This window comes from Coenobita brevimanus, chromosome 55 (assembly GCF_032717465.1).
Source record: "Coenobita brevimanus isolate Jiangsu-jjx chromosome 55, ASM3271746v2, whole genome shotgun sequence".
Taxonomy (NCBI): Eukaryota; Metazoa; Arthropoda; class Malacostraca; order Decapoda; family Coenobitidae; genus Coenobita; species Coenobita brevimanus.
In genome coordinates, this window is record NC_137008.1 from 42,358,508 (window position 1) to 42,428,935 (window position 70,428).

At 45.2% G+C, this 70,428-nt stretch overlaps 1 protein-coding gene across 1 annotated transcript; it reads left to right on the forward strand.

The window, feature by feature from the left end:
• Positions 1–36,010: 36,010 nt before the first annotated feature.
• On the forward strand, positions 36,011–38,643 carry LOC145401309 (uncharacterized). The gene is made up of 2 exons (XM_080273636.1): positions 36,011–37,452; positions 37,521–38,643. The coding sequence occupies exons 1-2, from the start codon at positions 36,011–36,013 to the stop codon at positions 38,641–38,643; spliced, it is 2,565 nt and encodes an 854-aa protein (XP_080129762.1).
• Positions 38,644–70,428: the final 31,785 nt, after the last annotated feature.

Below are 70,428 nucleotides of genomic sequence, written 5' to 3' on the forward strand. Positions count from 1 at the left end.
CGCAAGACATATTAATCACCTGCTGAGGGAGCGAAGTCGAGAGATGTGTGAATACGTGAATAAAAGGAAACGGGAGCGGGAAGAGAAAGATAGTCTCAAAAAGATGAGGCTTTGTAGCAGGGAGGATAGCAGTAAGAGGAAGCGAGATGGGGAGGAAGAGAGTTGCAAGAGAAGAAAGTACTGATTGTTTACCCGTGATGATTGTAGGGTCACGGGAGTGAAATGCAAGACGTCACGTACTGTATAAAAGCTGAACAAAACATATAGCCTAACGCTTTTCGAATCCACAGCAAAGGACTGTCACTCACATGATGAGATGAGGACGTACGTTTAACGGAAAGGCCAGCCTCAAGACCCGACCCAGCACTACGAGATCACCCAATGCCTTACTGACAAAGTCCAGCGGGATAACCTGTTCTTCCTTTACAAGTGGTACTGCTACTCCCACGACCATGACGTCGCTTCTGTCACCTACAATGAGTGGCTCCTTAAAAGAAAGGAAGTCATGACAGGAGTGAGAGTGAGTGACCACGATGGACAAAGCCAGAAGTATACCTGTCAGAATGAAGCGGTCGTCACCCTGGAACCCTATCGCCCTCTTGTCAGCTTCCTGACGTTCCAGGTCCAGCACTACTAGATCACTCAGCTCCCTCAGCACAAAGTTATATGGAACGACATGCTCACCCACTACCAGCAATACTGCAGCACCCAAGGCCAGCATATTGCGTCCATCATTAATATTGGGTGGCTCCTCAGCAAGATGGTCGTGAGAGTGGGGGCCTGGGTGGGCGGCTGTGGTGAATACAGTCATAAGTACGCCTATTATGGCCTGAGGCCACACCCTGCCTTACCTCTGCCAGAGTCAGAGCCGCAAAGCCCTTCTTCGCCCCTGCCACAGTCAGAGCAGCAAAGCCCTGCCTCAACTAGCCACAGTCAGAGCTGCAAAGTCCCGCCTCACCCTTGCCACAGTCAGAGCTGCAAAAGCCTTGCTTCACCCCTGCCACAGTCAGAGCTCCAAAGTTCTGCCTCACCCCTGCCAGTCAGAGCTGCAAAAGCCTTGCCTCACCCCTGCCACAGTCAGAGCTCCAAAGTTCTGCCTCACCCCTGCCAGTCAGAGCTGCAAAGCCCCGCCTCACCCCTGCCACAGTCTGAGCTGCAAAGTCCCGTCTCACCCCTGCCACAGTCAGAGCTGCAAAGCCTTGCCTCACCCTTGCCACAGTCAGAACTCCAAAGTTCTGCCTCACCCCTGCCAGTCAAAGCTGCAAAGCCCCGCCTCACCCCTGCCACAGTCAGAGCAGCAAAGTCCCGCCTCACCCTTGCCACAGTCAGAGCTGCAAAGTCCCGCCTCACCCCAGCCACAGCCAGAGCTGCAAAGTCCCGCCTCACCCCTGCCACAGTCAGAGCTGCAAAGTCCCGCCTCACCCCTGCCAGTCAGAGCTGCAAAGTCCTACCTCACCCCTGCCACAGTCAGATCTGCAAAGTCCTGCCTCACCCCTGCCACAGTCAGAGCTGCAAAGTCCTGCCTCACCCCTGACACAATCAGAGCCGCAAAGCCCTGCCTCGCCCCTGCCACAGTCAGAGGTGGCATGTCCTACCTCGCCCCTGCTGAAGCCACAGTGGTCACAACAGGCAATGAACATTTTTAGCCTGATTGAAGGTCTCTGTGGCGCACAATGATTTGTGTTGCCCTATGGAAATGATCTGACGATGTTGTGGCAGTCTAATCCTTTCCTGCCGTAGCTAAAGTCAGATGAGTCTGTTCTGGATATCAAGTACTTTCTTTGAACATAACCACTCTTTCCCCTAGTGCAAATTTCCACACCATTACTCTGAAGATGACTGTGTCATCCCTACACGTTTTACGTAATAATATCGGTACTATATTCCTGATCTGTTGTTATCTGTCTGTCTATTGTCAGACATCTTAATCCCGTAAGGGGTGGCCACAAACAAATCGCCTCCATGTCGCCCTGTCCCCTGCCATTTCATTGCCCTGCTCCCAGCTCACACCCCCTTCTCTTATATACCTCTCCACTCCATCCCTCCATCTCATCCTTGTCCTCCCCCTCCTTCTCCCCCCCTCCACCACACTCACGTACACACTCCTCGTCAGTCTCTCGCTCTCCATCCTCTCCACATGTCCAAACCACCTCAGTGTGTTTCTCCTAACGCTTCCTATCACATCCATATCCACACCACAACGCTCCTTCACTTCCTCATTTGTCAGTCTGTCTCTCCATGTGACTCCACGTGCTCCTCTCAAATAGCTCATTTCGAATGCTCTCACTCTTGACTTCTGTCCCTCCAACAAGGTCCAAGCTTCACTTAGAGTTGGTATCGCAATGATGTCATGTAGTTGCTTTTTCACTTCCATGCTCACTTCCCTGTTTCTTATCACTGCTTTCAAGGAACCAGCAGCCTTTCTTCCCTGTTGCACCCTTTCAAGCACTTTACCCTCTAAACTTCCATCCTTACTCATCACACTACCCAAGTACTTAAACTCACTCACACTCTCCATGTCCTCTTCATCCAGCCTCACTGTACATTCACTGACTTCACTTCTCTCGAAGACCATAACTTTAATCTTCCCTACATTCACCCTTAGATTCCGTTTCTTATATACTCTCCCAAACTCATTCACCAAACCTTGCAGCTCCGCTTCGTCTTCACTTAACAACACAGTATCATCTGCAGTGTTTGGAAACTACAGATACTTTCCAAACACTGCCCTCTCACTATGGCCGTTCCAACATCCACCGCCCTACCTTGTATCTCTTTTATAACCCCATCCATATACAGACTGAACAACCATGAAGACATGACACATGCTTGTTTCAATCCAACCGTCAAACAGAAAAATTCACTCAGTTCACTATCCACATGCACTGCAGCCTTAGCACCCTCATACATACTCTTCACGGCCTTCAACAACTTCCCATCTACTCCATATACTCTTAATACTTTCCACAGTCCTTGTCTATCCACCCTGTCATATGCCTTCTCCAAATCCATGAAGGCCGCATACAACTTCTTTCCGTTCTCTAGAAATTTTTCTACTAAAGATCTAAGAATGAATATCTGATCTGCACAACCTCTTCCCTTCCTAAAACCTCCTGTTCTTCTCCAACTAATTCCCCTGTTATTTCCCTTACTCTGTCAATAGGTATCCTACCATATACGGTACTTATGTTACACGAAGAAGACAACTGCCCCTATGATTACCACATACTTCTTTTTTCCCCTTTTTCTTTGTACAGGTAGCTATTTCTTCTACTGATAAAGCAGATCTCTTTGCTCAGACTTTCTCCTCCAATTCCACCTTAGACGCATCCGGTGCTTTTCCTCCATCACTTCCCCTCCCTCTGACTTCCTCATGGCTAACATTAAAATCTCTTCAGCTGATGTATTTTCTGCCATAACTGGCCTCAACACTAACAAGGCATATGGGCCTCATGGAGTCCCTCTTGTTGTCCTCAAGAACTGTGCTTCTGTGCTTCCACCCTGCCTAGGTAAACTCTTTTGCCTTTGTCTTTCAACTACTAAGTTTCTTTCTTGCTGGAAGTTTGTTCTCATTCGGCCAGTCCCAATGAAGGGTGACCATTCCCTACCCTCTAACTATCGATCAGTTGCTTTAACATCCTGTGTCTCAAAAGTTTTCGAGTCTGTTCTTAACAGAAGAATTTTAAAGTATCTTTCCTATCACAACCTTCTTTCTGATCGCCAGTATGGGTTCCGTCAGAGACACTCCACTGGCGATCTTCTCAACTACCTTTCAGACTGCTGGTCATCCTCCTTTCGGGACTTTGGCGAAAGCTTTGCCATTGCACTTGACATCTCAAAGGCTTTTGATCGAGTCTGGCATAAATCTTTAATTTCCAAACTGCCCTCGTACGGTTTCTATCCTTCTATCTGTGCCTTCATCTCTAGCTTCCTGTCTGGTTGTTCTACCGTATAGCTGCTGTTGTAGACAGCCATCATTCTTCTCTAACATCTATCAACAGTGGTGTTCCTCAGGGCTGTCCTATCACCAACTCTCTTCATCAATGATCTTCTAAGCTGTACATGTAATCCTATCCACTCATATGCTGATTATTCCACCCTTCACCTTTCCATTCGGTTTCTGCAATGTCCATCTCACCAGTTACTTCAACAAACAAGGGATGAGGCTATGGCACACCTAATGTCTGACTTGGCTCGTATCTATGACTGCGGTAAAAATAATCTTGTTGTTTTTACTGCATCAAAGACTCAATTTTTACACCTATCAACCCGTCAAAATCTTTCACAGGAGTACCCACTAATGTTTAATAATATCGAGCTCAATCCTGCATCATCCTTGAACATGCTTGGGGTTTCATTCACTCGGGACTTAACTTAGAAAGATCATAGTGCACCTCTTGTAAAATCTGCTTCCAAGAGATTAGGTGTGCTAAGCCGACTCCATGCCTTCTTTACCCCAGCACAATTGTTGACTTTATACACGGGTTTTATTCGCCCCTGTTTAGAGTACAACTGTATTGTGTGGGGAGGCTCCCCACATACAGCTCTTCTCAATAGGGTGGAGTCAAAGGCTTTTCGTCTCATCAACTCTCTTCCTCTTACTGGCTCCCTTCAACCTGTGTCTCATCGCCTCTTATCTCTTTTCTATCGTGACTTCAATGGTCACTGCTCCTCTGAACTATCTGCTTGCATCCCTCCACCTCTATGACGGTCGCGTAGCACCCACCTAGCAACAAACTCTCATCCCTTTTTTGTCCAACTTTCTAATGCAAGAGTTAACCGTTACTCCCAGTCTTTTATTTATGTAACAGATCAGCTCTGGAACCGTCTCCCTCTGTCTGTATTTCCTATTTCCTATGATCTCCAGTCTTTCAAACGCAGTGTGTCCAGGCATCTCGAAATTGTTGGATCTTGAATTTGGCTCTCTTTTGTTTTGTTTTGTTTTGTTTTTTCTTGGAAGGAACTCTTTGCAGGTTCAGCCTTTGGTTCCTTGTTCCATGCATAAAAAAAAAAAAAAAATTATACCTGACTTCCAATCCTCAGGGACTCTACCTTCCTCCCAGGCCAATCTGCATATCTTCCACACCCATTCTACTACTATCTCTCCCCCATGCTTCAGCATTTCGCCACACACTCCATTAATTCCTGGGGCCTTCCCCATTTTAACTTTCTTCATTGCTTTCACAATTTCCATCCTACTGATTTCTTCATCTCTTCTCACATCCCTCCTCCTTCCACCCATTCCCCAGCCACTTATACTTGCCTTACTTCCATTCTCTATGTTCAACAATTCCTTAAAGTGTTCTCTCCGTCTGCTCACTTTTTCTCCCTTCTCCACTAGGAATCTACCATTTTTATCTTTCACTCCCCTGCAAACTTCGTTGACACCCTGTCTAACTTTCTTTACCTCTTTCCAGAACATTTTCTTACATTCCGTTTACTTTACACTCGAGTTCCTTCCAAATTCCTCATCCACTCTCCTTACTTTCTTACTAATCTTTTCACCTCTTTCTTCCTCTCTACATATAACTCTCTATTCCGTCTCAACTTGTTCCTCGCCTCTGTTTCTCATCCACTCATAAAATGCTTTCTTCTTGTATGCCACAGCCTGTCTCACCTCATCATTCCACCATGCTGTTCCCTGCATCCCCTTTCGTCTTCTCTGCATCCCACACACCACCTCACATGCTGCACAGATTTCTCCTGTGAATATCCCTCACACACCTTCCACGTCCGCCATTTGCTCCAATCTATATTTACCTAGTCGCTCCTCCACTTCCCTCTTACCTTCTGCTTTTTTTCAATCCTCTTGTAACTTTTCCACTCTCCTTGTATGTACTACATCCTCCTGTCCTTCCCTTCTATTTCTTCAATTTATTTGGACTTTAATTCTAACCACCACCAAGTGGTGGTCTGAAAGTCCACTACCCCAACCTCTATATACTCTTGCATCCATTACACACCTTCTCATCTTTTCATCCACACACACATAATCAATCACTGCCTTCCATTCATTCAGTTCTCCACCCACCCTTATCACTCGCCATGTATACCTGTGGATCATTTTGTGCCTGAAGAGGGCATTAGCTATCACCAACCCCCTCCCGGCACAAATGTCCACTAAAGCACTATCATTTTCATCCATCTCTGCAGGCACACCCCACTCACCAACTACTCCAGCCACCTTCCCATTCCCCATTTTCCATTTATATCTCCAATCAAAAACACTCTCTCATTCCTTTCAAAGTTTTCCATACACACTTCCACTTATGTCCAGAACTCTTATCTCACTCTCCTTGCACGATATTGCGTTGGCGCATACACGCACACAATCACCCACATTTGTAGTTCAACTTTCAATCTTAACCACACAATCCACAAGCCAACTGATCCATGCTCTCTTATATTCCCCTTCCATCTGTTACTCACAACAATACACACTCCCTCTTTCGCTCTCTCATTCTCACCTACTCCTGCACATATACCCCATCCATACTCCCATTCTCTCACACTCTCACCTCTCCATTTAGTTTCCGTTAACCCACATACATCCACTTTTGCACCCTCAAGTACCTGAACAATCTCTTTTTCACCTCATCATTTGCACCCCTTACATTCCAAGTCGTCATCCGTATCGTGTCCTTTGTTCGGTCCTTAGTCATCACCTTTTGGTCAGTCCTGGTCTGAGGCTTCTTGCTCGTATTTTTAGTTAGTTGTTTTCCGCGGAGGGGCACTAATCCTTCGCCAACCCACTTCTTATCACGTAGGGAACACGTGTGGGTTGGTTCTAAGGTTACCACCCAGTGTTGTAAATGCTTTCCTGGTTTACACTATTGAAATTAGTGAGATAAATTCCTTCCAGGTGCGAGTATCATTCTCAGCCTAAACCAGCCAGATATTATAACTGTATTTTGTCTTAGCTGGTGTCACATATTTCTTTTGCTGAAATAATTACTGAGTTTTGACCACATCCTCTCCACGGATTTTTTGTGATATACGAAATAAGCCATGTTACTGAAATGTGAATACATGGAATATACTCTTCACCTTTTTTTTACAGTATGGTAGTCATTATTCTCTTACTTCAGGTACTATTTGATTCTGTCTAGTTCCACTAAGGCTTTTTCGTTCGTTCGTTCGTTTTTGAAGGCTCCAACATGCTTGCATGTGTCGGCCTTGGTCACCTAATGGTGGCTCTCCATGCTGCACGATCTACTGCAGCCTCCCTGTTCAGTCCCTTAACCCTGAGGTCACACTTAATGGCCTCGTCTCACGTCTTTCTCGGTCTACCCCTCGCAACCCCACCTCCATTATTAACACTTCTCACCTTCTGCACCCAATTATCATCCCCCATCCTCTCCACATGCCCAAACCATCTCAATCTACCTCTCCTCATCACAACACCAATACATTGCAGTCCCATCTTACCTCTCAACTCTTCCATCATAAACACAGCCTGGCCTTGCACGCAGGGAGGCACTGCACATCCACCTAATCATTGTAATTTCTGTACGTCTCAGCCTGCGAATATCCTCTTCCTTTACTGCTCAGTCTCACTACCATACAGCATCACACTCCTAACACATGCTGCATACAAAGATCCCTTAGCACATAGGGAGAGTCCTCTCACCGTCAGAAGAGGCAACAGCTGCCTGAACTTCTTCCAACCACTTCTCACCCTAGCCACAGAGCTAGCTCCAGCCCCACCTCCAGCACATAACATATCTCCCAAATAACAAAACTCTTCCACACACTCAAGAGACTCACCAGCAAGTTCAATTCTTTCACACCTGACAATCTCCACCTGCTCTCCTGGACACGCCGTGCACATAAAATCAGCATCATCTCGCAGTCTACATCTGACACCACTACATCTCTTGTGCACCCTTTTATCACAAACACTGCACAAGATGGAATTACTTCCCATGCCCTTGTGGCAAACTGCACATGGCCACTCCCCCTCGTCTTTGACAGTACCACCACAAACCCTAGATATCATCACTTTTGTTTTATCTGCATTTACCCTTAAGCCCTTGTGCCCCATACCATCTCTCCACTTCCTAAATCTTTCCTCTGCCTCCCTTTCATTCTCTGCAATCAACACCAAATCATCAGCATTCAACATCTCCCCTGGAGGTCCGTTTCTGAAGTCACGTGAGGGCTTCAAGTACCATGATAAACAACATGGGACTCAAAACTGACCGCTGATGCACACAAACATTCACGGAAAACTCATCACTCAAATCTACATTCACTCTTACCAGGGTGCGAGCACCCACATACATGGCCATAACCACCCTAACCAGCCACTCCTCCAAGCCAAGCTTTCTCATTGCCCACTTCACCACCTCTCTAGGGACTCTGTCAAAGGCCTTTTCTAAATCAACAAAGACAAAATACAGATCCTTTTTCTTCCCAATATATTTTTCCTGAAACTGTCGAACAATGAATATGGCATCAGTGGTCCCCCTGCCTGGCATGAGCCCAAACTGCATCTCATCAATATTCACTCTTTCTCTAATCATACCTTCTAGAACTCTCTCCATTACCTTCATTATCTGACCTAAAAGCTTAATACCTCGATAATTTCCTCTTTCCAGGGCATCACCCTTCCCATTGTACACATTTACAATTACACTCTTCAACCAATCATCTGGGACAATACACTCATATTTTATCATATTTATTAGGTCAGTGACTGACCTCACCAATTTATCTCTTGAGGCCTTCAACATTTCGGCAGTCAACCCAGACACAGCCTGCTGCCTTCCCCACCTGCATCCTGTCTATTGCCTCACTCACAGTAGCAACGTCAATCAAAGGCCAAGGGCCAAACAATGGATCTGCTGGCTCCAAACCGTCCCTGTCCCAGTCAAACTTCTCATTCAACAACCGGCTATAGTGCTCTCTCCATGCATCTTTAATATCCCCACTGTTCACCACTACCCTTCCTTCATCATTCTTCACACACTGCTCACCTATAATATCCCAATTATCCCTCTTCACTTGACCTGCCACCCTAAATATCATATTTTTCCTTTCCCAATGATTTGGGTTATCAAGTAAAAGTCTCTGTGACTCAGACTTCGCCCTGTATACCTCTCTTCTAGCCCTATGCCTGGCAGCCAAGTATTCCTCCTTGTTACCACCCTTCTTCCATTCCCGGAAAAGCCTTCTTTTCTCCTTAACTGCAGCTTCTACACCCTCATCCTACCACCAAGTTACTTTATGTCTTGGTGGACCTCTTGTCCAACCCCATATTACATCAGTAACTCTCAAGAGGTTGTTCTTGAGGGCTCTGTACTGTTCATTAACCCCTCTGTCTACGGCCCCCTGTTCAGCCACCACTCACCTCATCTCGCTATAGAAGGCATCCCTTACTACTTGGCTTTCCAGCTTCCATATTTTCCTCCTAGGTACGTTAGTCTTCTTCTTCATCACTCGTTCTTTAAGCACCATACCACAAATCAATAGTTTGTGCTGCTGCACCCACTCCTCGCTTCCTATAATTTTAACATCCCTCACTAACCTCCTATCAGCCCTCCTAACCAGAAAATAATCTGACTGCTATTTCCCCCAGACTAGTACGTAATTAACCTACTCTCTCTTTTCCTAAAATGTGTGTTGCACACAATCATATTCGTTGCCTCCCCAAACTCGAGTATCCTTTCCCCTTCCGCATTCCTTATACCATACACACATCCCCCATGTACTCCTTCATAACCTTGAGCTGCTTCACCTGCATGACCATTTAAGTCCCCTCCCAAAACCACTATCTCATCATACCCCCATACCGCCTACTACATGTATTAAGTCATCCCAAAATCTATCATTCTCTGCCTCATCCAAGCCTACCTGTGAGCATATACCGATATAATTGCAGTCATCCTTCCACCGAACAAAATTTTCACTACCAATATCCTATCGCTTACTTTCTTAACATTCATAACATATTCCACCCATTTCTCTGCAACCAACACCCCCACACCCCCACATGCGTCTGTCCTCCCCTGCCAAAACAACTTATAGTAGCAACCCTTCCCAACAATCTTTCTGGCTGATCCACCCCTGTACCGGACTTCCTGCAGACATGACACATCCACCCACCTCCTACTGAATGCCTCAACGACTTCCCCTGCTCTTCCCCTTAAACTTCCCACATTCCATATATGGTCTTTTTATTTAGTTCTTTATTTATATTTTTATATATGGTGGAAGGTGGTGGTGACTCATCCACTCACTTGGTGTTGTGCTGCCTACTTCTTCCTGAACCTTTATCATTTTTATTTCTGTGTCTGCCTTCCTCTCTTCCTATTTCTCCCATCTTTCCTGTCACTTTATTTACTCTTCTTTCCTTTTCAGGTGGTTTTACACTGAGTGACAAGCCTAATGGTTACCTGTCCGGAAACCATTTACAGCGCTAAGTGGTAACCATAAATTATAACCAACCTATACGTGTTCCCCACGAGTCAACAAGTAGGTTAGCGGAGGGTTGGTGCCCCTCCCCGTATAACTACTAAATGTCAAATGGCCATCCTATAGCCTACTGGATAATGGTGTCTTTGCTACAGATACAGTAGATAAAAGTTTAGCTACATACAGTATTGCAATTCACGCTCCATGCACCATCAGCTGAGAGACCGAGAACATGACAGGGCTGCCAGGATAAAAAGTGTCCACACCATGCAGTCCACACGTCACAGCCTGGACCTGACTCTACCGAAAATAAGTACTAAATTTTGTTCTTAGCGGGAGTTAAAGAAAATAACACAAAAGGCTCCCTCTTCACCCACCTTTCCCTCCAATTACTGGCTATAAACGCAGATATGAATCACACACACACACACACACACACACACACACACACACACACACACACACACACACACACACAAACACACACACACACACACACACAACGCGCCTGAAGAAAAACAAAAGGAAAAAAACAAACAAGATATCCAACTTGGGAGGAACTGTTCGTCTAAGCTAAAGTTACTGCTCAAAGAAAATAAAATCTCGAGAATTTTACACACATGAAGATGGCTCTCTCTCTCTCTCTCTCTCTCTCTCTCTCTCTTAAGTTGCCTCAGAGTTTAAGCCCCCTCCCCGTCTAAAGCACCCCGGGGGCTAGATTCCCAGTTTTTGCAACTTCCCACAGATTCATGAACTAATGCTTCATTCGATCCTAATACCAACACTAATCCACACTCCTAATACATGCACTAATCCATACCCCTAATATATGCACTAATCCACACTTATAATACATACACTAATCCACACTCCTAATACATGAACTAATTCATACCCCTAATATGTACACTAATCCACACTCCTAATCTATACACTAATCCACACTCCTAATACATACACTAATCTACACTCCTAATACATACACTAATCCACACTCCTAATACATGCATTAATCCACATTCCTAATATATGCACTAATCCGCAATTATAATACACTAATCCACACTCCTAATACATACACTAATCCATTTTCCTAATACATGCACTAATCCACACTCCTAATGCATGCACTAATCCATACCCCTAATATATACACTAATCCACACTCCTAATATATACACAAATCCACACTCCTAATACATACACTAATCCACTCTCCTAATACACACACTAATCCACACTCCTAATATACCGGTATACACTAATCAACTTTAACTAACACAGCATACAATAATCCTTGTACTAATCCCTCTTGTCCTAATCTATATCAAATTATCTAATGTCCACTAATCCTTTATGTACCTATATATAAAACAAAATAAAAGATGCTGAATTTCACTAACATGTATCAAGGCAACCAGTCAAAAATATTATAAAAATAAACTATGCCTCTATTACAACAGTGTTCAGCATATATACGGGAGTTGTATCATTATATATTACGATCGGATTGTTTCTTGAAAATTAATTAAAACTGCTGTCCACTGCACTTTGCCCAATAATACCACTTCCACCGCCACTGCCTGTCTGATGCTGTTTTGTCTGACCCACTCGGCTACGCTGTGTGGTTACTTAGGCAGCCTGTGTAGTACCTCCTCCTTACCTATTTATTTACTCATATGACACGCTAACCCATCTCGTCTTTAACTTAGTATAAAACTGAAAAGCTAAATGGAACACACGAGAGAATATCAAGGTGGATGAACAGTTTCTTATTCTTATACATATGGCACGATGACGTTCTCGTGTAAAACTGCCAATATTAAAAAGCTAAAACCACAGGAGAGAATAATAAGATGGAAGATAAAAAAAAAAAAAAAAATGTTCCACGTAAAACTCAAGTAAAAAACTATGCCAATATTAAAAAGCTAACACACACACACACACACGAGCTATTAATAAGGTATAAGAACCATCAAGAATGGCTGTGGAAAATGTGCTAAAGAGCCTCTTAACCCCACGTGAATACTGCCTTCGGAACAACGCGTTTTAGAGCACCTGTATAATAAAACACATTTCGTACGTGTGCAGTACAAGGTTAGGATAGAATAAGGCTTTTCCCCTTCAACTTTCTCTTATTACGGAAATTTAAGTGGCAATTATTAACCCTCTCACGGCCGAGAATACTCTAGTACTTTATTCCATCTTACGCCAGACGATGTTATTAAGAACTTCAGACGCTTTAACTCAATTTAGACATCGAACAAGACGTTAATATAACCTTAATTAACGCATTCAGTACGACAGGTTTTTCCTACACTGAATGAAATTGTCTGGAAGTAAGCACGAATAAGCTGAGAAGAGTCTTGTCATTTTTTGTTTATTCCTGCAAGTAGCTGTCAATCTTATTGGCACGGAAGAGTTCCCGGTAAAGAGGAAACTTAGGAAAGCTGTATGTAACCCCTCCAGTCCATCCCATAGTTAATATAACCTTCCGAATTACAAGACAAAAATTAATACAAAGACATCGATAAGAAATCCTTAAGGTGAATAAGGCAGTTTGACGGTAGCAATAAGATGACAAAAAAGAAGCCACCGTACTGAACATGTTATAACTTTGTCCATTAAGCCTTTTTTGCTGTCATTATTGACTCATCATCTGCATGCTGATGGAGAGGGTGGAGGTGGCGGTGCTTGTTTGTTTACCCCGAGACTGTTACTACTTGTCTGTTACAGTTGTTTTTTCATCTTGAAGTGTTTTTTAAACTGGCTTATATATATACTAAACAGATAATTAGGCAGAAAGATATATGGACAGATATAGATCGATAGACCGTTCTACACATATCAGACTATATACATACTGTAAGCTATACATACACACCCAGTTTATACTCGTACATATAATTCTCCCCCCCCCCTCTCTCTCTCTCTCTCACTCACAAACATACAAGACGTAAAACGTGCTCATCCTACGGTACATACCATTTCCTTCCTCCCACACATCTCACAAATCCAGGTTTACTGTCCGCTACTCCCTAAATCCAGCACCTGCCTCCATCTCGTAATCGGCGAGAATCCACTCATCACTCCCTGCCTAGACACCGTCTGATGCAGAGCTCTGACTGTTTTCTCACTGGCGCTGGACTCAGTCTGATTTACTAGTGGCGAATTTTAGCCGTTTTTCTCAGCTTTTGCCAGTTTAGAGACTTAGTCTCTGGCACTGAGAAAGAATTTCTGTGCGTTTTCCAGGTTTTCCTGGGACTCTGTCTTTGTTTGCCTGTGTGAGTGATTTTTTTTTTTTTTCCCTGCCGTTAGTGTCCCTCACTGTAGTACGACGCCGAACCCTGAAGGGGTGCCGTTAGGGCACTTCCATGAAGGGAGGCCTTTAGGGCCTGGTTATAGGAGGCAGTGAGGGCGGCTCTGCTAGTTTAGGGAAGACCCAAAAGGGGCAGTGGCGGGGTCTCCTACGTCGCCCTTTGGAGGGCGGGGAGCATAGGTTGCCTGTGTGTGTGTGTGTGTGTGTGTGTGTGTGTGTGTGTGTGTGTGTGTTTTTTGCCTGCCGTTAGTGTCCCTCACTGTAGTACGACGCTGAACCCTGAAGGGGTGCCGTTAGGGCACTTCCATGAAGGGGGTCCTTTAGGGCCTGGTTATAGCAGGCAGTGAGGGCGGCTCTGCTAGTTTAGGGAAGACCCGAAAGGGGCAGTGGCGGGGTCTCCTACGTCGCCCTTTGGAGGGCGGGGAGCATAGGTTGCCCATCACTGTAGGGACCTTGGCCACTTTTGCTGTTTAAAGTTTGTGGTGTTTGAGTGTTTGTGTGTGTGAAGTGTGTGTGTGTGTGTGTGTGTGTGTGTGTGTGTGTGTGTGTGTGTGTGTGTGTGTGTGTGTGTGTGTGTGTGTGTGTGTTGTCTGAGTTTTTCGCCTGCGTGCTGTGGGCAGCATGAAGGGATCTTGCATCCCTAGGCCCCAGGGGCATTCCCGCCTTCTGCTCCCTCAGTTGAGACCCTCCAACCTGTCTCCTGCTACAGGCACGAAGCAGGAGCGCCATCCTCCTGACGCCAGCTCCCACTCGTCAGCTCACGAGGTTCCTTGCACTGACACCTCTCTTCCCAAGCCTAAAGGAGTGGTACCTCGCTCGCGTGGTGCCTCAACCCGTTCCGCTAAGGCAGCCCGCCTACATGAGGCTATGGAGGAGGTCGCACCTGCTCCACCCTCTCTCTCTTCCACCAAGGGCACTTCAGCTTCCTTACATGCGGCTGCCAGCCCTGCTCCACGGCAAGGCACCTCCGTGATCCGAGCCCTCGGTCCTCAGCCTCACGCTCCCACCTGCGCCCCCTCTCACGAGCCCAGGCCAGCTAGGTCTGCTCGTATTCCCAAGCAGCTGGAGGTCCTGTCTGAAGCTCCTGCTGCTACTCAGATCTTCCCCTCTCCTGATCCTGCTCTTCATGATGACGAGGGTTTCACCCCCGTGGCTCGCAAGGGATCGAGGCGTGGTTGGCAGGGAAACGGCCCTACTCCGGCAGTACGTACTGGGGCTCCTCTCAGGGCTCCCCCTGCTGCTTGTCCCTCCATGTCAGTAGCTGTGCGTCTGCCACCCCACTCTTCATTCCCAGCGTTCCATGTGCCTGTCCAGGACGGGCACGCAACGAGTTACGATGCCGTGGCTGCACTAGAGCGTCACCTGCCAGGACTACGCTGCTCCAACCTGATAGGACGGGATGGGAGCTCGGTGTTGGTGCCAAAGGACGAGGGAACTTACGACCTCTTGAGAGCAGTTATGCAGGACGAGGCCTCCCCTGCCAAGCTAGTCGAGCTGACGCCTGGGCAACAGTCAACGAAGGCTGTCGTCATGGGTTATCCCTCGAGAATGCCTGTGGAAATGCTGCTCCAACACCCCCAGGTCGAAAAGGTGACCTGCTGCAAGAGAACGCGGACCAGGGAGGAGACTCGACAGGTCTTCGTCACCCTTCGGGGTCCTATGATCCCGGTGATCGACCTGGGGAACTGGGGACAATACCATCTTCGCCTCTTCACCCCAGAGCCACTCCGCTGCTACAGGTGTCAGCTATATGGGCACCACCGTGCCACTTGCAACCGAGCTGTCGTCTGTGGGATGTGCAGCGGCCTGCACGAAACGGAGAGGTGCTTGGCCAAATTCAAGGCCAAGGAGGCTGTCTTGACCCGCTGCCCAAACTGCTCGGGCAAACACCATGCATGGCACCCCAGCTGCCCCATCAGAGTGGCACTTGTCAATCGCGGGCGAGAACGTCAGGTTGCTTGGGTGAGGGAGCAGCAGGCGATCAGCACCCAACCGGCACCTCCTGGGACTTTCATTTGGGGACAGCAACGTCGCCCAATAGCGTCTGCTCCTCCAATGCTACAGGAAGCGGACTTCCCACCCCTCCAACCAGCTCTCAATCGTCACACGTCTACTGCCGAGGTTCACCATCCTCCTCCTTCCCCAGTCCAGCAGTCGGTATTGGAGTTCACTCCACCCACGTCCCACAACACAGGCTCTCCTCCCCTCGTCTTCACCAGGGACGAATTGTGAATGCTGGAGACCAAAATAGCAACAAGCCTGGCGCAGTTGCTGGGGATGGTTCTAGGCAAGCCTTTGGATACGGCGCCATTGGTGCAGGCTGTAGACGCCATCGTCGACAGGGTGGTGGAGGCAAAACAACAGCCACACCCCTCTACCCTGGCACCCCCTCTTTTGTCTCCCACACAGATAACCGTGGCAGAGCCGCCACCCGGCCAGCTTCCTCAGCCCAATAGCGTCTGCTCCTCCAATGCTACACTTTGGTCACCACTCATCCGGGGCTCACCCCAGTCTTGGGGACGATCAAAGAGGAGCGCAGGGCCCTCGGCCTCCAACCAGATCAAGCTCAGCTTCCCCATTGCCAGACTCCGCTGCCAGCCTCCGAGTCCTACAGTGGAACTGCTTAGGGGCACGGAGAAAGCTTGCCCACCTTCAGGAGGTTGCTGCTAAGGAGCATGTACAAGTCTTCCTGCTTCAGGAGACGCTCCTTACCCACAGCTCCACTTTTTGACTCAAAGACTTCAAGGGCTATTTTCTCCCCTGGATCCGAGGTACTACACAAGGGTGTGCTATCCTTGTGCAGGAACACATCCCCTGCTATGAGTACGACCTCCTATCCACTGCGGCGAGGGCGTCGAGGTGCAGGGTGTCGTCCTGCAACTCGTCTCAACCTCCCTGATTATCTTCAACATCTATAAGAATCCGGGAGGGACCCTAGACTTGGGGGAGATTATGGCTCATGCTGCAGCTGAGTCCACCTTTATTGGGGGAGATTTCAATGCTCACTATCCCGTCCTCTTCTCGCCCATCCCATCAAATGAAGCGGGTCGCCACGTAGCCATGACCCTAGAAGAAACTGTCGGGGTTTCACTTTTAAATTATCTGTGCGAGCCTACCCATGTCAGCGGCAGTAGGCTTGACCTCTCCTTCGTCTCCTCTCCTCTTGCCAGTATGTCCAGGTGGTCCCTGCACTCCTTCCTCACCACCAACCATTTCGCTCTGGTGACGGAACTCTTGGCAGCCCCATTTCCACCACCCCCGCCACCTCCACCCCACTGGGATCTCCGCCGGGCACGCTGGCCTCAGTATACCAAGGCTGTTGAGGCCGCCTTACTTACTGTCATTCCCCAGTCTACCCTCGACGATTATGCCGACCATCTCGCCCACACCCTTCATGGTGCTGCTGGCGCCAGTATTCCTTTGACGAAGAGCCAGTCTGTCCACATCAAGGGTCACTGGTATTAAGATGAAAGGGTGCGAGAACTAAATCACAGGCTTAACTCGGCCCGTAAGACTTTCTGTCGACGGCCCTCCTCACCAACAAGGAACTACCTGGCTGCAGTGGCACGACATGTTCTACAAGAAAAACATCGCATCTGGGAGAAAGCTTGGACAAAATGGTGCCAGTCTCTAGACTCCCACTCCACCCTCAAAGAAATGTGGGCTTGTATTAAGTATGTGTCAAGTCCTTGGCTGCCCAGACCTCCATCCCACTCTGATCCTGCTGGCGACGCCAAACGTCTTGCAGCCCTCTTTGCTGCATGCACAGCCACTACTGTACTACCACAGGCTGTCCGGGACTTGCAGGAGCGCCTAGCAGGCCCCCGGAGGAAAGCTATTGAGGCTGCCTGCTCCCGCCCTGACGTCGCTGACCACCTGTTCACCAGTGGTGAACTCAACAAGGCACTTAGTCACAGGCGAGATACAGCCACAGGAAGTGATGGTGTGGTTTACGTTTTCCTGGCTCATGCTGGCCCGGGTGGAAAGGCCGCTATCCTTGATTTACTCAACCGTTCGTGGGTGAAAGGTCATCTCCCGAGATCGTGGAAAACAGCCATCATTCACCCCATACCCAAACCCCGTGACCCAACCAACATGAGGCCAATTTCCCTTCTCAGCTGTATAGCCAAGACCATGGAAAGGTTTGTGCTTTCTCGTCTCGCTTGGAGATTAGGCTTCAGCGCCATCCCATTAAGTTTATTTACAACACAATGCACTGGACTAAAAGATGATACAGTATTTATCCCGAATTCACACACAAGTCCCGTGTAACAACGCTCTACACACACACACACACACACACACACACACACACACACTAATGTAAACCAAACTGCCTACACAATATTTTGGGGCCTAATTTACGTGTTGGAATAACGTGTAAGCAAGACCAACCACTGGCTGGAGTTGGCCTATTATTAAACTTGGGACAGTACTTATAAGCTCTCCTAACAGCTTAAGTTGTGTTTAAGATTGTTTGTATATACGCTTGTCTTCACTCACACACCTAACCAACACTTCAGTCATATAAGAGTGAACAGTAAATTGACGAAATAAAACGAAACATTATGCGATTATATTTTACTTATACGGAGACGCATTTGTCCTGTAAATTGGGTAGGGTCCTTTATAAATACCGTCTCTGGTGTGGTTGGCATCCTTTATAAATACCGTCCCTGGTGTAGTTAGGATCCATTATAAATACCGTCCCTGGTGTGGTTAGGATCCTTTATAAATACCGTCCCTGGTGTGGTTACGATCCTTTATAATTACCGTCCCTGGTGTCATGGCAATGTGTCAGTGTCTTTATAAAATCCTTGGGAGGGGGATCCTGGGGGGGGGGATCCTGGGAGCGGGGGGGTGGCTACACAACACATTAACTCGGCTACATTAATGACATTTAACACAATCTGGCCCTAAATTTCTTTTATCAACGGCAATTTTAGATACACACAGTACTGCATACTAAGTTTAGCTACATATTGAACGAGGATTACAATTCAAGGTTAGCTACATACTGTATTACAATTCAAGTTTACCTACATACTGTGTTACAATTCTTGTTCACCTACATACTATTACAGTTCTAGTTTACCTACATACTGTATTACAGTTCTAGTTTACCTACTGTACATACTGTATTACAAATCACGTTTAGCTACATACTGTATTACAATTCAAGGTTAGCTACATATTGTATTATAATTCAAGTTTACCTACATATTGTGTTACAGTTCTAGTTTACCTACATACTGTATTACAGTTCTAGTTTACCTACATATTGTGTTACAGTTCTAGTTTACCTACATACTGTATTACAGTTCTAGTTTAGCTACATATTGTGTTACAATCCAGTTTACCTATATACTGTGTTACAGTTCTAGTTTACCTACATACTGTGCTGCAGTTCCAGTGTACCTACATATTGTATTACAATTCAGGTTTAGCTACATACAGTACTGTAGTTCAGAGTTCGCAGCACGTTCTCTTGGTGGTTAGGCATTCTTCACCAGCCTACTCTAGTTCAGCATTGACCCACTCCCTTGAAATAAAGTACTATATTGTTGTGTGCCTTATTTATATATAGGTTTAATATTCATAATGGATTCAAATAACGATAACGTTAAAAGACATTTACGAATGTCTATAAAGGACTTCGGTTTTTCAGTGGAGATACTGAAGAAAATAGCAAGCAGTAATTTAGTTAAGATTTCCTACGATTCAACACTAGAATCGTTACTTCTCCACGGTGGTCTCAGATCAGTGAGTAACTGTGTCAATGAGATTAAAAAACTACTCAACAAAATGCATGTAGTTACAAATGGAGAAAAAATTAGGCAGCAACAAGCTGAAATACTTGTCCACGAAGCTATGAAACGGACCTATGTGTTGAAGGCGTCTCGGGCTGGGAAGGTGCATCAAGAAAGTATTCTCCATGTACGTCCAGGCGATGTTGCTTGGGCCCTGGCGGTGGCACAGGGCCAAAGGCAGTATTACCCCAGCGTAAATTTTACGTACCGAACTAATAGACCCGTTAAAAGTTTAAAGGACATCTATATCGTTTTCTAGGGGCAATACCCGTACACAGAAAATTTCGCAAGGCATATTAATCACCTGCTGAGGGAGCGAAGTCGAGAGATGTGTGAATACGTGAATAAAAGGAAACGGGAGCGGGAAGAGAAAGATAGTCTCAAAAAGATGAGGCTTTGTAGCAGGGAGGATAGCAGTAAGAGGAAGCGAGATGGGGAGGAAGAGAGTTGTAAAAGGAGAAAGAACTGATTGCTTACCCGTGATGATTGTAGGATCACGGGAGTGAAATGCAAGACGTCACGTACTGTATAAAAGCTGAATAAAACATATAGCCTAACCCTATTCGAATCCACAGCAAAGGACTGTCACTCACATGATGAGATGAGGACGTAAGTTTAACGGAAAGGCCAGCCTCAAGACCCGGCCCAGCACTACGAGATCACCCAATGCCTTACTGACAAAGTCCAGTGGGATAACCTGTTCTTCCTTTACAAGTGGTACTGCTACTCCCACGACCATGACGTCGCTTCTGTCACCTACAATGAGTGGCTCCTTACAAGAAAGGAAGTCATGACAGTAGTGAGAGTGAGTGACCACGATGGACAAAGCCAGAAGTATACCTGTCAGAATGAAGCGGTCGTCACCCTGGAACCCTATCGCCCTCTTGTCAGCTTCCAGACGTTCCAGGTCCAGCACTACTAGATCACTCAGCTCCCTCAGCACAAAGTTATATGGAACGACATGTTCACCCACTACCAGCAATACTGCAGACCCAAGGCCAGCATATTGCGTCCATCATTAATATTGGGTGGCTCCTCAGCAAGATGGTCGTGAGGGTGGGGGCCTGGGTGGGCGGCCGTGGTGAATACAGTCATAAGTACGCCTATTATGGCCTGAGGCCACACCCTGCCTTACCTCTGCCACAGTCAGAGCCGCAAAGCCCTTCTTCGCCCCTGCCACAGTCAGAGCAGCAAAGCCCTGCCTCAACTAGCCACAGTCAGAGCTGCAAAGTCCCGCCTCACCCTTGCCACAGTCAGAGCTGCAAAAGCCTTGCTTCACCCCTGCCACAGTCAGAGCTCCAAAGTTCTGCCTCACCCCTGCCAGTCAGAGCTGCAAAAGCCTTGCCTCACCCCTGCCACAGTCAGAGCTCCGAAGTTCTGCCTCACCCCTGCCAGTTAGAGCTGCAAAGCACCACCTCACCCCTGCCACAGTTTGAGCTGCAAAGTCCAGTCTCACCCCTGCCACAGTCAGAGCTGCAAAGCCTTGCCTCACCCTTGCCACGGTCAGAGCTCCAAAGTTCTGCCTCACCCCTGCCAGTCAGAGCTGCAAAGCCCCGCGTCACCACTGCCACAGTCAGAGCTGCAAAGTCCCGCCTCACCCCTGCCACAGTCAGAGCTGCAAAGTCCCGCCTCACCCCTGCCACAGTCAGAGCTGCAATGTCCCGCCTCACTCCAGCCACAGTCAGAGCTGCAAAGCCTTGCCTCACCCTTGCCACAGTCAGAGCTGCAAAGTCCCGCCTCACCCCTGCCACAGTCAGAGCTGCAAAGTCCCACCTCACCCCTGCCAGTCAGAGCTGCAAAGTCCTACCTCACCCCGGCCACAGTCAGAGCAGCAAAGTCCTGCCTCACCCCTGCCACAATCAGAGCTGCAAAGTCCTGCCTCACCCCTGACACAATCAGAGCCGCAAAGCCCTGCCTCGCCCCTGCCACAGAGGTGGCATGTCCTACCTCGCCCCTGCTGAAGCCACAGTGGTCACCCCAGGCAATGAACATTTTTAGCCTGATTGAAGGTCTCTGTGGCGCACAGTGATTTGTGTTGCCCTATGGAAATGATCTGACGATGTTGTGGCAGTCTAATCCTTTCTTGCCGTAGCTAAAGTCAGATGAGTCTGTTCTGGATATCAAGTACTTTCTTTGAACATAACCACTCTTTCCCCTAGTGCAAATTTCCACACCATTACTCTGAAGATGACTGTGTCATCCCTACACGTTTTACATAATAATATCGGTACTATATTGCTGATCTTTTGTTATCTGTCTGCCTATTGCCAAACATCTTAATCCCGTAAGGGGTGGCCACAAACAAATCGCCTCCATGTCGCCCTGTCCCCCGCCATTTCATTGCCCTGCTCCCAGCTCACACCCCCTTCTCTTATATACCTCTCCACTCCATCCCTCCATCTCATCCTTGTCCTCCCCCTCCTTCTCCCCCCCTCCACCACACTCACATACACACTCCTCGTCAGTCTCTCGCTCTCCATCCTCTCCACATGTCCAAACCACCTCAGTGTGTTTCTCCTAACGCTTCCTATCACATCCATATCCACACCACAACGCTCCTTCACTTCCTCATTTGTCAGTCTGTCTCTCCATGTGACTCCACGTGCTCCTCTCAAATAGCTCATTTCGAATGCTCTCACTCTTGACTTCTGTCCCTCCAACAAGGTCCAAGCTTCACTTAGAGTTGGTATCACAATGATGTCATGTAGTTGCTTTTTCACTTCCATGCTCACTTCCCTGTTTCTTATCACTGCTTTCAAGGAACCAGCAGCCTTTCTTCCCTGTTGCACCCTTTCAAGCACTTTACCCTCTAAACTTCCATCCTTACTCATCACACTACCCAAGTACTTAAACTCACTCACACTCTCCATGTCCTCTTCATCCAGCCTCACTGTACATTCACTGACTTCACTTCTCTCGAAGACCATAACTTTAATCTTCCCTACATTCACCCTTAGATTCCGTTTCTTATATACTCTCCCAAACTCATTCACCAAACCTTGCAGCTCCCCTTCGCCTTCACTTAACAACACAGTATCATCTGCAGTGTTTGGAAACTACAGATACTTTCCAAACACTGCCCTCTCTCACTATGGCCGTTCCAACATCCACCGCCCTACCTTGTATCTCTTTTATAACCCCATCCATAAACAGACTGAACAACCATGAAGACATGACACATGCTTGTTTCAATCCAACCGTCAAACAGAAAAATTCACTCAGTTCACTATCCACATGCACTGCAGCCTTAGCACCCTCATACATACTCTTCACGGCCTTCAACAACTTCCCATCTACTCCATATACTCTTAATACTTTCCACAGTCCTTGTCTATCCACCCTGTCATATGCCTTCTCCAAATCCATGAAGGCCGCATACAACTTCTTTCCGTTCTCTAGAAACTTTTCTACTAAAGATCTAAGAATGAATATCTGATCTACACAACCTCTTCCCTTCCTAAAAACCTCCTGTTCTTCTCCAACTAATTCCCCTGTTATTTCCCTAACTCTGTCAATAAGTATCCTACCATATACGGTACTTATATTACACGAAGAAGACAACTGCCCCTATGATTACCACATACTTCTTTTTTCCCCTTTTCCTTTGTACAGGTAGCTATTTCTTCTACTGATAAAGTAGATCTCTTTGCTCAGACTCTCTCCTCCAATTCCACCTTAGACGCATCCCGTGCTTTTCCTCCATCACTTCCCCCCCCTCTGACTTCCTCATGGCTAACATTAAAATCTCTTCAGATGTATTTTCTGCAATAACTGGCCTCAACACTAACAAGGCATATGGGCCTGATGGAGTCCCTCTTGTTGTCCTCAAGAACTGTGCTTCTGTGCTTCCACCCTGCCCAGGTAAACTCTTTTGCCTTTGTCTTTCAACTACTAAGTTTCCTTCTTGCTGGAAGTTTGTTCTCATTCGGCCAGTTCCAATGAAGGGTGACCATTCCCAACCCTCTAACTATCGATCAGTTGCTTTAACATCCTGTGTCTCAAAAGTTTTCGAATCTATTCTTAACAGAAGAATTTTAAAGCATCTTTCCTATCACAACCTTCTTTCTGATCGCCAGTATGGGTTCCGTCAGAGACACTCCACTGGCGATCTTCTCACCTACCTTTCAGACTGCTGGTCATCCTCCTTTCGGGACTTTGGCGAAAGCTTTCCCATTGCACTTGACATCTCAAAGGCTTTCGATCGAGTCTGGCATAAATCTTTAATTTCCAAACTGCCCTCTTACGGTTTCTATCCTTCTATCTGTGCCTTCATCTCTAGCTTCCTTTCTGGTTGTTCTACTGTATAGCTGCTGTTGTAGACAGCCATCATTCTTCTCTAAGATCTATCAACAGTGGTGTTCCTCAGGGCTGTCCTATCACCAACTCTCTTCATCAATGATCTTCTAAGCTGTACATGTAATCCTATCCACTCATATGCTGATTATTCCACCCTTCACCTTTCCATTCGGTTTCTGCAATGTCCATCTCACCAGTTACTTCAACAAACAAGGGATGAGGCTATGGCACACCTAATGTCTGACTTGGCTCGTATCTATGACTGCGGTAAAAATAATCTTGTTGTTTTTACTGCATCAAAGACTCAATTTTTACACCTATCAACCCGTCAAAATCTTCCACAGGAGTACCCACTAATGTTTAATAATATCGAGCTCAATCCTTCATCATCCTTGAACATGCTTGGGGTTTCATTCACTCGGAACTTAACTTGGAAAGATCATAGTGCACCTCTTGTAAAATCTGCTTCCAAGAGATTAGGTGTGCTAAGCCGACTCCATGCCTTCTTTACCCCAGCACATTGTTGATTTTATACACGGGTTTTATTCGCCCCTGTTTAGAGTACAACTGTATTGTGTGGGGAAGCTCCCCACACAAAGCTCTTCTCAATAGGGTGGAGTCAAAGGCTTTTCGTCTCATCAACTCTCCTCCTCTTACTGGTTCCCTTCAACCTGTGTCTCATCGCCTTTTATCTCTTTTCTATCGTGACCTCAGGTCACTGCTCCTCTGAACTATCTGCTTGCATCCTTCCACCTCTACGACAGTCGCGTAGCACCCGCCTAGCAACAAACTCTCATCCCTTTTTTGTCCAACTTTCTAATGCAAGAGTTAACCGTTACTCCCAGTCATTTACTTATGTAACAGATCAGCTCTGGAACCGTCTCCCTCTGTCTGTATTTCCTATTTCCTATGATCTCCAGTCTTTCAAACGCAGTGTGTCCAGGCATCTCGAAATTGTTGGATCTTGAATTTGGCTCCCTTATGTTTTTGTTTTTTTTTCTTGGAAGGAACGCTTTGCAGGTTCAGCCTTTGGTTCCTTGTTCCACGCATAAAAAAAAAAATTATACCTGACTTCCAATCCTCAGGGACTCTACCTTCCTCCCAGGCCAATCTGCATATCTTCCACATCCGTTCTACTACTATCTCTCCCCCATGCTTCAGCATTTCACCACACACTCCATTAATTCCTGGGGCTTTCCCCATTTTAACTTTCTTCATTGCTTTCACAACTTCCATCCTACTGATTTCTTCCTCTCTTCTCACATCCCTCCTTCTCCCACCCATTCCACAGCCACTTATACTTGCCTTACTTCCATTCTCTATGTTCAACAATTCCTTAAAGTGTTCTCTCCGTCTGCTCACTTTTTCTCCCTTCTCCACTAGGAATCTACCATTTTTATCTTTCACTCCCCTGCAAACTTCGTTGACACCCTGTCTAACTTTCTTTACCTCTTTCCAGAACATTTTCTTACATTCCGTTTACTTTACACTCGAGTTCCTTCCAAATTCCTCATCCACTCTCCTTACTCTTTCTTACTAATCTTTTCATCTCTTTCTTCCTCTCTACATATAACTCTCTATTCCGTCTCAACTTATTCCTCGCCTTTGTTTCTCATCCACTCATAAAATGCTTTCTTCTTGTGTGCCACAGCCTGTCTCACCTCATCATTCCACCATGCTGTTCCCTGCATCCCCTTTCATCTTCTCTGCATCCCACACACCACCTCACATGCTGCACAGATTTCTCCTGTGAATATCCCTCACACACCTTCCACGTCCGCCATTTGCTCCAATCTATATTTACCTAGTCGCTCCTCCACTTTCCTCTTACCTTCTGCTTTTTTTCCATCCTCTTGTAACTTTTCCACTCTCCTTGTATGTACTACATCCTCCTGTCCTTCCCTTCTATTTCTTCAATTTATTTGGACTTTGATTCTGGCCACCAGCAAGTGGTGGTCTGGAAGTCCACTGCCCCAACCTCTATATACTCATTCATCCATTACACACCTTCTCATCTTTTCATCCACACACACATAATCAATCATTGCCTTCCATTCATTCAGTTCACCACCCACCCTTATCACTCGCCATGTATACCTGTGGATCATTTTGTGCCTGAAGAGGGCATTAGCTATCACCAACCCCCTCTTGGCACAAATGTCCACTAAAGCACTATCATTTTCATCCATCTCTGCAGGTACACCCCACTCACCAACTACTCCAGCCACCTTCCCATTCCCTATCTTCCATTTATATCTCCAATCAAAAACACTCTCTCATTCCTTTCAAAGTTTTCCATACACACTTCCACATATGTCCAGAACTCTTCTCTCACTCTCCTTGCACGATATTGCGTTGGCGCATACACGCACACAATCACCCACATTTGTAGTCCAACTTTCAATCTTACCCACACAATCCACAAGCCAACTGATCCATGCTCTCTTATATTCCCCTTCCATCTGTTACTCACAACAATACACACTCCCTCTTTCGCTCTCTCATTCTCACCTACTCCTGCACATATACCCCATCCATACTCCCATTCTCTCACACTCTCACCTCTCCATTTAGTTTCCGTTAACCCACATACATCCACTTTTGCACCCTCAAGTACCTGAACAATCTCTCTTTCACCTCATCATTTGCACCCCTTACATTCCAAGTCGTCATCCGTATCGTGTCCTTTGTTCGGTCCTTAGTCATCACCTTTTGGTCAGTCCTGGTCTGAGGCTTCTTGCTCGTATTTTTAGTTAGTTGTTTTCCGCGGAGGGGCACTAATCCTTCGCCAACCCCCTTCTTATCACGTAGGGAACACGTGTGGTTGGGTCTAAGGTTACCACCCAGTGTTGTAAATGCTTTCCTGGTTTACACTATTGAAATTAGTGAGATAAATTCCTTCCAGGAGCGAGAGTCATTGTCAGCCTAAACCAGCCAAATATTATAACTGTATTTTGTCTTAGCTGGTGTCACATATTTCTTTTGCTGAAATAATTACTGAGTTTTGACCACATCCTCTCCACGGATTTTTTGTGATATACGAAATAAGCCATGTTACTGAAATGTGAATACATGGAATATACTCTTCACCTTTTTTTACAGTATGGTAGTCATTATTCTCTACTTCAGGTACTATTTGATTCTGTCTAGTTCCACTAAGGCTTTTTCGTTCGTTCGTTCGTTTTTGAAGGCTCCAACATGCTTGCATGTGTCGGCCTTGGTCACCTAATGGCGGCTCTCCATGCTGCACGATCTACTGCAGCCTTCCTGTTCAGTCCCTTAACCCTGAGGTCACACTTAATGGCCTCGTCCCACGTCTTTCTCGGTCTACCCCTCGCAACCCCACATCCATTATTAACACTTCTCACCTTCTGCACCCAATTATCATCCCCCATCCTCTCCACATGACCAAACCATCTCAATCTACCTCTCCTCATCACAACACCAATACATTGCAGTCTCATCTTACCTCTCAACTCTTCCATGATAAACTCAGCCTGGCCTTGCACGCAGGGAGGCACTACACATTCACCTAATCATTGTCATATCTGTACGTCTCAGCCTGCGAATATCCTCTTCGTTTACTGCTCAGTCTCACTACCATACAGCATCACACTCCTAACACATGCTGCATACAAAGATCCCTTAACACGTAGGGAGAGTCCTCTCAGCGTCAGGAGAGGCAACAGCTGCCTGAACTTCTTTCAACCACTTCTCACCCTAGCCACAGAGCTAGATCCAGCCCCACCTCCAGCACATAACATATCTCTCAAATAACAAAACTCTTCCACACACTCAAGAGACTCACCAGCAAGTTCAATTCTTTCACACCTGACAATCTCCACCTGCTCTCCTGGACACGCCGTGCACATAAAATCAGCATCATCTCATAGTCTACCTCTGACACCATTACATCTCTTGTGCACCCTTTTATCACAAACACTGCACAAGATGGAATTACTTCCCACGCCCTTGTGGCAAACTGCACATGGCCACTCCCCCTCGTCTTTGACAGTACCGTCACCAACCCTAGATATCATCACTTTTGTTTTATCTGCATTTACCCTTAAGCCCTTGTGCCCCATACCATATCTCCACTTCCTAAATCTTTCCTCTGCCTCCCTTTCATTCTCTACAATCAACACCAAATCATCAGCATTCAACATCTCCACTGGAGATCCGTTTCTGAAGTCACGGGAGGGCTTCAAGTACCATGATAAACAACATGGGACTGAAAACTGACCCATGATGCACATCAACATTCACGGAAAACTCATCACTCAAATCTACATTCACTCTTACCAGGGTGCGAGCACCCACATACATGGCCATAACCACCCTAACCAGCCACTCCTCCAAGCCAAGATTTCTCATTGCCCACTTCACCACCTCTCTAGGGACTCTGTCAAAGGCCTTTTCTAAATCAACAAAAACAAAATACAGATCCCTTTTCTTCCCAATAAATTTTTTCTGAAACTGTCGAACAATGAATATGGCATCAGTGGTCCCCCTGCCTGGCATGAGCCCAAACTGCATCTCATCAATATTCACTCTTTCTCTAATCATACCTTCTAGAACTCTCAATTACCTTCATTATCTGACCTAAAAGCTTTATACCTCGATAATTTCCTCTTTCCAGGGCATCACCCTTCCCATTGTACACATTTATAATTACACTCTTCAACCAATCATCTGGGACAATACATTCATATTTTATCATATTTATTAGGTCAGTGACTGACCTCACCAATATATCTCTTGAGGCCTTCAACATTTCGGCAGTCAACCCAGACACAGCCTGCTGCCTTCCCCACCTGCATCCTGTCTATTGCCTCACTCACAGTAGCAACGTCAATGAAAGGCCAAGGGCCAAACAATGGATCTGCTGGCTCCAAACCTTCCCTGTCCCTGTCAAACTCCTCATTCAACAACCGGCTATAGTGCTCTCTCCATGCATCTTTAATATCCCCACTGTTCACCACTACCCTTCCTTCATCATTCTTCACACACAGCTCACCTATAATATCCCAATTATCCCTCTTCACTTGACCTGCCACCCTAAATATCATATTTTTCCTTTCCCAATGATTTGGGTTATCAAGTAAAAGTCTCTGTGACTCAGACTTCGCCCTGTATACCTCTCTTCTAGCTCTATGCCTGGCAGCCAAGTATTCCTCCTTGTTACCACCCTTCTTCCATTCCCGGAAAAGCCTTCTTTTCTCCTTAACTGCAGCTTCTACACCCTCATCCTACCACCAAGTTACTTTATGTCTTGGTGGACCTCTTGTCCAACCCCATATTACATCAGTAACTCTCAAGAGGTTGTTCTTGAGGGCTCTGTACTGTTCATTAACCCCTCTGTCTACGGCCCCCTGTTCAGCCACCACTCACCTCATCTCGCTATAGAAGGCATCCCTTACTACTTGGCTTTCCAGCTTCCATATTTTCCTCCTAGGTACGTTATCTTCTTCTTCATCACTCGTTCTTTAAGCACCATATCACAAATCAATAGTTTGTGCTGCTGCACCCACTCCTCGCTTCCTATAATTTTAACATCCCTCACTAACCTCCTATCAGCCCTCCTAACCAGAAAATAATCTGACTGCTATTTCCCCCAGACTAGTACGTAATTAACCTACTCTCTCTTTTCCTAAAATGTGTGTTGCACACAATCATGTTCGTTGCCTCCCCAAACTCGAGTATCCTTTCCCCTTCCGCATTCCTTATACCATACACACATCCCCCATGTACTCCTTCATAACCTTGAGCTGCTTCACCTGCATGACCATTTAAGTCCCTTCCCAAAACCACTATCTCATCATCCCCCCATACCGCCTACTACATGTATTAAGTCATTCCAAAATCTATCCTTCTCTGCCTCATCCAAGCCTGCCTGTGAGCATATACCGATATAATTGCAGTCATCCTTCCACCGAACAAAATTTTCACTACCAATATCCTATCGCTTACTTTCTTAACATTCATAACATATTCCACCCATTTCTCTGCAACCAACACCCCCACACCCCCATATGCGTCTGTCCTCCCCTGCCAAAACAACTTATAGTAGCAACCCTTCCCAACAATTTTTCTGGCTGATCCACCCCTGTACCGGACTTCCTGCAGACATGACACATCCACCCACCTCCTACTGAATGCCTCAACGACTTCCCCTGCTCTTCCCCTTAAACTTCCCACATTCCATATATGGTCTTTTTATTTAGTTCTTTACTTATATTTTTATATATGGTGGAAGGTGGTGGTGACTCATCCACTCACTTGGTGTAGTGCTGCCTACTTCTTCCTGCACCTTTATCATTTTTATTTCTGTGTCTGCCTTCCTCTCTTCCTATTTCTCCCATCTTTCCTGTCACTTTATTTACTCTTCTTTCCTTTTCAGGTGGTTTTACACTGAGTGACAAGCCTAATGGTTTCGTGTCCGGAAACCATTTACAGCGCTAAGTGGTAACCATAAATTATAACCAACCTATACGTGTTCCCCACGTGTCAACAAGTAGGTTGGCGGAGGGTTGGTGCCCCTCCCCGTATAACTACTAAATGTCAAATGGCCATCCCATAGCCTACTGGATAATGGTGTCTTTGCTACAGATACAGTAGATAAAAGTTTAGCTACATACAGTATTGCAATTCACGCTCCATGCACCATCAGCTGAGAGACCGAGAACATGACAGGGCTGCCAGGATAAAAAGTGTCCACATCATGCAGTCTACACGTCACAGCCTGGACCTGACTCTACCGAAAATAAGTATTGAGTTTTGTTCTTAGCGGGAGTTAAAGAAAATAACACAAAAGGCTCCCTCTTCACCCACCTTTCCCTCCAATTACTGGTTATAAACGCAGATATGAATCACACACACACACACACACACACACACACACACACACACACACACACACACACAACGCGCCTGAAGAAAAACAAAAGAAAAAAAAAACAAGATATCCAACTTGGGGGGAACTGTTCGTCCAAGCTAAAGTTACTGCTCAAAGAAAATAAACTCTCGAGAATTTTACACACATGAAGATGGCTGTCTGTCTGTCTCTCTCTCTCTCAAGTTGCCTCGGAGTTTAAGCCCCCCTCCCCGTCTTGAGCACCCCGGGGGCTAGATTCCCAGTTCTTGCAACTTCCCACTGCTTCATGAACTAATGCTTCACTCAATCCTAATACCAACACAAATTCACACTCCTAATACATGCACTAACCGATACCCCTAATATATGCACTAATCCACAATTATAGTACATACACTAATCCACACTCCTAATACATACACTAATCCACACTCCTAATACATACACTAATCCACACTCCTAATACATACACTAATCCACACTCCTAATACATGCACTAATACATACCCCTAATATATGCACTAATCCACAATTATAATACATACACTAATCCACACTCCTAATACATACACTAATCCATTTTCCTAATACATGCACTAATCCACACTCCTAATACATGCACTAATCCATACCCCTAATATATACACTAATTCACACCCCTAATATATACACAAATCCACACTCCTAATACATACACTAGTCCACACTCCTAATACATACACTAATCCACTCTCCTAGTACACACACTAATCCACACTCCTAATATACCGGTATACACTATTCAACTTTAACTAACACGGCATAAAATAATCCTTGTACTAATCCCTCCTGTGCTAATCCATATCAGATTATCTACTGTCTACTAATCCTTCATGTAGCCATATAGAAAACAAAATAAAAGATGTTGCATTTCACTAACATGTATCAAGGCAACCAGTCAAAAAATAATAATAATAAAAAAAAAAAAAAAAAACTGTGCCTCTGTTACAACAGTGTTTAGCATATATACGAGAGTTGCATCTATATATATTACGACCGGATTATTTCTTGAAAATCTATTAAAACTACTGTCCACTGCACTTTGTCCAATAATACCAAGTTCGCCGCCACTGCCTGTCTGATGCTGTTTTGTCTGACACACTCGGTTACGTAGTGTGGTTACTTAGGCAGCCTGTGTATTACCTCCTCCTTACCTGTTTATTTATTCATATGACAGGTTAGCCTAACCCATCTCGTATTTAACTTAGTATAAAACTGAAAAGCTAAATGGAACACACGAGAGAATATCAAGGTGGATGAACAGTTTCTTATTCTTATACATATGGCACGATGACGTTCTCGTGTAAAACTGCCAATATCAAAAAGCTAAAAACACAGGAGAGAATAATAAGATGGAAAAAAAAAAAAAAATCATGTGCCACGTAAAACTCAAGTAAAAAACTATGCCAATATTAAAAAGCTAACAAATAACACACACACACACACACACACACACACACACACACACACAAAGCTAATAATAAGGCATAAGAACCATCATGTATGGCTGAGGAAAATGTGCTAAAGAGCCCCTTAACCCCACGTGAACACTGCCTTCGGAACAACGCGTTTTAGAGCACCTGTATAATAAAACACATTTCGTACGTGTGCAGTACAAGGTTAGGATAGGATAAGGTTTTTCCCCTTCAACTTTCTCTTATTACGGAAATTTAAGTGGCAATTACTAACCCTCTCATGGCCGGAAATGCTCGAGTACTTTATTCCATCTTACGCCAGACGATGTTATTAAGAACTTGAGACGCTTTAACTCAATTTAGACTTATCGAACAAGACGTTAATATAACCTTAATTAACGCATTCAGTACGACAGGTTTTTCCTACACTGAATGAAATTGTCTGGAAGTAAGCAAGAATAAGCTGAGAAGAGTCTTGTCATTTTTTGTTTATTCCTGCAAGTAGCTGTCAATCTTATTGGCACGGAAGAGTTCCTGGTAAAGAGGAAACTTAGGAAAGCTGTATGTAACCCCTCCAGTCCATCCCATAGTTAATATAACCTTCCGAATTACAAGACAAAAATTAATACAAAGACATCGATAAGAAATCCTTAAAGTGAATAAGGCAGTTTGACGGTAGCAATAAGATGACAAAAAAGAAGCCACCGTACTGAACATGTTATAACTTTGTCCATTAAGCCTTTTTTGCTGTCATTATTGACTCATCATCTGCATGCTGATGGAGAGGGTGGAGGTGGCGGTGCTTGTTTGTTTACCCCGAGACTGTTACTACTTGTCTGTTACAGTTGTTTTTTCATCTTGAAGTGTTTTTTAAACTGGCTTATATATATACTAAACAGATAATTAGGCAGAAAGATATATGGACAGATATAGATCGATAGACCGTTCTACACATATCATACTATATACATACTGTAAGCTATACATACACACCCAGTTTATACTCGTACATATAATTCTCCCCCCCCTCTCTCTCTCTCTCTCACTCACAAACATACAAGACGTAAAACGTGCTCATCCTACGGTACATACCATTTCCTTCCTCCCACACATCTCACAAATCCAGGTTTACTGTCCGCTACTCCCTAAATCCAGCACCTGCCTCCATCTCGTAATCGGCGAGAATCCACTCGTCACTCCCTGCCTAGACACCGTCTGATGCAGAGCTCTGTTTTCTCACTGGCGCTGGACTCACTCTGATTTACTAGTGGCGAATTTTAGCCGTTTTTCTCAGCTTTTGCCAGTTTAGAGACTTAGTGTCTGGCACTGAGAAAGAATTTCTGGACGTTTTCCAGGCTTTCCTGGGACTCTGTCTTTGCCTGTGTGTATTTTTTTTTTTCCCCTGCCGTTAGTGTCCCTCACTGTAGTACGACGTCGAACCCTGAAGGGATGCCGTTAGGGCACTTCCATGAAGGGAGGCCTTTAGGGCCTGGTTATAGGAGGCAGTGAGGGCGGCTCTGCTAGTTTAGGGAATACCCGAAAGGGGCAGTGGCGGGGTCTCCTACGTTGCCCTTTGGAGGGCGGGGAGCATAGGTTGCCCGTCACTGTAGGGACCTTGGCCACTTTTGCTGTTTATTGTTTGTGGTGTTTGAGTGTTTGTGTGTGTGAAGTGTGTGTGTGTGTGTGTGTGTGTGTGTGTGTGTGTGTGTGTGTGTGTGTGTGTGTGTGTGTGTGTGTGTGTGTTGTCTGAGTTTTTCGCCTGCGTGCTGTGGGCAGCATGAAGGGATCTTGCATCCCTAGGCCCCAGGGGCATTCCCACCTTCCACTCCCTCAGTCAAGACCCTCCAACCTGTCTCCTGCTACAGGCACGAAGCAGGAGCGCCATCCTCCTGACGCCAGCTCCCACTCGTCAGCTCACGAGGTTCCTTGCACTGACACCTCCCTTCCCAAGCCTAAAGGAGTGGTACCTCGCTCGCATGGTGCCTCAACCCGTTCCGCTAAGGCAGCTCGCCTACATGAGGCTATGGAGGAGGTCGCACCTGCTCCACCCTCTCTCTCTTCCACCAAGGGCACTTCAGCTTCCTTACGTGCGGCTGCCAGCCCTGCTCCACGGCAAGGCACCTCCGTGATCCGAGCCCTCGGTCCTCAGCCTCGTGCTCCCACCTGCGCCCCCTCTCACGAGCCCAGGCCAGCTAGGTCTGCTCGTGTTCCCAAGCAGCTGGAGGTCCTGTCTGAAGCTCCTGCTGCTACTCAGATCTCCCCCTCTCCTGATCCTGCTCTTCATGATGACGAGGGTTTCACCCCCGTGGCTCGCAAGGGATCGAGGCGTGGTTGGCAGGGAAACGGCCCTACTCCGCCAGTACGTACTGGGGCTCCTCTCAGGGCTCCCCCTGCTGCTCGTCCCTCCATGTCAGTAGCTGTGCATCCGCCGCCCCGCTCTTCATTCCCAGCTTTCTGTGCGCCTGTCCAGGATGGGCACGCAACGAGTTATGACGCCGTGGCTGCACTAGAGCGTCACCTGCCAGGACTACGCTGCTCCAACCTGATAGGACGGGATGGGAGCTCGGTGTTGGTGCCAAAGGACGAGGGAACTTACGACCTCTTGAGAGCAGCTATGCAGGACGAGGCCTCCCCTGCCAAGCTAGTCGAGCTGACGCCTGGGCAACAGTCAACGAAGGCCGTCGTCATGGGTTATCCCTTGAGAATGCCTGTGGAAATGCTGCTCCAACACCCCCAGGTCGAAGAGGTGCCCTGCTGCAAGAGAACGCGGACCAGGGAGGAGACTCGACAGGTCTTCGTCACCCTTCGGGGTCCTATGATCCCGGTGATCGACTTGGGGAACTGGGGACAATACCATCTTCGCCTCTTCACCCCAGAGCCACTCCGCTGCTACAGGTGTCAGCGATATGGGCACCACCGTGCCACTTGCAACCGAGCTGTCGTCTGTGGGATGTGCAGCGGCCCGCACGAAACGGAGAGGTGCTTGGCCAAATTCAAGGCCAAGGAGGCTGTCTTGACCCGCTACAGAAAACTGCTCGGGCAAACACCACGCATGGCACCCCAGCTGCCCCACCAGAGTGGCACTTGTCAATCGCGGGCGAGAACGTCAGGTTGCTTGGGTGAGGGAGCAGCAGGCGATCAGCACCCAACCGGCACTTCCTGGGACTTTCATTTGGGGACAGCAACGTCGCCCAATAGCATCTGCTCCTCCAATACTACAGGAAGCGGACTTCCCACCCCTCCAACCAGCTCTCAATCGTCACACGTCTACTGCCGAGGTTCACCACCCTCCTCCATCCCTAGTCCAGCAGTCGGTATTGGGGTTCACTCCACCCACGCCCCACAACACAGGCTCTCCTCCCCTCGTCTTCACCAGGGACGAATTGTGAATGCTGGAGACCAAAATAGCAACAAGCCTGGCGCAGTTGCTGGGGATGGTTCTAGGCAAGCCTTTGGATACGGCTGCATTGGTGCAGGCTGTAGAAGCCATCATTGACAGGGTGGTGGAGGCAAAACAACAGCCACACCCCTCTACCCTGGCACCCCTTCTTTTGTCTCCCACACAGATAACCGCGGCAGAGCCGCCACCCAGCCAGCTTCCTCAGCCTTGTCCTCGCACTTTGGTCACCACTCATCCGGGGCTCACCCCAGTCTTGGGGACGATTGAAGAGGAGCGCAGGGCCCTCGGCCTCCAACTAGATCAAGCTCAGTTTCCCCATTGCCAGACTCCGCTGCCAGCCTCCGAGTCCTACAGTGGAACTGCTTAGGGGCACGGAGTAAGCTTGCCCACCTTCAGGAGGTTGCTGCTAAGGAGCATGTACACGTCTTCCTGCTTCAGGAGATGCTCCTTCCCCACAGCTCCACTTTTCGACTCAAAGGCTTCAAGGGCTATTTTCTCCCCTGGATCCGAGGTACTACACGAAGGTGTGCTATCCTTGTGCAGGAACACATCCCCTGCTATGAGTACGACCCTCCTATCCACTGCGGCGAGGGCGTCGAGGTGCAGGGTGTCGTCCTGCAACTCGTCTCAACCTCTCTGATTATCTTCAATATCTATAAGAATCCGGGAGGGACCCTAGACTTGGGGGAGATTATGGCTCATGCTGCAGCTGAGTCCACCTTTATTGGGGGAGATTTCAACGCTCACCATCCCGTCCTCTTCTCGCCCATCCCATCGAATGAAGCGGGTCGCCACGTAGCCATGACCCTAGAAGAAATTGCCGGAGTTTCACTTTTAAATGATCTGTGCGAGCCTACCCATGTCAGCGGCGGTAGGCTTGACCTCTTCTTCGTCTCCTCTCCTCTTGCCAGTATGTCCAGGTGGTCCCTGCACTCCTTCCTCACCACCAACCATTTCGCTCTGGTGACGGAACTCCTGGCAGCCCCATTTCCACCACCCCCGCCACCTCCACCCCACTGGGATCTCCGCCGGGCACGCTGGCCTCAGTATACCAAGGCTGTTGAGGCCGCCTTACTTACTGTCATTCCCCAGTCTACTCTCGACGATTATGCCGACCATCTCGCCCACACCCTTCATGGTGCTGCTGGCGCCAATATTCCTTTGATGAAGGGCCAGTCTGTCCACATCAAGGGTCACTGGTACTTCGATGAAAGGGTGCGAGAACTAAATCACAGACTTAACTCAGCCCGTAAGACTTTCCATCGACGGCCCTCCTCACCAACAAGGAACTACCTGGCTGCAGTGGCACGACATGTTCTACAAGAAAAACATCGCATCTGGGAGAAAGCTTGGACAAAATGGTGCCAGTCTCTAGACTCCCACTCCACCCTCAAAGAAATGTGGGCTCGTATTAAGTATGTGTCCAGTTCTTGGCTGCCCAAACCTCCATCCCACCCTGATCCAGCTGGCGAGGCCAAACGTCTTGCAGCCCTCTTTGCTGCATGCACAGCCACTACTGTACTACCACAGGCTGTCAGGGACTTGCAAGAGCGCCTAGCAGGCCCCCGGAGGGAAGCTATTGAGGCTGCCTGCTCCCGCGCTGACGTCGCTGACCACCTGTTCACCGGTGGTGAATTCAACAAGGCACTTAGTCACAGGCGAGATACAGCCGCAGGAAGTGATGGTGCGGTTTACGCTTTCCTGGATCATGCTGGCCCGAGTGGAAAGGTCGCTAACCTTGATTTACTCAACCGTTCGTGGGTGAAAGGTCATCTCCCGAGATCGTGGAAAACAGCCATCATTCACCCCATACCCAAACCCCATGACCCAACCAACATGAGGCCAATTTCCCTTCTCAGCTGCATAGCCAAGACCATGGAAAGGTTTGTGCTTTCTCGTCTCGCTTGGAGATTAGGCCCTCTCCATCCACATGTTTCTGCCTATCTCCCAGGCAGAAGCACATCGCATTGTCTTGCTTCCTTTCTTGGCGCGCCGAGACACGGTCGCGGTATGGCTGTTTTCCTCAATCTCGAGAAGGCCTTGAAATAGCTAACCCTGTTGCAGTCCTAGCAGCCCTTGTGGCTAAGGGGGTGGGGGGAAGACTCCTGTCATGGGTGAGGGATTTCTTTCATGGCCAGTCAGATCACGTCCGCTTCCAGGGTCATCTTTCTGCCTTGTATTCACACGAAAATGGAACTCCTCAGGGCAGTGTACTGAGCCCACTTCTATTTAATGTGCTCGTTGAGGGCCTTCTCAGCATCAACTATGGCCGTGGTGTCACCCTGCTTTGCTATGCGGACGACCTGGCACTTGTGTTTTCACATAGGGACTGCTTTGCCCAGGCACCGGCCGCCCTCTCCCTCTTTTATGACAATTGCTGTGACCTTGGGTTCAAAGTCAATCTTGAGAAATCCAAATATCTGCCTTTTGGTTTACATCCACCTGACCGTCCTCTCCTTTTTGGGGGTCATCACCTAGGTCTGGTTTACCATCATCAGTACCTAGATGTCTGGTTTGATAGCAGGTTGCCATTTGGTCACCATGTCCGCTACTTATGGGAACGTGCTGCCACCCGCACCTCCGCCCTCAGAGCCCCGTGTAGTCGCTCTCTAAGGGCCTCATTTCGAGTCCTCAGAACATTTTACGTGCATGTCATTCGCTCAATAGTGGACTACAGTGCACTTTGCTTAACTGGCATCTCTGGAAAGCTCAGCAGTTCTCTTGAGGTCATTCAGAACACTGCTCTATGCGTCATGCTCGGTGCACCCCCATGGACTTCTCTTGTCAACCTCAGGGCTGAGAGTGGCTTCCCGTCCATTAAGTACCGAATATGGGCACGTAACACGGTTGTCATTGCCCAATTCTGCCAGCATCAACCTCACCTTACTGTGTCTGCATTACTTGAGCGTACTCTCAGTCGACCCCCAAATCCACAATCTGAAGGGGACTGGATTCTTACTGCTGCCGGCATCATTCAGGGCCTAGATGCAAGTGACAACGTCATAGGTCATCTTGATTTGCCCTTTCCTGGGTATTCCCCTGCACCTCCTTGGCTACCTTCAGCTTTCACATGAATTCTACCCTTGTCAGGGACACCCAGGTCCTCATTTCCCACTTTACTATGCCAGGATGGTCTCAGTCGTGTGGCAGCTCTACACACACCAGACTCTGCCATTTATTATACTGACGGGTTGGTTGGTGCTGATGGGCTTGCAGGTCCTGCGATGATCTGTGGCTCCCATGTCGAGGCTTGGCGTATATCATCTGGGGTTTCACCATACCAGACTGAGTTGGTGGCCATACTCGGTGCACTCAGACATGCTGATCGACACCTCTCTCGGCGTGTCGTGATCCACACAGACTCCCTCTCCTCCCTCCATGGCCTCATGGCACACCGCTTCTGTGACAATGTCCATCTGTTAACGAGCATCATGGCTGTGGCTGATTCTATTACTAGAAGAGGTGGTGAAATATTTCTTCATTGGCTCCCTGGACATGTTGGCATTGCAGGGAACGAACATGCTGATCTTGTGCTCGTGATGCCTTCTCTCTTCCTGAGGTTACATTCCCCTTGCGGCCCAGCCTCTCTAGCCTCAGGCGTAAGGTGACCACCACCCTCGGCCTCCTGTCACTTGAAGAACATGAGTCGAAAGTTTGGGAGGGTTTACGCTCGGCACAATGGTATGCAAAGGCTACGTCCTATACACCCCTCTCGGTTGCTCCTGGCACTCCCAATCATCTTATAGTGCGCATTAGCCGCTTACAATTAGGGTTTCCCTGTTACACCCAGATAACTGGTAGGAACCCCGACCCATGCCCTCACTGCCTTGACCAAACTGATCAGCCGCTGCTTCATTATGCTTTGGACTGTCCTGCAACAGCCCGCCTCCGTTCCAATTTGAACGACCAACCTGTTGGTGGGGTCGACAGATTCCAGACCGCTGCAAAAGTCATTGGACAAACTTCTGCTGCCGTGCTTTTGAGGGTGGTCTCAGCCTACCCACCTCCTCGATAGAATGTAGCGTGCTAGTAGCAAGAACATCTACCATGACGGGCTTTCTATGCCCGTGTCCTCCTTATATCAGGGAGGCGAATCTCAAATGGAAAAAGAAAGGAGAATCCACGAGAGTCTGGATACACTTGTGAGCCAATCCGCGAGAGGCCGGGAGTGTGGGTGTTGGTGTGAGATTTCCACTGAGTTTGGAGGGATCAGGACGGTGCGAATTTCTTATTATACACACACGTACCGTTACACATGAACACCCCAAAATATTCTCTCTCTCTCTCTCTCTCTACATATATATATATATATATATATATATATATATATATATATATATATACAGGGTGTCCCTGGAATTATGTCAAAAACTTTGAGAAACGACAGATGAGAGAAATCTAAGCAAAAAATGTTATATGAACATGTGTCCAAATCTCAATCGTTACAGAGCTACAATTACTGATGACCTTATGGGCGAAAATGGTCTCCTTCATAATTCGCCCATAAGGTCATCAGTAACTGTAGCTCCGTAACGGTTGGAATTTGGACACATGTTCATATAACATTTTTTCCTTAGAATTCCCTCCTCTATCATTTCCCAAAGCTTTTGACTTAACTCCCGGGACACCCTGTATATATGGTAGGTAGGTGGGGGCGCCTACCATCCACTCACTCAATGTAGTGCTGCTCTCGGGTGTCTGCCCTGTCCTCTCCTCCATCCTTGTTTCCTTCCATCTTCTGTCTTTTTTCCTTCATTCTTTTCTCTTCCTTCTGCCTATGGGTGACTTTACACTCCCTCTTCTGTCTTTCATTCCTTCATTCTTTCCTCTCCCTTCTGCCTGTGGGTGACTCTACACTGAGTGACAAGCCAAATGGTTTCCTGTACACGAGGAAACCATTTACTACGCTGGGTGGTAACCATATAACCAAATTTTGGCACCTGGTGGTTTAGTGGGTAATTATTGTGCTCCAGTCGGACTGAACAGGTGAAGGTTTATATCCAACGGGTGATTGGGGTTTATTGCTCATGTAATGCCACTCAGGGATGAGTGAGGCTGGTCACTCTCATCTTAAATGTCAGGACCAACTGCCTTGCCCCGGGCTTCAACGCTCCTCATGGGGCAATATTATATATATATATATATATATATATATATATATATATATATATATATATATATATTGCCAGACAATCATGTATGGGATGGCCACAAACAAATCGCCTCTATGTCGCCCTGTCCCCCGCCATTTCACTTCCCTGCTCTCATATACCTCTCCACTCCATCCCTCCAAATCATCATTGGCCTCCCCCTCCCTCCAAATCATCAATGGCCTCCCCCTCCCTCTCCCCCCTTCCACCTCACTCACATATCAACATTCTCCTCGTCAGTCTCTCGCTCTCCATCCTCTCCACATGGTCATATCACCTCAGTGTGTTTCTCCTAACAATTCCTATCACATTCACATACACACCACAACGCTCCTTCACTTCCTCATTTGTCAGTCTGTTTCTCCATGCGACTCCACATGCTCCTTTCAAATCACTCATTTCCACTCCTCTCACTCTTGACTTGTGTCCCTCCAGCAAGGTCCAAGCTTCACTTCCATACGTTAGAGTTAGTATCACAATACTGTCATGCAGTAACTTTTTCACTTCCATGGTTACTTCACTGTTTTCAAAGAAACAGCAACCTTTCTTCCTTGCTGTACCCTTTCAAGCGCACACACACACACAGATATTATATATATATATATATATATATATATATATATATATATATATATATATACCGGTATATATACATATCCACCACGCATATTTCATCACAGCTCAGGCTACCAACAAAAAATAACAACTACACATATCATGTAGAAACAAGATGAAAGCAATATGTAAATTCCTTGATTTAAAAAAAAAAAAAAAATCTTGTGGTGAAGTTCCCTCGAGTCACACTGAGTGGGCAGTGAGGAAAACGTTTTAATTAACTCCGTGTCGTAGACACAGGCAACGCTACGCTGTTGCAACGCTGCACTGATCAAACACATACCCTCCACCTCCCTGCACACCTTACCAAGCGCACAACGGCCCCCCCCCCCGTATAACACAAAGACATTTACACTTAAAAAGATGACAAAATCATCATCATCATCATCATGTTAACTAGTCTACCACAACCACCATTATCATTATCATCGTCATCAACACCTCAATAACCCATCATCATTACCATGATCATCATCATCATCATCATCACTACTACTATCATCATCATCATCAACATCATCATCATCATCAGCAGCAGCAGCATCACCATATCATCATCTCCATTACCACCACCACCATCACCACCACCACCATCATCATCATCATCATCATCATCATCATCGCCTATCACCACCACTATCATCATCATCATCTACCACCATCATCATCACTGTCATCACCATAACCACCACCACCACCACCAGCACTACCATCATCATAATTGCTATCGTCATCATCTCAGCTACCATCAGTATCATCATCATTATCATCGTTGCAACCCTCCACCTGAATGTGCACATAACCCTCCTCCCCAACCTCCATTCACACCTAACCATACGCCTTGCGGCCCTCACCTCCCAGTATAACACAGAGACATTAAAACTTAAACATTTCAGTAGTTTATCCACGGTAAACATAACCTGGTCCTTTCAAATTCCTTGAGCAGGGTGCACTGAAATCTGAGAAAAATATTTTTTACAAACTTTTCCATTAGGCTATTACAAAAAAAAAAAAAAAAATACTTAATACACAAAATTCTACCCATCAAAATGCACCAGTTCACTATAAGACACATGACTATGTGAAAATTTCATGACTCAGTAGTTAATACTTTCTGAGTTTTGCTCTGGAAACGAAATAACTACGCCTTTATACTATTTCATTAAAAAATATACCTGACACAGCATTCTACTTATCAAAAGACACCAGTTCACCATAAGATGCAACTATGTGAAATTTCATGACTCTATAGTTAATACTTTCTAAGATTTGCTCTGGAAACGAAATCTCTACGCCTTGACAGCCGCCCTGTTTCCCAACTCTACGGACGGACACCAGTGATAACAATACCCTCTTCTGACACTGTCAGGTGGAGGGTATAAAAATAACAGACGACCACCACCACACGACCCTGCCTTATAACTTACCAGAACAAATTAGCGCTGGCAAATTACCTCATGCTAACTACTATTATAAACTGAGTCGGACCTGCTTTTGCTTAGCTTCAGCTTCCTTCTATTTGACCTAATCTAACCAACTCTATAATTCCCTTAATTCAACCTGCCCTACCTTACCCTAACCTATGCTAACCAATCATAAATGCACCTAACTCAACAGAATCTTAACCTCATCTAACGCAATCTACTTAAACCTTTCCTTTTCCTCATCACACCTTGCCTAGCCTAACCCAACCTACCCTTATTTACCCTACCCTTATCTCAGCGAACCCAGCCTGTATAACTAACCCTTAATTAACCTTACTTTTCATAGCAACCCAACCTAGCCTGCAATTCCTAGTCCAACCTTATCTATCCGAACGTAATCCAACCCAACCTAACCTCACCAACTTATCAACTAACAGTCCCTCTATGTAAAAATCATAACTTTTGTCATTTCAAACTTTAGCTTATAAACTGCCATTACACCATTAAATGACTCCAGTGCATGAAACAAGTACTGAGCTCGCGGAGGCAATGCGAAGTTAGCTGTTGTTTTTAGGTGCACCCAGTGTAACACCTACCGAGAGAGAGAGAGAGAGAGAGAGAGAGAGAGAGAGTGTGTGTGTGTGTGTGTGTGTGTGTGTGTGTGTGTGTCCCTTTAATATAACCATCTCTGGGTATAGACTAGACATACCGTTCCCTGAGGCCCAACAGACCTCCTACGCGCAACAGATGACGCATACTCGTACACCATCTCATGTAGGGTCGTTGCAAACCGACCCACAGGAAAGCTAAATTCTGATGCACCACCACCACTGCTACCATTATCTTCATCATCATCTGGAAAAGAGCTTCCGCCCTGCAGTTTCACTTCTTTTTAACACTTGTTGGTTATAAACCTATCAGTCAATAACTCCATCTGGTTCCCGGGGACGAGTAGAGGGGACTAGTGACACACTTTTCCTCTCACCTGTCTAGCCTGCACTGAGGTTCTCTGCCTGGGTCTCTGGGACCCTGACTCTTCCCTCTCTCAGTGGAGTTGCCAGAGATATCCAAGAGACGAAATAGCTTTGCAAACCACAACTTTTTGTAGTAATTTTTTTGTGTATATAGCATTACAAAAGTATTTTTACGTACCATAGGTTGCCGCGGGTCACAATATTTTTATTTGTTTACATTTATAACATCGGTTTTAGACGAGATATAAGGATAAAATTTTGTCTGAGTGTTGCCACCACCACAAACACTTTTTAAAAATATTTTGCCGATTTTCGACCATGTGTCAGAAAATTACGTATTTTGAGGGCCCGGGGGCTCCCTTGTTGGAGGTGTTGGTGACGATATCCGTGAGGACGTATGGTTTTCTTTGATGGTTAAGCTGACTGAACGTACTCTACGCTGTTTTATACTTGCTATTAAACACAAGTCAGTTTTTCCCTTTTTTTTTTTTTTTTTTACCTCAAGGAACCCAGCCATTGAAAAAAAAAAAAAAAAAAAACGAATACTGAATACCGTAGACTCTCTAGTCATGAAACACCTGGCAACCATCTGAACTGAAAGGAAAAAGGAACCTTGGTCACGATACAAAAACGAGCCAGACATCCACCAATTCCTGTACCTTAACCCTTTACCGCCTAAGTACTGACCATTGGTCTTGGCAGGGAAGCTCCTTAGCGTGCAGACCTTACCCTACCAGTTCCTAGTGATGCAATCAATTATTCTGAAACACACACACACACAAACACACACACACACACACACACACACACACACACACACACACACAAATGAAATGGATTAGAAATGGTTTATAAACAAATACTTACATACGGTGTTCTCTCTTCACATATACTTGAATAATAATCTTAGTCATATCATCACCATAATTTCTAGGCTCATCTAGGAAAATTAACCAAATTTCTCCGAGTGACGCACACATTAAATGGCAGGGGTTAAGGAATGAGACAGACGGACATACAGATAAACAGCGTCAAGTAATTACCCACTGCACATGGTGGGCGAACCATCTGATCTGGATGCCGCCTCACTTGCCTCGTCAGCAGGACTACAGATAAAATGGTGACACCGTTGGCACTGCAGCATCCAAATGGCCGTAACGATAAGCTGGGCTACTTGGAATCCAAATGCTTTATCCACATTTACAGGTCGTTGGCTTGGAAGACATCCTAATACCTCGTCCTTGATTATGTATTTACCGGCATTAGTTTTCATGCATCCCACTCTAGACACAAACCCACTCCCGAGGTCCAGCATTCCATTTCAGACACAAAAACAAAGGACTGACCCCATGCAGCCCTCACTTGTCACCTGGTACTTGAGCACTAATACCCACCAGCTGTTGGGGTTATGACATTCAGAGCCGGTGTTATGGTCTTATTGAAGGGTGTTTGTATAACGTGCTGATGGAGTCAATGGAAGAGCAGTGAACATGGTAAATAAATCCACAAACTGTTCCTTGCAACTGATAGGACCGAATCAGTGACATCCCGGTCCCTAGCCCACCACTGTATTCACTCCACCAAAAATATAGTCATGAACTGAATCTATCAATCAAATCTTGTCTTTAGTTTCAAAATTCTGCCTAGTTCCCAAAGGCTTCCGCATATCTCTGTCCATCAATCCTAGTCAGTCAATCATAACACACACCATAAAACATACTTCCATCCTCAAATATATTACAGAAGTATATTGTATTTCTCTCCATTCATGGACCGGGGAAGCTAGTAGTGGCTATCTATCAAAGCCATTGTTTAAATCTCTAACCCATCACATTTTGTTCTTTATTCAGCACACCTCGTCCTATTAACCATCAAACCTAGTCCTTAATCCATCCTACAATCCATTAAACTTATCTAAGTCCATACTCACAGAAAAAAAAAACTAGAGCCCCCCCCAAGGAGGGAATCACACTAACCTCGAGCCGATACATATCTTGCGCGGCTCGGAATGACACTGACCTTGACCTATTTTCATCAACTTCGAACGCGTAGGACATTTTCATCCCTATTACACACCTGTACAATTTTGTGATGATATCTTGAGCAGTTGCGAAGTTATCGTGGTAACAAACACACAGACCTTGACCTACTTCACCAATTTCGAACTCGTAGGAGATTTTCATCCCTACTACACACCTGTGAAATTTTGTTACGATATCTTGAGCCGCTGCGAAGTTATATCTTGGTAACAGACACACAAACCTTGACTTACTTTCACCAATTTCGAACTCGTGATCGATTTTTTCCCTACTACACACCTGTAAAATTTTGTGATGATATTTTCAGCGGTTGCGAACTTATCGTGTTAACAAACACACAGACAAGTTGAAAACAATACCAGCTTCGCTATCGCAGCTGGTAAAGTGTATCTCTACCTATCAAAACCATCCCACTATGCATCCTTCGTTCCCTAAAACGTAACTCTACCTTAACAGAAGTTCCAAAAGTTATCGCCACTCGTCTCTGTCTAGATCCACAGTAGCGGCCGTAAAACAAGGTCGCCAAAGGCAAGAGGTGTGTTATACCGGGAGGGAATACCGGTGGTGAGTGGATGGGCCTGGCGGGGTGCATTACTCCCACCAATGTACGAGCTAGACCAACTCTCCAACTCCATTACATAAGTTATCAGAGCGCTCTAACCCATCTTCCAAAGTCTCGCTTGCCTGCCCCTCCCGTCCTTGGACCGCCATCTCAACTCTATTATCTTCGTTTTGTTCATGTTTCACGATACTCTCATCCTTTTATATTAGTTTATGTTTCACTACAGTAGCTACTCTCAACCCTTCACTTAGTCCACGTTTCACTATATTCTTAACATTTATCTTCGTTTTGTCCATGTTTCAGTATACTCTCAACTCTTACATATTCCCTTTATCAATGTTTCATTATGCTCTCACCTTTTCATATGATAACCATGTTTTACTATACCCTTATCTTTATATCTTAGTTAACCTTGTTTCACGATACCCGCACTATTATTCTGTGCATGACTTCCATTATTCTTCCTGTCATAGGGAGTTGCAGTGGCTCAGTGATTAGTGTACTCATCTCGCAGTGCACATGATCTGAGTCCGGATTTCGAAGGTCAAGACGAGGCGTATATTTAGTGGGTGGTGGTAGTGTGTCCTCCCATATGTCTGCGTGTGTTGACTCCCTGTCAGTTCTACCGATGACACACACACACACACACACACACACACACACACACACACACACACACACACACAAATGGCCAGTACAATACCTGGACACTCACAAGCATCACTCTATAACGCACAGGGCTGACTGAGTGTTGGAAGGATAATTATTGAGAATAGATTCCTTGGTATACGGTGTACGAGTTTCAATATCGGATCAGATAGCGTATCCTATTCCTACCAAGCCACTCTCTTGCCAGACGCGGCCATGTAAATGTCACCACCATGTTTTTGGCATAAACAGCAGTATTCTAGGTGCATTTACACATTCTTCTGTATGGTATGTATATCGTTTTAATATTGATATCATTTGTACAAAACCACAAGAGGACAATGAGGGCTAATGTCCAACGTCCTTCGCTGACGAAGAAGGGTTATAAAACCTCCGTCACGTACAATCCTCCCCCCCCCCCATTCGACGGAAAGGGTAAGCCAGAGAGCCTGATAAACCTGAAACTATCGATATTTTTTCCGGCACTGATCACCAGGAACAAAAAATGGTTAAAGGTTTTGTCACTGGCGGCGACGAAGCCAAGGACGTTAGGAGTTACCTGAACCGACGCGACGCAAGAAGTGTAACCGATACGATTTGCCAAACCGATATATCGTCGTTATTTGACTTTTTTCTGATACTGAACCGATAATGATTTTTACTGTCGATATCGGAATATCGGATACGGACGGAAGAAACATTTAAATGCCTATAATTGAAGATTTCGTTCATTGTTTGGCCTACGGTAATTCTCTGTGATTGTGTTGTTACCCTGACCCTGGTTTGCAGTTTAATAAAGAAGAGTCTTACTGAAAACCACTAAATGTTCACAATAAGTGGGTGAGTGGGAAGGAACAAAATTGAAGGCCGAAAGCAGAGAGTTAAGAGTGAGGTATACTGTGTACTGGCGGTGTGTAAGTGTGGTGGTCCCATGGGTTTACGGCACGAGCACGTAAACTACATACAACGCTTTCGTGTGGATTTATCTGCATACCGGTAAATGATGTACACACGTTTTCGTGTGGTCATATGTAGTCATAAGAAAAACTATCGTTTCCCCCAGATATGTTCGATGCGAAACGAAAATTAGCTGGGCTATGTGGGCGGGTCCTTGCTGTTCGCCCCTCCCCTATTTAGTGTTGCCATATCACAATCCCTTTACAAGAGTTGGAATAATGAGCAAGAATGAGCCATATGGCGGGGAAGTATATAGGACGTCTTTGCGTTGCCCTGAGCACCCCGCCGGGGATTAATAATGAATCTATCTATCTATATACCTAGGCTGCTTCCCCCAAGGAAAGGGAGGTAGCCGAGACAGGACGACACACTCCCCATTTACTCATCCATTCAAACAACATTCATTCGCATCTTAGCCCCAAAGGGGAGAACGGACAGATCCTCACCGCACCACACCACACAAGGGTCAACTGCGCAATGCAATCAGTGACATCCGCAGCAGGGCCCGACAGCAGAACTGGTTTACCCCTGCCACATCATAACAGACCCATCCCCTTACCCGCATCTGACCTGACTAGCTGATCAGACCAAATGCGGGAGAATATCCCCTCAGGGCTGCGTCATCACTTATTCATTCACAATTTCTCTCCATTTATTTCTGTCACGCACAGCCACTCTTCCTTGCTCAACAGACATCCCTCTAGCATCCAACGCTCTCTTCACACTGTCCATCCATCCTATTCGTGGTCTTCCTCTCAGCCTTACACCTCTCACATCAGATCTAGTTATCTTTTTCACCAATCGCTCATTATCCATTCTCTCCATATGCCCAAACCATCGCAACACTCTCTGCTCAACTCTACCAGCCATCTCCCGAACAACTCCAGTTCTCCTTCGCACTTCATCATTTCGCACCCGATCCATACGCGTCACTCCACACATATTCCTCAGACACCTCATCTCCATTACATTCAAACTTTTCCTCTCTGCTACACCCATATTCCATGTTTCAGCCCCATATAATGCAGTCGGTACCACAACACCCTCATACAGCCTTCTCTTTACATCCATTCTAAGCGAACGACATTTAAACACTTTTTTAATTCCTCCCAGCACCTTTCCTACTTCATTTATTCTAAACTTCCCTTCTGCATCTATTCTTCCATCCACAGCAACATGTGACCCTAGATATTTAAAACAATCTACCTCCTCAAGCAACTCACCATTCAAAACTATATTCATCCCCGTACCATCTATCAACCTCGTACACTTCATCACTTTACTCTTATTCTCATTTACTTTCAATTTCCTCCTTTCACACACCCTTCCAAACTCCTCTACCAACTGTCTCAATCTCTCCTCTGAATCAGTCACAAGTGCAGTATCATCTGCAAACAGCAGCAGCTTCAGATTCCACTCTCCACCATCAACATTCACCAGACTCAGACCTCCACCTAAACTCTTGCATTCACCTCCCTTACAACACCATCCATGTAAATATTAAACAACCAAGGCGACATCACACATCCCTGTCACAGCCCCACTCTCACGGGAAACCAATCACTCACAGCATTTCCCACTCTTACACACGCTCTACTATTTACATAAAAGCTTTTCACCCCTTTTAGTAACCTACCATCAAGTCCATACAATCTTAAAACAGTCCACAAAGCCTCCCTATCAATTCTATGATACGCTTTCTCTAAATCCATAAATGCCCAAAACACATCCTTGCCTTTCGCTAAATACTTTTCACACACTTGTCTCACAGCAAACACCTGATCAACACATCCCCTCCCTCTCCTAAAGCCACACTGCTCATCACCAATCACTCCCTCTGTACCCTCTCTAACTCTCATAATTAACACTCTACCATACACCTTACCTACAACACTCAACAGACTTATACCCCTAACGCTAGTACACTCATACTTATCACCCTTGCCTTTATACAACAGGACCACACAAGCACTTGCCCAGTCAATTGGCACCATACCTTTCTCAAAGCACACATTCAACAATCTTACTAACCAGTCAACAATAGTCACTCCACCACCCTTCAGGCATTCCACAGCACACCCATCCATACCTGCAGCTTTCCCTGTTTTCATCTCCTTTACTGCCTTCTCCACTTCCTCCTTCGTGATCAAAGAATCATTTAACTCTCCCAACACATTTATTCCTTGCACCCTTTCATCCGCCACAATCTCAGCCACCCTTTCCTCCTCTACATTTAACAATCTTTCAAAATACTCTGCCCATCTCTTCCTTACTGCATCCATTTCAATTAACATCCTTCCATCCTCTGATTTTACTCGTTCTTCCTTCCCAGACTCTCCCTTTCGCACCCTTTTCACCTCCTTCCAAAACATTTTCTTATTCTGTTGAAAATTCTCTGTCAGCCGCCTACCCCACCTCTCATCTGCTGCCACTTTAGCATCACGCACAGTCCTTCTCGCTCTACTCCTCTTTTCCTTATACCTTTCATATGACATCTCATCCTTCCTCTGCAGCCACACTTCATATGCACGTCTCTTCTCAGCCACAGCCATACTTACTTCCTTGCACCACCATTCACTTCCTTTTCTTACACCACCACCCACACGTCTCACACCACACACCTCTTCTGCATGCCCCACCACAGCACTCTTAAACAACTGCCATTCCTCCTCCACGCTGCTATTTTCCCGATCTTTCACTGCGTTCCACTCATCTTTCAATTTCTCCTGATACTCTATCTTTTTCTCTCTTTTATCCAACTCACTCACTTTCAAAACCTCCCTGCCACATCTAACCCTCCCAGCTCTCACCCATCTCTTACCTACTCTTAACTTTCCCTCCATCAGGTAGTGGTCAGACATACCTCCACCCTCCCCTCTCAGAACTCTCACATCCAACAATCTTCCTATTACATTCCTAGACACAACCACATAGTCCATCAAAGCTCTATCAACAACCCTTCCACCCTCTTGTCTCACCCATGTATACTTATAAATATCTTTCTTCTCAAACAGCGTATTCCCAATCACCATCTCTCGCTCAACACACATCGCTATCATTTGTTCCCCATTTTCATTTCTTCCAGGCACACCATGCATACCAACTACACCTTCAACTGCTACATTTCCCACTCTAGCATTCAGATCTCCCATCATTACCACATTCACATTCGCTCCAAAACTCTACAGACACTCATCAGCATCATTCCAGAAAGACTCCCTCTCTTGTTCAGCCCTTTCACTACCAGGCCCATATGCACTCACAAACACCCACAACTCACGTTCAAATTCCACTTTCACCCACATCAGTCTCGATGACACCTCCTTCCATTCAATCACACATTGCTGTACTTCCGGACTCACTAACAAGGCCACACCTTCTCTTGCCCTTCCTCTATCAACACCTGACAATCTTCCATTCACACTTCCAAACATAGACTCACCCTTCCCTTTCATCTTCGTTTCACTCAAAGCTAACACATCCAACTTTCTTCTCACAAACATTCTCCCAATCTCCTCCCTTTTAGCCTCAATCGTACTACATCCACGCACATTCATAGACCCAATCTTCAGGGTACGGGGATAACTCCATCCCCCATCCCTTTCTCTGGCCTGTCTCTTTTTAGGAACTAAAAAACAGAGGAGGGGGTCCCTAGTCCCCTCACCCCGCCCCTTTTAGTCGCCTTTTACGACACGCAGGGAATACGGTGGCAGTATTCTTCCTAACACAACCTGGCCGCAGAGTAGTAGTACCACCCCATAGTGCGGCCAGATTGTCCCCCCCCCCCCCGCCACAAGGGGAACATTTATTATTTTCCTACTATTCAGCACTTAATATCTATAGAATACAACAAATAAATTATTTTGAAGTGTATTTAATCTAAAGGCATCGACTGTTTTTGTTTGGTTGGTTGGTTTTATGAAAGTGTAGCAGGAGTGCACGAGTTCATTTGTTTGCTTCAGATGGATGCCTCAGTTAGTGGCATCCATGCGTCGACGTCTACAGTATAGGCTGTTTTGGAAGCAGGAGGTGGGTATACACAATATTAAAGCAATGAGACTGAACACGTATTATTTTCCTTCTACCTAACAATTATATGCAGAAAACAATACATATCATTATTACACTGAAATTTACTAACTTAGCTTGTATCGGCTGCATTACTATGATACGTCTGGCATGGGTGCACATACTTGTTGCCCGTCTGCATGTGTGTTGCCGACTCTACGCCATTGTTATATTTTATCTAATGAATTCGGTGCCGGATAATAAAAGGTAATGTCTCTATGCACATAGGCCAAACGATCTAATTAGCTTTTATTACCTCTAGCACAAATTCTAATATCTGAGCCTCACATAACCAACATTGACGGGTTTACGGTACAAATTTTCCTGTCCTGTCATTCCACAACACTTCGTCGCTGTGTCATAGTGCATAGCTGTGAAGGGTAACGATAGTTTTTCTTATGACTGTACGGAGATTGTGTACCTAAGCGGGCGAAATGATGGGACCAGACAAAGGACATTGTAATTGGAACCTGGAATGTAAGGGGAGCGAATGATGAGGTGAAAGAGAGAGAGATTGTCCAGGTGCTTGAGGATGCGAAAGTGGATGTATGTGGAATAACTGAAACAAAATGGAGAGGAGAAAGTGTGAGAGAATGGGAGTATGGATGGGGTATATGTGCAGGAGTAGGTGAGAATGAGAGGGCAAAGGAAGGAGTATGTATAGTTGTGAGTAAAAGATGGAAGAGGAGCATAAGACAGTATGGATCAGTTGGGTCAAGGATTGTGTGGGTAAAGTTGAAAGTTGGAATACAAATGTGGGCGATTGTGTGTGTGTATGCGCCAACGCAAGATCGTGCTAGAAGAGTGAGAGAAGAGTTCTGGACAAATGTAGAAGTGTGCATGGAAAAGTTTGGAAGGAATGAGAGAGTGTTTTTGATTGGTGATATGAATGGTAAAGTTGGGAATGTGAAGGTGGATGGAATAGTTGGTGAGTGGGGTGTGCCTGCTGAGATAGATGAGAATGGGAGTGCGTTAGTGGACATTCGTGCTGGGAGGGGGTTGGTGATAGCCAATACCCTCTTCAGGCATAAAATGATTCACAGGTATACATGGCGAGTGATGAGAAGGGTGGGTGGTGAACTGAATGAAAGGAAGGCAATTATTGATTATGTGTGTGTGGATGAAAGGATGCGAAGATGTGTAATGGATGCAAGAGTGTATAGAGGTTGGGGGAGTGGACTTTCTGACCACTACTTGGTGATGGCCAGAATTAAAGTACAAGAAAGTTGGAGGAATAGAAGAAGGGAAAGACGAGAGGAAGGAGTAGTTGCAAGGAGAGTGGAAAGGCTACAGGAGGATGAGAAAAAGGCAGAGTATAAGAGAGAAGTGGAGGAACGATTGGGCAAATATGAATTGGAGCAGATGGGAGACGTGGAAGGTGTGTGTAGAATATTTACAGAAGAAATATGTGCAGCATGTGATGTGGTGTGTGGAAGGAAGAGAAGACGGAGGGGGGTACAAGGAACAGCGTGGTGGACTGAAGAGGTGAAACAGGCTGTGGCACAAAAGAAGAAAGCATACAATGAATGGATGAGAAATAGGGGCGTGGAAGAGGTTGAGAGGCGGAAGAGAGAGTTATATGTAGAAAGGAAGAGAGAGGTGAAAAGATTAGTAAGAGAGAGTAAGAAGAGAGTGGATGAGGAATTTGGAAGAAATTTGAGTGTAAAGTGGAGGGACTGTAAGAAAATGTTCTGGAGAGAGGTGAAAAGAGTAAGACAGGGTGGAAGTGAAGTTAGCAGGGGAGTGAAAGATAAAAATGGTAGATTACTAGTGGAGAAGGGAGAAAAAGTGAGCAGATGGAGAGAACACTTTAAGGAATTCTTGAATGTAGAGGATGGAAGTAATGCGAGTATAAGTGGCTGGGGAATGCCTGGGAGAAGGAGGGAGGTGAGAAGACAGGAAGAAATCAGTAGGATAGAAGTTGTGGAAGCAATGAAGAAAGTTAAATCGGGGAAAGCCCCAGGAATTGATGGAGTGTGTGGTGAAATGCTGAAGCATGGGGGAGAGATAGTAGTAGAATGGATGTGGAAGATGTGCAGATTGGCCTGGGAGGAAGGTAGAGTCCCGGGGGATTGGAAGTCAGGTATAATTATTCCCTTGTATAAAGGAAAAGGGGAAAAAGAAGTGTGTGGTAACCATAGGGGCATTTGTCTTCTTAGTATAATAGGAAAAGTGTATGGTAGGATACTTATTGACAGAGTTAGAGAAAGAACAGAGAAATTAGTTGGAGAAGAACAGGGAGGCTTTAGGAAGGGAAGAGGTTGTGTAGATCAGATATTCATTCTCAGATCTTTAGTGGAAAAGTTTCTAGAGAAGGGAAAGAAGTTGTATGCGGCATTCATGGATTTGGAGAAAGCATATGACAGGGTGGATAGACAAGGATTGTGGAAAGTGTTAAGAATATATGGAGTAGATGGAAAGTTGTTGAATGCTGTGAAGGGTATGTACGATGGTGCAAAGGCTGCAGTGAGTGTGGATGGTGATCTAAGTGAATTTTTCTCTTTGAAGGTTGGGTTGAAACAGGGATGTGTCATGTCTCCATGGTTGTTCAATCTGTACATGGATGGGGTAATAAAAGAGGTACAAGGTAGGGTAGTGGATGTTGGAGTGGCCATGGTGAGAGAGGATAGTGTTTGGAAACTCCCTGTACTGTTGTTTGCAGATGATACTGTGTTGTTGAGTGAAGACGAAGGAGAGCTGCAAGGCTTGGTGGATGAGTTTGGGAGAGTGTGTAAGAAACGGAATCTAAAGGTGAATGTACGGAAGAGTAAAGTGATGGTCTTTGAGAGAGGTGAAGTCAGTGAATGTACAGCGAGGTTGGACGGTGAGGAATTGGAAAGTGTAAGTACGTTTAAGTACTTGGGTAGTGTGATGAGTAAGGATGGAGGTTTGGAGGGTGAAGTGCTTGAAAGGGTACAGCAGGGAAGAAAGGTTGCTGGTTCCTTGAAAGCAGTGATAAGAAACAGGGAAGTGAGCATGGAAGGGAAAAAGTTACTACATGACAGTATTGTGATACCAACTCTAACGTACGGAAGTGAAGCTTGGACGTTGTTGGAAGGACACAAGTCAAGAGTGAGAGCAGTGGAAATGAGTTATTTAAGAGGAGCCTGTGGAGTCACATGGAGAGACAGGCTGACGAATGAGGATATAAAGGAGCGTTGTGGTGTTGATGTGGATGTGATAGGAAGCGTTATGAATAACACACTGAGGTGGTTTGGCCATGTGGAGAGGATGGAGGGTGAAAGACTGACGAAGAGAGTGTATGTGAGTGAGGTGGAGGGGGAAAGAGGGAGGGGGAGGCCGAGGATGAGATGGAGGGATGGGGTGGAGAGGTATATGAGAGAGGGGGGTGTGAGCTGGGAGCAGGGGAGTGAAATGGAGGGGGACAGGGCGACTTGGAGGCGATTTGTTTGTGTCCACCCCAAACGGGATTGAGGCGTCTGGCAATAGATAGATAGATAGATAGAAATGTATAGTCGCTGTTCTCACTGTAGAAGTGGTTTACAGTATGTAACAAGAAAAAAGAGTACTGTACGTAACAAGAAAAGATAGTAGATGTGAACATTAAGAGTAAAGCACTGATGTTATAAAATCAGTAGCTGTTTATATCTACTGTTTATGCATCATTCCAGACTATAGTTCATTCTTTTGACTAGACGGGATTTTTAGTCCTTTAATAGTCTACTTCACGTAGCTCCGTGGCAGAAAAAGACCATGCTACGGCTTTACATCCCACAGCACCTTTCGTGACTAGGACCATATTGTAGTGTTCATCTTTTGTTAAAATTCAGTCTTCAACATACACAGATAGCTAGTTTACTCCTAGTTAAAGTGAACAGGGTATAACAGAGGCCATGGTGTGTTTAATGGGGATGTGGCTGTGAAGTAATCTTAACACTTCACTGCGGTGATGTCTTACTGTAGTAAACTGTTGCTCCTGCCAGACAATTTTATTAAGTTTTGGAAAGTCCCCTGATAGTGAAGGTGTTCCTGAAGGCTAAATATGACCACATCAGTTGGAAAAGTTTATCCTAACGTGAACAAAATCGTCTGGGGACTGACAGCAAGATTAAATTAAAACTACGTCACCGGACTAGAGGGGTAATGTATCTGGAGGCACTGTAAACGGAGTTCCATAATAATTTCCGTGAAACAAAATTTGTTGAGGAATCCTTTTGCAGTCAACCACCTCCCGCAGAGCACACATAAACACAACCAAGATAAAATACTGGAACTTGGAAGCGACTCCTTTGCCACAGACACACTGGGTGAGTGCAAGGACTATGAAGATACTCTACTACACCTTGGGAAGGAGGAGCTGCAAGTTTTGTGTGGAATTGGCACGCTGCCCTATTATCAGGGAATTGGCTGTATCGATGTTTCTCTTATTCTTGGCTATTAGTACAAACCTGAATTTTCTCAGCCTGCTCAGCATCAGACTGAAACTGCGTCATCTCATGTGGAAAATGATCTTTGCAGTGCTCTTACTAAACCAATTATATTATAAATATCGACACAAATACTTCATATACAATGTACATATATCTAGATCTATCTAGCTTACCTATCTAAAAATTATATATATATATATATATATATATATATATATATATATATATATATATATATATATATATATATATATATATATATATATATATACCCAGATTTAACGACTATACAACAACTTATTCTAAGGTTTCAAATGCAAATGATCCATCCATATTGGATCTTGCTTTCGGACAGCTTGTACACCGGAACAGTGGAACCTCTAATGATGCCGGGCTAAGTTTATCTCCTCCACCACCAGATGTCTTCCCTTGGCTTATTAAAATTGTATGGGGGCAACAATGACAAAAACAACGACGACACTGTACTACAGGGGTTATTTCTATCCATTTCACTTGAAAAAACTGCCCTAATCTGAATACAAAACATGTTCAGAGTAACTATTAAATGGTAGATAGACGTGACCGTTGTAAAGGGTTAAGTGGTGCTGATAAGGAAAACAAACACACGTCACACTGCCAAATAAACACTGGTGTAACTGTGGTCCTCATTAAAGCAAGCACTTAACCCACTTCCTCATTCTTTGCTTCGTACTAAACCCTTCCTCTGTGCCGGCGTGACATTACCAGCCAGTCAACATGCAAGGCAGGGAGGCAGCGGTGATACAACAGGATGTGCGGCGGAGTTTTTGTGTCGACCACCCGGCATGAACTATTATGTGTCTGGCAAGAGATTACACGGAAGTATTCTAAGTATCTTTTGAGATGTCGTAACACCTCTTTTTTAGCGATTTATTGTGCACATGACAGCACGGTATCCTCCTGTATATAGTAGTAATAATGCAAACATGTCGATATTAAAACTATATAAACAGCATACAACACGAAACTAAGATGTTATGTACAAAAAATCGCCGAGGTGTTATAGAATCTCCAAATCCACTTAGAATATGACTGAGAAAATCTATCTATTTATCTATTGCCAGACGCCTTAATCCCGTAAGGGGTGGCCACAAACAAATCGCCTCCATGTCGCCCTGTTCCCCCCCCCCATGTCACTGCCCTGCTCCCAGCTCAAACCCCCCTCTCTCATATACCTCTCCACTCCATCCCTTCATCTCATCCTTGGCCTCCCCCTCCCTCCCCCCCCCCCTCCAGCACACTCACATAGCCTACATTCTCCTCGTCTATCTCTCACTCTCCATCCTCACCACATGGCCAAACCACCTCAGTGTGTTTCTCCTAACATTTTCTATCACATCCACATCCACACCACAACGCTCCTTCACTTCCTCATTTGTCAGTCTGTCTCTCCATGTGACTCCACATGCCCCTCTCAAATAACTCATTTCCACTGCTCTCATTCTTGACTTCTGTCCCTCCAACGAGGACCAAGCTTCACTTCCATATGTTAGGAGTTGGTATCACAATACTGTCATGTAGTAACTTTTTCACTTCCATGCTCACTTCTCTGTTTCTTATCACTGCTTTGAAGGAACCAGCAACCTTTCTTCTTTGTTGTACCCTTTCAAGCACTTCACCCTCTAAACTTCCATCCTTACTGATCACACTACCCAAGTACTTAAATGCACTCACATTTTCCATTTCCTCCTCATCCAACCGCACTGTATATTCACTGACTTCACTTCTCTCGAACACCATTACTTTACTCTTCACTACATTCACCTTTAGATTCCGTCTCTTACACACTCCAAAACTCATCCACAAAGCCTTGAAGCTCACCTTCGTCCTCACTTAACAACACAGTACTGTATCATCTACACACAACAGTACAGGGACTTTCCAAACATTGCCCTCTCTCATTAGGGCCGCTTCAACATCCACTGCCCTTCCTTGTATCTCTTTTATAACCCCATCCATATACAGATTGAACAACCATGGAGAAGACACATCCTGGTTTCAATCCAACCTTTAAACAGAAAAATTCACTCAGTTCACTATCCACAAGCACTGCAGCCTTAGCACCATCATACATACTCTTCACGGTATTCAACAACTTCCCATCTACTCCATATCCCATTGGAGCCCAATGTCCCCAGTATTGGACAGTACTGGGAATTTTAAAATCTTAATAAAGTAGGGAACCTCCAGGTAGGGACCTATGAGCTTCACGACTATGAGCCGACAGGCGGAAGGCGGTATGCTTGGGACCCTCCCAGAACAGTGTCCCGCCCAGCAACTCTGGGATCCAATGGGTTAATGGCTGGCAAATCTATCAGTTGCTTTAACCCATTGGAGCCCAGTGTATGTCCACAGTATTGGACAGAACTGGGAATTTTCAAATCTAATAAAGTAGGGAACCCCCGGGTAGGGACCTATGAGCTTCGCGACTATGAGCCGACAGGCAGAGGGCGGTACGCTTGGGACCCTCCCGGAACAGTGCCTCGCCCAGCAACTCTGGGATCCAATGGGATATATTCTTTATACTTTCCACAATCCTTGTCTATCCACCCTGTCATATGCTTTCTCCAAATCCATGAAGGCCGCATACAATTTCTTTCCCTTCACTGGGAGAAAGAAAGGGGTAATTCACGGTGGGAGAGGGTGACGAGCGCTAATCTCTTCCAATCTGTTTGTGCTGGGTTGATGGACACGTTTGTAAAGGGATGATCCAACTTGTTAATAGCTTTGTGGCGCCGTGAAATAGACAAGGAAGTCAAAAGCCGCCGCCACAAGGAAGGAAAAGGCAAGAGGAGGGTGAGATAAAAGAACAACTGTTTGAAAAGTCGAAAGGCGAAGGTAAATGCAAAATAAGAAGACAGACGTTGATTTAGAAGGACGACAGATACTGATTTTGAAGAAGTTTGCCAAGAATAAAAGAAATTACGAAAACGAAGGTAAATACAATAGGACTGAGGTTGGCGAGTTTGAAGAGAAATATTTGAGATAAATGGAGAAATGTTTGTATGTTCAAAAGGTTAAGGTATATGCAAAACGAAGTAAGCTGAATGCAAACAAGGAAGAAGAAGATAAGTATAAGGAAAGAAATTCCTGAGTTATGAGTAGGAACATTTAAGATAAATGGAGAAATGTTTGTAAATTTGGAAGGCGAAAATAACACAAAAGGAAGAAAGGTAGTTGTTTAAATTGTGAAATTATAATGACTGCTTAAGAAAATTTAAGAATGGTTACCAATTTACGATGAAAGTAGCTGTTGTGTAAAGAGAATGTGTGGCTGAGATAAATAGAAAACTATATTTGTAAGGCGAGGATACAAATAAAAGAAAAGAGGGTAAAATTTTGAGTTACCCGTTGGAATGTCTGGTTAATGTGAATGGAGAACTGTAAGTTCGGCATCCGAGGATGAATTTTCAAGGAAAGAAGGTATATAGCTGATGAGTTGGGAGTCTGATTAAGAAAATGTAAAAGGAAATAAATGTTGAGTCAAGAGGAATGTTTGATTAAGATAAATACACAACTGTAAACTCGGATGATGAAGATCAATTTCAGAAGGAAGGAGGGAAATTATTGAGCTGGGAGGAATCTGGGTGAAATAAATGTATACTGGGAGGAGAAATAAGAATGCAAAACTATTTAAATGATATAGTCTGGAGACAATTAGTTCAGATACATAGACAACTGCTTGCAAATTTGGAAGTTGACCGCCAAACGAATACAGACAAACAAACAAACAAACTGAGGATACTGGGTCAGAAAGTATCATATCAAGGATGGATAGGCTAAACAGAAAAAACTGCAAAAGAGGAAGACGAAGATAATCACTAACGGAAAGAAGTTGCCGAGTCATTAGAGTTTGGCTGCATAAAATACTAACAAGGAATATGACATTACTGAGTTTGGAGGAATCAGAATGTGTGGTTAACATAAAAGGAGAAGCGTTTGGAAATTACCAACCCAACCTTCCCCAAATGAAGAGATGTGCAAAAGGAAGATAACTGTTGTGTCAGGAGGAATTAGAATATCTGAATAAGAAAAATGAAGACTTATTTTGCAACTCTCTTTATCCTGCACTACGATGTCTCTATCTTCTGGCATCTCTTAAGACGATATTATTTACCTAACAATGGGCCTTTTGCACACTGGCCAATATGAACGACCTCCCTTCACCCCTTCATCAGGAAAAGTCCTTTAAACTGAATAAAATTATCTGACGGTGACAAGAACAGAATAAAAAGGTTTTTGGAGTAAATGGGCTATGCTAGTGTGGGAAGAAATTTTTATGTAGTCAATGAAACAAGTATTCAGCCAATGAAATATACGAGCAATAAATAATGTATGCAAATGAATGTCTGGCATCGGTACGGAATGTTATTGCTCTAAAATGCAGGGTGCAAATGCAAACTTAAAATAAATATGCATAAGTGAGTATTAGGAAAGACTTCCGTGTGTGTGTGTGTGTGTGTGTGTGTGTGTGTGTGTGTGTGTGTGTGTGTGTGTGTGTGTGTGTGTGTGTGTGTGTGTGTGTGTGTGTGTGTGTGTGTGTGTGTGTGTGTGAATGCACACGATACCACTACCAGGCAGCAACGCACGTGATGTACGTAAATAAATGACACAGTAAATTCACTGTATCAGTGACTGTTAGGATACACAGAAAAGACTGCAAAACAGGAAGACGAAGATAATCACTAACGGAAAGAAATTGTGAGTCATTAGAGTTTGGCTGCATAAAATAATAATGAGGAGTTTGCCTGCATATTAATAATAAGACGGTCTATCTATCTATCTATTGCCAGACGCCTTAATCCCGTAAGGGGTGGCCATTTGACTATGAGTTATTTGTTTTACGGGGAGGGGCACTAACCCTCCACCAACTCACTTGTTGACACGTAGGGAGCACGTATGGTTTGGTTATATGGTTACCACCCAGCGTTGTAAATGGTTTCTTGGCTTACAGGAAACCATTTGGCTTGTCACTCAATGTAAAGCAACCTGTAAAGGAAAGAAATGCAATGAGAAGTGACAGGAAAGGTGGGGGAAATAGGAAGAGAGGAGGGCAGGCACAGAAAAAGAATAATAAAGACTAAGGAAGAAGTAGGCAGCATTACATCAAGTGAGTGGATGATGGTCGCCACCACCTACCACTTAGATCTACAATTTACACTCAAGTTGAATGAACACCCCCACCCCAGCACACTCTAAACGAACACCCCATCCCACGGAGTAAATGAACACTGGTGAGCACATAACAGTTGGATAATGAGTACTAATTCCAAGATGCAAGAATGAAGAGAAGATCCATAATGGGAGAAAATTGGCGGGAAATAAAAAAATTGGGCGTATACGATGAAAGGCCAGAGCACAAAAAATGGGTGGTGGTGTCTGAGTGGGCCTGGCTAGATTAGAGGGGCTATCTACTCCGCACACTGGCAAATTACAGCTTCTTTATTATTATTATTAGTATTATTTGTTTTAGGTTGGGAAAGCTTGGAGTGCAGTCTTATGGAGGGAGAGAGAGAGAGAGAGAGAGAGAGAGAGGGGGGGGGGAGGGAAAGGAGAACTAGTTGTTTTATCTTTTGATGCTGTTTTTCGGTACCGTAATCTTACATGGAAGCTCCTGAACTGTTGACATGGTGTTCCTTAAAAAAATAATAAATATAAAAATGTATATGTGGTGATACAGTAATGAACCCTGGTGTGCGGTGAACCTTACAGTATACAGACACCGACAGACAAGGGCAAATTTACAATATTGACGATTCTTACAAGGCCATTGTATAGTTCGTTCGGTACACACACACACACACACACACACACACACACACACATACATATATATATATATATATATATATATATATATATATATATATATCATGTGTGGGGAGGCTCCCCACATACAGCTCTTCTCAATAGGGTGGAGTCAAAGGCTTTTCGTCTCATTAACTCTCCTCCTCTTACTGACTCCCTTCAACCTCTGTCTCTTCGCCGCACTGTTGCATCTTTATCTCTTTTCTATCGCTACTTTAATGGTCACTGCTCCTCTGAACTGTCTGCTTGCATTCCTCCACCTCTACGACGGGCGCGTAGCACCCGTCTGGCAGCAAACTCTCATCCCTTTTCTGTCCAACTCTCTAATGCAAGAGTTAACCGTTACTCCCAGTCTTTCATTTATGCAACAGGTCAGCTCTGGAACTGTCTCCCTCTATCTGTATTTCCTGCTGCCTATGATCTCCAGTCTTTCAAACGCAGTGTGTCCAGGCATCTCAAAATGATCGGATCTTGAATTTGGCTCTCTATTGTATTTTGTTTTTCTCTTGGAGGGAACTGTTGCTGCGGGCTCATGGCCTTTGGTTCCTTCTTCCTCGCATAAAAATATATATATATATATATATATATATATATATATATATATATATATATATATATATATATATATCGGCATAATTATACACCGGTACGGTAATACAAGGTTTCACATATTGTGCGACGGCTATAGCGTTGCCTTATTGATCAGGTTCGTTTCTGTGTGTTTATAATTGAAAGAATATATTATTTATGTTTGAATATATATATATATATATATATATATATATATATATATATATATATATATATATATATATATATATATATATATGGGTGGATGGATGGATGGATTGATGTTTTCTTAACGTTAACAAAGTACCTCACAAATACATGATATGCAGTTGATCACACACACACACACACACACACACACACACACACACACACACACACACACACACACACACACACACACACACACACACACACACACACACACGAGTAGTGTTTTCCTGTCGGTGCATATCAATCAAAGGTCAGTGTCAGGAATAAGGGTTAAGTGTACACTTTTGGCCGCTGTGTGGCCGTGTTGACCAATTTAGATCAACAGAAGTTTGTTCTGTCGTTGGTACAAGGCCAGGGGTAAGGGCACAAGTTCGGGGGCTGTTTGGCTGTTTTCTGACCACTTTGGATCAACAGTAGTTTATTCTGACGCTGGTGTGGGGACAGGCCAATAGCTTGAGAATACAATAGTTTTCACAACAGAATCATATCCTGTACAATTTTTCATTAAAACTGGATGACAGGCTTGACATAAGGTTCCGACAGGTGACTGGCATAATGACAGGTACTTGCCTAGTACATCATTAAAACTGGATAACAGGTTTAACATCAAGTACTGATATGTGACCTGTCTGGTACAAACTATTATCATCGATAACATAAGAAAAATACACTTACAACTTTTAACTCGATCATCATCTAGACAATCCTAGTATCGTTTTCCAGCTCCAGACAGATTATTTATTTTACCACGAGTGAGTACTGAAGCCTGAGGGTGTAAATACTGTCACTCTCTCATGTTGGGACAACGCTGGTATTTAATTAAACTAGCGCCAGACGATTTTATTCACTAAGGAGTCAGCCATGGGAGATAGTGAATTATATGTCACTGTAGGCCAATACGAAGTCTCATAAAATGAATGAAATTATTCGGGAATAGCATGAACAGATTATAAGAAAGACCATATCGTAGTGAACTGGTTAAAAAAAAAAAAATCAATCTTCAGGACATTTGCAATAAAGGTAAACATGAAAAAAGGATCATTAGAACCGAGGTGAAAACTGCCTGATTAAAGGTGAACGGGTTGGCCCGCGGGATATAATTTCCGGAGCTCTTTCATTCTGGATTAGAAAGAACGAACGTACGTGTGTGTGTGTGTGTGTGTGTGTGTGTGTGTGTGTGTGTGTGTGTGTGTGTGTGTGTGTGTGTGTGTGTGTGTGTGTGTGTGTGTGTGTGTGTGTGTGTGTGTGTGTGTGTGTGTGTGTGTGTGTGTGTGTGTGTGTGTGTGTGTGTGTGTGTGTGTGTGTGTGTGTGTGTGTGCATCAATTATGGCACTTTTCTACGTCATTCTTAAATATGAAGGCTGACCACCATATACGTAAAACATGTATGTATGAAACACTTCACCAGCCATCCCTACCGTCTCTCACTGTCTCTCTCTCTCTCTCTCTCTCTCCCCCCCCTCTCTCTCTCTCTCTCTCTCTCTCTCTCTCTCTCATTTTTTGTCACACGTCTGTTTCTTAGTTTTTCTCAGCATCACTGATCTTGGTAACCCTTTCACTGCCATCCTTTCTCATCTGAACTGTTTCTCCTACTTAGAATTCTTACGGTACATTCCGTTCCTTAAGTAATATCTCCTAATCATATTTAATTTCCGATAACTTCAGGTGATTTTCTTCAGCTTTAGGGCAGCCTCTTGTAGCGGTGGGGGGAAAGGTTAAAGGTGATTGTTTGTAGCCCCTTAAGTATGAAGTCACAATTAAGTTAAATGGGTAGTTGGCAGCAAGAATTAAACCCCTCTTTCCTGTGACATCATTAACTCGGGTTATCGTTAGACGAATTTATTAATGTCAGGAGGGATTTATGGTAATGAAGGTCATGGAGATTATATCAAACCTCTCCAGATCTAAACTTGTCCCTTGATATGACTAACATTGTCAAGAGGTGGCGCGAATATACCAATACGTCGTCGTAATGAAGAGGTTACGTAAATAAAGAGGTTATTGTAGTAAGGGATTAATTACGGTATGCATTTCCTTCGCTGCCATTTCATTCCATCAAACCAATTCTGTACCGTGAGAGAGAGAGAGAGAGAGAGAGAGAGAGAGAGAGAGAGAGAGGGGGGGGGGCAGAATCATTCAGTAAGAGATCAGGCAGGTCATTCAGTAAGAGATCAGGCAGGTCATTCAGTAAATCAGGCAGGTCATTCAGTATACGCAATAAGCACAATGGTTGCCATTGATGCTACAAAACGCTATGCTAATGTTCATTGCTCAAGGCAACACCGTAATGCCGGGCACAACGACTTAGCACACACCAACGCTAACAAATGAGGCGCTGATGTATACGGTAATGCCTTCACCACTTGGGTTAGTTAATAAATCGGGCGTTGATATATACGGTAATGCCTTCACTACCTGGGTTAGTTAATAAATGGGGCGTTAATATATACGGTACCGTAATGCCTTCACTACATCGGTTAGTTAATAAATGGGGCGTTGATATATACGGTAATGCCTTCACTACATCGGTTAGTTAATAAATGGGGCGTTGATATATACGGTAATGCCTTCACTACATCGGTTATAATAAATGGGGCGTTGATATACATTAGGCTATACGTTAATGCCTTCACTACCTGGGTTAGTTAATAAATGGGGCGTTGATATAGAAGTTAATGCCTTCACTACCTGGGTTAGTTATTTCTTAATCTTAACCAAGTCGTCACGCGCTGACAAGAATTATATATATCAAAGAGGTCATGTTACGATACTGAATATTTGTAAAAAAAATCTTACTGTCCTTCATAGTGGCAGTTGGTGGCGACCATCTTCCACTCACTTGATGTAGTGCTGCCTACTCCCATCTTTCCTGTCAATTCTTATTGCTTTTCTTTCCTTTACAGGTGGCTTTACATTGAGTGACAAGCCAAATGGTTTCCTGTACGTCAAGAAACTATTTACAACGCTGGGTGGTAACCATATAACCAAACCATAAGTGCTCCCTACGCCTACGTACAAGTGGGTTGGTGGAGGGTTAGTGCCCCTCCCCGTAAAAGAAATAACTCAAAGTCAAATGGCCACCCCTTGCGGGATTAAGGCGTCTGGCAACAGACAGACAGATAGATCCTTCTTCATAAGCCTACACCTTAATATTCTCTCTCTCTCTCTCTCTGCTTTGATGCAAGTGTATTAACCGATATGTAACACAGACCCTATTCCTTCTTTCTCTGCAGGCTGTGTTGCAATGCTACTAATGTAAAATGCAAACACACACACACACACACACACACACACAAATCCCCCCCCCTACGCTATGATGCTGGCGTATTGACAGATACGTTACACAGGTTTTATTCCCTCTTTTCTGTGGCCTATGATACAATGGTATTAATATAATATACCGTAATAAACAAACAAATACTCTCTCTCTCTCTCTCTCTCTCTCTCTCTCTCTCTCTTTTTTCTCTCTCTCCAAGGTGAGATTCAATCTCGCGTATACCCATTCTGCCAATAATGTCACGGTGGATACACAGTGACTCAGAGGCCAATAAATACTGTGTGATGGACAATATATATACCCACTACAATTACCAAGCGTGTTTGTTGACGGCCTACCTGTGTCTTGCCGGCAAAATGACACTCAAAGTGGCCAATAATTCTCTCGGCTGACCTAATTAGAAATACACCAGTAAATACTTAAATGGTCATTTTAGGCCATTCACGTCCATTCAGTGAGGAGTATGTATGAGGGTGATAAAACTGCAGTGCGTGTGGATGGTGAACTGAGTGAATTTTCTATCTGAACATTGGATTGAAACAGGGATGTATCGTGCCTCCAAGATTTTTCAGTCCATATACTGATAGGGTTATAAAAGAGATACAAGGTAGGGCAGTGCACACTGGAGCGGCCCTAATGAGTGAGGCCAGGGTTTGGAAATTTCCTGTATTGTTGTTTTCAGATGATACTGTATTGTTACCGTAAGTAAAGAGGAAGAGAAACTGCAAGGCTTCGTGAATGAGTTTGGGCGTGTGTATAAGAAACTGAATCTGAAGGTCAATGTTAGGAGAAGTAAAGTTATGGTCTTCGAGAGAAATCAAGTCACTGGATGTACAGTGAGGTTGGATGATGAGGGAATGGAAAATGTGAGGGGATTTAAGTACTTGGGTAGTGTGATGAATAAGGATAGAAGTTTGGAGGATGAAGTGCTTGAAGGGATACAACAAAGTAGAAAGATTGCTGGTTCTTTGAAAGCAGTGATAAGATAGAGGGAAGTGAGAACGGAAGTAGAAAAGTCGCTGCATGACAGTATTGTGATACCAACTCTACTGTATGGCAGTGAAGCATGGACCTTGTTGGGAGGACGCAAGTCAAAAGTGAGAGCAGTGGAAATAGGTTACTTGAAAGCAGGATGTGGAATTACATGGAGACAGAGTGACAAATGAGGAAATGAAGGAGCGTTGTGGTGTGGATGTGAATGTGACAGAAAGCGTTAGGGGAAATACACTGAGGTGGTTTGGCCATGTGGAGAGGATGGAGAGCGAGAGACTAACGAGGAGCATGTGAGTGAGTGAGATGTAGGGGGGTAGAGGGAGGGGAAGGCCATGGTTGAGGTGGAGGGATGGAGTGGAGAGGTACGGTATATATATGAGAGAGGAAGGTGTGAGCTGCAGGGAGGGTAGTGAAATGGCGGGGAACAAGGCGACATGGAGGCGATTTGTTTGTGGCCATTCCTTACGGGATTAAGGCGTCTGGTTTTAGACAGTTAGATGTACAGACAGACAGACGTCCATTCTAGCCCTTACTATCCATTCCACAAGCTGGAGAGAGAGACGCCTTCATGTGTTGGCACCGATATCCAACACTCGGTTATACAAAAGCCCCTCAATTCCCTCACTATCCCCCAAAGGAGGATCGTGGACTGCAAGATAGGGTCACCTTCAGGCAGTAGTTCACATGGTGCACATCCAGATAAGAACAACAACAACATCATTCACTTGAGAACATTCAGGTCAACTGCACTGCATTCAGTTCAGTTCAGGTCCAGTCAGGTCACTTTAGGTTCAGTCAGGCGCTGTCACGTCCATTCACATGCACTGAGAACCATTCGCAACAGCCTACACCCACTGAAGTCATTTAGGCCACTTAAACTCAGACAAAGTCAACAACATTTCAGCCCCATCTCTATGACTTTTGGCCCCGACAGGTTAAGTCAAAAATAGCTCTTCTAGATTCGCGGGGGAAAAAAAAACACACACACTGGTAAGAGATATGCAAAGAGGACGGGCTGTGATGGTGGATGGTGGTAGGGTAGGGTAAAGGTGGTCACTAAACTGATTAAAAAAAAAAACAAAAAAATCTCATGAAATCAAAGGGAACAGGAGTACTGTATGTGAATTGGGTGGTTAAAATTAAGAGTGGATAGGACAGTCTTGGGTGGTGGGACATGACGGGGTGAGAATAGAAGAGGTTGGGTGATGGGACATGACGGGGTGAGAATAGAAGAGGTTGGGTGATGGGACATGACGGGGTAAGTAGGCCTATACCCTGTGAGGATGCTGGGCGGTGGGACATGATGGGGTGGGTATGCCCTGTGAAGATGTTGGGTGGTGGGGCATGACTTAGTGAGTATACCCTGTGAAGATGAAACTGGTCAGCTGTTAAGGTGAAAGTCATACATATCTCCAACAATGTCAAGGATGTGGCGTGCGTAATGGATGTTTAGTGTATGGAGCGGTTTATGAAAAATACCAGGTCATGAGTAAGGGAAATAATGTGCAGGCTATCCCGACGAAGGATTACATATACTGTATAGCGAGTATTTAACATATGAACGACGCACATCATGCTGTACCACTTGCTGACTGTGAAATGTATAATTGCAAATTGCTTTATATCGCATACAAAGAAATGTGATAAAGCAAGAAAAAAAAAGTGGAAACCATATCTATTTTATGACTTATTTATCCGCTCTTGTATTATCTATCTATTTATAGCCCGACGCCCTAATCCTGCAAAGGGTGGCCGCAGACAAAACGCCTCCAAGTCGCTCTGTCACCCACCATTTGCCTACCCTCCCCCCAACTCACTCCTCCCTCCCTCATGTACCTCTCAACTCCATCCCTCCACCTCATCCTCGGTCTACCCCTCCCTCTCCCTCCCTCCACCTCACCTATATACACCCTCTTAGTCAGTCTCTCATTCTCCATTCTCTCCACATGTCCAAACCACCTCAGTGTATTTCTCCTAATCTTTTCAACCACATCCACATTCACCCCACAACGTTCCTTCACTTCATTCCTCAACCTGTCCCTCCATGTCACTCCACATGCTCCTTTCAAGTAACTCATTTCCACTGCTCTCACTCTTGACTTGTTCCCCTCTTGCGAGGTCCACGCCTCGCTTCCATACGTCAGGGTAGGGATCACAATACTATCATGCAGTGACTTCTTAACTTCCATACGCACCTCCCTATTTCGCATCACTGCTTTCAATGAACCAACAACCTTCCTTCCCTGCTGTACCCTTTCACGCACTTCATCCCCCAAAGTTCGATCCTTACTCATCACACTACCAAGTACTTAAATGCACTCACATTCTCCATATCCTCACCATCCAACTTCACGGTACATTCTGTGACTTCATTCGTCTCAAACACCATAACTTTACTCTTGTTTACATTAACTTTTCATATTCCTCTTCCTACACACTGTCCGAAATTCATTCACCAAACCTTGCTACTCCCACTCATCTTCACTCAACAATACTGTATCATCAGCAAAGAGCAACACCGGAATCTTTCAAATCTCACCCACATTCATTAGAGCCACTCCCACATCCACTCCCCTACCTTGCACCTCCTTTACAACCCCATCCATGTATATATTAAACAGCCACGGAGACATCACACAACCCTGTTTCAGTTCCACATTGAGATGAAGGAACTCAGCTCACCATCCACTCGCACCGTAGCCCTAGCTCCTTCGTACATATTCTTCACAGCACTAAACAATTTCCCTTCCACCCCATATTTTCTTAATACCTTCCACATACCTTGCCTACATATTCTGTCATAAGCTTTCTCCAAGTCCATGAAGGCAGCATACACTGTCTTCCCCTTCTCTAGATACTTCTGCACTAAACATCTTAGAACAAATATCTGACCTACACACCCTTTTCCCTTCCTAAATCCCCCTTGTTCTTCTCCAACCAGCTCCTCTGTCATATGCCTAACCCTATCAATGAGTATTCTACCATATATTTTTCCAGTCACACTAAGAAGGCAAATACCCCAATGGTTACCACATACTTCTCTCTCCCTTTTTCCTTTGTATAAAGGAACAATTATACCTTGTATTATGCTTATATCTTGTTTTATGCTTAGCTTAATAAAATAGGCATGA

What these genes read in the sequence shown, in the direction of transcription:
- LOC145401309 (XM_080273636.1), top strand. Translation starts at nt 36,011, where the DNA reads ATGCTCCTTCCCCACAGCTCCACTTTTCGACTCAAAGGCTTCAAGGGC. An exon ending in ATAGCCAAGACCATGGAAAG is followed by an intron (nt 37,453 to 37,520) that starts GTTTGTGCTTTC and finishes CCTATCTCCCAG; the next exon opens with GCAGAAGCACATCGCATTGT.